Source organism: Sturnira hondurensis, unplaced genomic scaffold, assembly GCF_014824575.4.
Source record: "Sturnira hondurensis isolate 20B ecotype Veracruz unplaced genomic scaffold, ASM1482457v3 Scaffold0006437, whole genome shotgun sequence".
Taxonomy (NCBI): Eukaryota; Metazoa; Chordata; class Mammalia; order Chiroptera; family Phyllostomidae; genus Sturnira; species Sturnira hondurensis.
The window spans coordinates 2,813,676-2,885,764 of NW_028079068.1; the positions used below are offsets into that span (position 1 = coordinate 2,813,676).

The window sequence follows — 72,089 nt, forward strand, 5'->3', positions numbered from 1 at the left end:
ACTTTTATATGGAGAAGTTATATAGTTGACTCTGATCTGCTAATAGGTTGAAGGAAGGAATGGATGGCGATAGACCAGCAGAGCAGAGCCAGAAGGGAAGTGAGGAGGAAAGTGAGAGAGGCAGTGATGAGAAACTTTCCATCGCATCTGGGCCCGACAGTTTCCAGGAAACCTGTAAGGGTTAGTCTTCCTGTTCAGCCCAGTGAGAGAGAGTGTAGGATTCCTTCCCATGGTCCCCTCATCTCACCAAATCATCAGAAAGTGTGAAGACAAGAGGGACGGAAGGTAATCTTTTTCGTATGTGGTGAGTTTTACCGAGGACAGTTAAGATATAGAACAGCATGCTTTAATCATGAGGAATGTTTGCTTAAAGACATTTGATTACTGTTAAATACATACCATAAGAGCCATGCGCAATTTAAAAAGAAAGTTTGCTTTTGACTTTAATAGCTGTAAATTCCTGCGAAAGAAAGAAATCAGAAGAATCTACTAAAATCTAAGCTTGGGTAAATAAGATACGGAAAGACGAGAAACAAGACAGAGTTTGCATAAATGAAAACACATTTGCAATTCAAGTATGTCATTTTTTAAAAGAATATCGAATGACTTTTATAAAAGATCAACATTTTAAAGGCAATTTAAAAATAACTTATAAAAACCAGAGGGTAATTTATAAACAGCAATATGGCATAAGATAAAAGGAGCTATAAATATTGAATTAATGTCTAAGAACAAAACAGTTGTTGAAGACATTTATATAAAGCAACCTTCAAGGCATGCTTTCTATTGTTAATAAAAAAAGTTTTATAATTGAGAGGTTGAAAAACTGCTTAATGACTACCTACCTTGTGTAAAAAAAACTATTTTAGTAGAATTAGAGTGTCAGTATTATATTATGACATAGTCTTTTCCTCAAACTCAGAATCTAGTTGATGGAGAAAAAGCACACCCCAAAACCAAGTGAATTTTACATAATACTGGGCAAACACAAGTCATAAAAAGCAATAGTAAAAGCAATGTTTTTAAAAATATTACTAAAATGTTAGTTCTTAAACATTTTTATGAAAATACAACTAAATATTTAAAAAACTGAAAAAACGTAAGGAACTGTCAGGAAGGAAAAACTTCACCCTCTTAATTTCATCACTGGGGTCATGCAAATTAAAGTAACAAAAGACAGGTTCATAGGAGAAAAGGCAAAAGAAAAATTATTATTCACATGCATGGGAGTTTGCAGGAAAGAAGTAAAACTCAAAGAAGTGGTTACACTCAGGGACTTATATACCCTTTTAACAAAAGCAAGGGGGTTTGGGGCTTCAAAGGATGATAAATTGACAGGAAATGATGATGGAATATACAGAGGAAGTGATAGAAGATACCAGCTATTTTAGTAAGGTCTATTTATAAAAACTCATCTCGGGGTTCACTGACTTGAATAAGAGTTGTACTTGTCTCCCTGGTAATGATGTAGAGTATTGGGGCTGGGGGGGGGTGCTTTCTCAAAGGAAAATTTATGTCTTGCTTTTGGGCAGTTAAGGGGAGGGTGGAGAACTCTTCCTGTTTCTGATGATTCTCAATGGCCTTGAGCTCAAAATAATCCTCCTGTCAAACGGGCCTATTTTGAGTTGACTCCTTTAGGTCACGCCACCTGCTCTGGTGACCAGGTTTAATATTCGCCATAGGAACGCTTAGGAGGAGGGTTGCTCTGTTAGCGCCATAGGTACAGACAACTTTTCCCCAATAGGCAATGACAAATTCTTCCACTATGAAAATTTGAAATAACCGTGTAACAGTCTTTACTGATCACAATACACTACATGCTTCTCAAAATGGAAAATTGGGAAAGCTTAGGGGGGAGAAAAACTTCATCATCCAAAGATACCATCACTGTGAACATTTTTTCCATATTATGCCTGTTTTTCTTTATTTGTTTAGTGTGTTTAAGAACATGCAGCTGGGCGGGCCAAAAATTCCTCTTCAATGTCAAGTCCAATTAGTAGGTACGGGAGCCTGGAATGAACAAGGCTACTAAAGCTCAGTCCAGTCTGTGCTTTTTCACATCAGAAAAATTACATAGAATTCGTTAATTTGTCAACTTCCTGTTTTGGTTGATTGCTGGGCGCAGAGTGGAAATTGACTCTTTGTTAGAAAGTTCTTGATTACATTTTAAGCAGCCTCATTCAACTATGATTCACACATGATACAATTGACCCACTTAAAATATACAATTCAGTGGTTTTCCCTCTATTTACAGAGTTGTGCAACCATCACCACAACCTAAGTATAGAATATTTTTACCAACCCCCCAAAAATGCAGTGGTTTTTGTTATCAGGACCTCAATGGCTTTTTTCTTGTATTTTGTTATTTCAGTCTGTCTGCCTCAGCGAACTGACCCAAAGAAATGCACAAATGAGAGTTTGCTGTATAAAAAAAAAAGTTTATTATGAATTGGCCAATATGGAGTTGGGAGCTTCTGCCCTAAAGCCCCAACCCCCCTATCTCATATAGGTTACAGATTATATAAGGCAAATCACAAGACGCTGTGAGTTAGGGGGTTCAAGGTTGTTCTGGGAGCTGATTGGCCAGAGATGAGGTAAAGGGTAATGTGGATTATTGCTTCAGGTCTTGACGTCGCAGGTCCCCTCTGTCTGGTTTCATTAAAGAGTAGCTAAGGCATCATCCCAACATGGGGTTCAGAAGCTAAAACATAAGTTAGGTTAAGATCTTATCATTAGCACTGGCTGGGTAGCTCAGTTGGTTCAAGCGCGGTCCTAATACACCAAGGTCACAGATTTCATCTCTGGTCAGGGCACATACGAGAATCAACCAACGAATGCATAAATAAACGGAAAAGCAAATTGATGTCTCTCGTGCTCTCTCTCTGCCTCTCTCCTTTCCTCTCTTTCCCTAAAATCAATCAATTAAAAAAAAAGACATTATCTTTAGCCCACCAGAGGTCTGGACATTGTGGCCATTAGTCAGATCCAGCATACTGTCTTCTGTTGCCTCAGCAATTGCTAATTATCCAGGGGAAAGACTAGGTCTCTGAGGGGTATGAGAGAGAGAGGGAAGAGTATGATTTCTGCAGCCAGCATTTAAAATTAAATTTATGCCCTGGCCAGGTGGCTCAGCTGGTTGGAGCGTCATCCTGCACACCAAAAGTTTGCATGTTCGATCCCAGGTCAGGGCATATACCTAGGTTGTGGGTTTAATCCACAGTCAGGGCACTTACGAGGCAACCAATCAATATTTTTCTTTCTCTCATCCTCTCTCTCTAAAATCAATAAACATATCCTTGGGTGAGGATTAAAAATAATAATAATAATAAAAAGTAAAATTATTTTTAAAAGATTTTAATCTAGAAAGATATCTGAAAGAAAGTATGATTTCAGCTAAGAACAGACTGCGTACAAACTTATTCACCAAAGTGGGCAGATTTGGAGGTTATCCCTGTAAGCTCGAAAGGGAAATTGGGAAGAAAAAAAATACACGTAAGGAAATGAATGCATGAGTCATTCACTCCTCTACCCTCCAAACAACACAGGTTTCAAAAGCTTTAGATGGAGGTACTAATAGTATTCATAATTCATAATGAGATTGTGTGACGAAAAATCTGAGACAGTAAAGGAGTTGCCTTATATCCTGACACCACCACCAGATGCAAAAATATTAGGCTGGATAAAGACCATTATTCTAACCCCAAATGCACTTATTTGATCGGTTAATCATTTTTCAAAGACCATTCTATTGAATCCAAGAGCCCTAATCAGGTATATGGGGATAGCATCATTATATTCTGTTTGGCAAACAGACTAAGCCATGGAACATCTCACTGAGACACTAATCCCAGAATCTAAACTGGAGACTTACAATAGGCTTAGATACTAAAAGGGAACTGGGATGTTTATCTTTGTATCCAAATCATAATAAATAAAACGGTATTGAAAAAAACAAAAAAAAATTAAATTTAATCAAAATCACGGGGACCCTAAGTTTAACTTTTAACAGTCACTCTCCATTTGTCCCCAGTCCCACCAGGCCTAGGCAATTAGTAATATATTTTCTGGCTTTATAGATTTACCTATTATGGACATTTTATATAAATGGAATTATACATGATATGGTCTTTTGTGACTGGCTTCTTTTAGCATGATGTTGTCACGGTTTATCAGTACTTCATTCTATCCTTTTGGCAAATAATATCCCAGTGTATGGATATACTATACTTTATTTATCTGTTCATCCAATGATATGCATTTGGGTGGTTTCCATTTTGGCTAGTAAGAATGATGCTGCTACAAATCTGTGTACATAGGTTTTTTGTGTGGACATGTGTTTTCATTTATCTTGATAGATACCTAAGAATGAAATTGCAGGGTCATGTGGCAACTCTGTGTTTAACAGTTTGAGGAACTACCGCCAAGATCGTTTCCAAAGGAATTTGGTCATTTTACATTCTTACCAACAATGGGCGAGGGATCCAGTTTCTTCGCCTCGTTGCCAAAACTTGCTTTTATTTTTCTTTTTGATTATAGTCACTGTGGTGGGTTTGCGTGGTTTTGATTTGTACTTTCCTGGGAGATAATGATGTTGAACATCTTTTCATGTGCTTCTCAGTCATTTATACATGTTCTTTTAAAAAACTTTAAAAATCTTTATTTTTTTCTTTTTAGAGAGAGGGGAAAGAAAGGAGAAAGAGAGAAACATCAATGTGTGGTTGCCGCTCGCACGTCCCCAACTGGGGACCTGGCCCACAACCGAGGCATGTGCCCTGAACTAGGAATTGAACTGGTGACCCTTTGATTTGCAGGCCAGCACTCAATCCACTGAGCCACATCAGCCAGGGCTGTATATGTTCCTTTTTTTAAATATATATTTTATTGATTATAACATTACAGTTGTTCTATTCCCCCCCTTCATTCCCCTCCACCCGCACACTCCCTCCCCCACCACTCTCCCCCCTTAGTTTATAACCACGTGTCTCAAGTTCTTTAGATTCTATATTTCCCCCACTATTCTTGCCCTCCCCCCTATCTATTTTCTACCTACTGTCTATGCTATTTTCTGTACCTTCTCTCCCCTTCTCCTCCTCCCACTCCCCTGTTGCTAACCCTCCATGTGTTCTTCATTTCTATGGTTCCACTCCTGATTTAGCTGTCCTCTTGGTTTGCTTTTGTTTTAGGCGTGGTTGTTAATAACTGTGAGTTTGCTGTCCTTTCACTGTTCATATTTTTCATCTTCTTTTTCTTATATAAGTCCCTTTAGCATTTCATATAATAAGGGCTTGGTGATGATGAACTCCTTGAACTTGACCTTATCTGAGAAGCACTTTATCTGTCCTTCCATTCTAAATGAAAGTTTTGCTGGATAAAGCAATCTTGGCTGTAGGTCTTTGGATTTCATGACTTGGAATACTTCTTTCCAGCCCCTTCTTGCCTGTAAGGTCTCTTTTGAGAAATCCGCTGACAGTCTGATGGGTACTCCTTTGTAGGTGACTGTCCCCTTATCCCTTGCTGCTTCTAGGATTCTCTCCTTCATTTTAATCTTGGCTAATGTAATTATGATGTGCCTTGGTGTGTTCCTTCTTGGGTCCAACTTCTTTGGCACTCTCTGAGCTTCCTGGATTTCCTGGAAGTCTATTTCCTTTGCCAGACTGGGGAAGTTCTCCTTTATTATTTGTTCAAATAAGTTTTCCACTCGTGGCTGTTTCTTTCCCCCTTCTGGTACCCCTATAATCCAGATGTTGGAATGTTTAAAGATGTCCTGGAGGTTCCTAAGCCTCTCCTCATTTTTTTGAATTCTCATGTCTTCATTCCATTCTGGTTGGATGTTTCATTCTTACTTCTGGTCCATTCCATTGATTTGAGTCCCAGTTTCCTTTCCATCACTATTGGCTTCCTGGACATCTCCCTTCATTTCAATTAGTTTAGCCTTCATATGTTCCTCTAATTTGTGACTATAATCAACCAGTTCTGTGAGCATCCTGATAAACAGTGTCTTGAACTGTGCTTCTGAGAGGCTGGCAATCTGTTGGTCGCTTAGAGTTATCGGCTCTGGGACTTTGAGTTCTTCTTGCATCATCTTTTGGGCTATTCGTGCCTGTTATGTAGCAGGATCGGAGCCCTAGGTGTTCACCAGGGCGGGGTAACTCAGTCGCTGGGTTGTGATACTGTATGTGGGGGCGGGGCCAAAGAGGAGCAATGGCAGTCTTGTCTGCCGCCTCTCACCGCCGCCGTTGCCACTGCCACCACCGCCACAGGTGCTGCAGCTGCCACTGTCACCGGGGCCCACGTGTTTCGGCCCACTGCACGTGAATGTGCCACCGCTGTCAGCCCTCCACCACTGGGTTCACCCCCTGGGGCCCACGCGGTCCGTCTCACTGTGCGCGAATGTGAGACCGCGGTCAGTCTGCCCCGCACCCTGACTGGGTCAGGGCCACTTGCGCGCCTAGGTCGGGGGATCTGTCCAGCCCGACCCTGCTCTGCTGCTGGCTCCGCCTCTCTTACCATCCCGGTTGAACGGTTCGTTGTTGTCGGACTTTTGTATAATTCAGTTTTCTGTTCTTTGACTGTGTCTTTGTTCTCCAAACCTTTGTTGTATTCAAACTTGGCTGTGGGAGAAGGCACAGTGTTTCCACCTATGCCTCCATCTTGGAGGAAGTCTGTATATGTTCTTAACCACTGCAAATTTGTGTGTGAATGGAGATTTTTCTTTTGTTGTCAAAATGACTTTACCAAACAGTAAGTTTTGAATGTAAGTGCTGTGTTGCCTTGTGATTTTAGGTTGAGTTCATCAAGAACTGTAATTGAATGATCCCAGTTAATGTTATTCTAAAGCCATCCAGTCAGTATTCCATAATAGTGGTTAAGGGTGTTTCTTCTCACTTAAAAAGAGTTTCAATCTTGGCCCTGAACTAAAAATCCAAACTCACAGTAAAACATCACCACTGGTAAGTCATCAAATGCTGTGTGGTTGGGCAAGTCAGGATATTTAGCTGCCAATTCTGACAAAAATACGTAGAATGACAATAGTTAAATCTATGTGTATACATTCTTTGGAAAATATATAATCTTTCAAATCTTATACCTATTTCTTAAATTGAATTGTCTTTTTATTATTGAGTCATAAAAGTTCTTTATTTTTTAAAAGATTTTATTTAAAAATAAATAAATAAATAAAAATTCATGCAAAATGAATATATGCCATTAAAGTTTTTCTATTTCTGTCATATGGAGGTGTCCTACAATCCCTTCTCATTGACACATTTTTACTATAAGGAAATGTAGAATCTTTTATCTTTAGAGGGGGAGGAAAGGAGAGAGGGAGAGAAATATCAATGTATGGTTGCCTCTTGTGAGTCCCCTGCCGGGAACTGGCCTGCAACTCAGGCATGTGCCCTGACTGGGAATCGAACCGCGATCGTGTGGTTTGCAGGCCCGCGCTCAATCCACTGAGCTACATCAGCAGGTCATAAAAGTTCTTTATATATTCTGAAAACAAGGCCCTTCAGAGATGTATAACATAAAAATATTTTCTCCCACTTTATGCATTCCTTTTCTTCTGTCTTGGTGTGTCCATGGTAGCACAAATGGTTTTCATTTTGCTGAAAATATCTATGTTTTGGTTGTTGCTGATAATTTCTATGTCACATGTATTAAGGCTTTGCCTAACCCAAGGTCACTAACATTGATCTCTATATTTTCTTCTAACACTTTCATAGTTGTAGGCCTTCTATTTAGGCCTACAGTCAAAACAGTATGCTGCTGGCGCCAAGATAGATACACAGACCATTGGAATAGCAGTGAGAGTCCAGAAATACACTCACTGTGAGGGTCCTTTGTTTCACAGGGATGCCGCCACAATCCAGCTGAGAAAACAAACTCTTCGACAGATGGTGCTGGGACACCTGGACAGTCACATAGAAAAGAATAGATTTGAGCTTTTTCTTGACCCCATGTAAAAAAATTAATGCCAAATGAATATATGCCATTAAAGTTTTTCTATTTCTGTCATAGGGAGGTGTCCTACAATCCCTTTTCATTGACACATTTTTACTATAAGGAAATGTAGAAGTTTTTACCATGACAAGTAAAGGCCTTTTCGTAGAAACTTTTGCATTCATCTCTGATTAGTCCTTTCAGGTGAAGAAATGTATTTATTTTTAATATATTGACAAGTTTGTAAATCCACTTGAATGACTGAGTAACAGACACATGCATTTACCATAATATATTTACTTGATCATCTCCATGCCTAGAATTCCCAATATACAATAATTACTAAAAAATATCAATTGGTAACTAAACTAATTCTACTCCTGTGGAACATTTAGTTGCTTCCAATTTTTCACTATGTTTTATAAATAGTATCTTTTTCTTTTTATTGAATTATTGGGATGCCATTGGTTAAAATTACATAGGTGTTAAGCGTACAATTCTACAATATATCATCTGTATGTTGTATTGTGTTTGTTACCATAGTCAGTTGGAGCATGGGAAGTCTCCCCCGTTGGCCGAGATGGCAGTAGGGGGAGGATCTTACCCTGAGCCCACTGAAAGCTAGAAAGATGAATGGATAAGAAGGGAGGGAGAAAGAGAGGGAGAGAAACACCAATGTGTGGTTGCCTCTTGCACGCCCCCTACTGGGGACCTGCCCTGCAACACAAGCACGTGCTCTAGACTGGGAATCGAACCAGCGACCAACCCTTTGGTTCACAGGCTGGCACTCGATTCAATGAGCCACACCAGCCAAGGCAATTATCTTAATATTTAAAAAAATTTTAAGTTAAAATTTGTTTTATCTTCATTGCTCCTTACTTTTGACTTTCTTTTGATCTTTCATTTTGCTAATTTTTTTTTGCAATTTAGTTATGGGTACTTAGGACACTTTTGTTTCAATTTGTCACAAATAATCTGACCTAAATATACCAAAGATTTAACGTTGGTAGTGAAAGTCCATCTGACAAAGAGAATCATTATGCTACAGTAGAATGAGTGGCCAGAGGGAAAATAAAGGCAGGGCCCTCACCATTGCAATCTAACAAAGAACTTAATACAGGAGGCTGAAAGCCAAAGCTCGCATGTTGACCCAGTAATCCTAAGCCTGGTCTGACAAGGCTGTCAGGCATCCTGAACACAAGTAAACTATGACAGTGCAGGGGGGAAGCCCTTTAAAGTCTGTGTGTATTATCTCCACTAACTGGGAAAAGGAAAACCTTGAGATGGTGTGTTCATTCCAAGGCCTGGAAGGGGGAAGGGAAGGGACCTACAGTGCCCAAAGCCCATAAAACAACTTTGATTAACTGCCTGCCTCCTGCTGTATATACAAAATAAACAAACAGAGTCTGGAGCAAGATAAGAATTAGGGCTAACAGGCCTCCATACCTACATGCGGGTAGTCACGTCTCCCCAGGAAAGCTGGCACCACCTTTACCCATCAATCAATAGGTAACTTCTTACCCCCATCCTGTCAACTATGTAAGTCCTAAGAACAGAAGACTCACTCTCTTAGCTGTTTTTGACACACAGGGGGCCCCTGACCACTCCTTTTTGGCCACCCAGGTGTTGGCCACCCTGTTTTTGCCACCCTTGCTTTTACTCTCCCATTTGAATTTAGCACTGATAAATTTTGCTTGCATGCTAGTAAGCTTGCTGATCTGTAATTCTTTACGGTGTCAGCAAGGGGAGCTGAGTTTGAGAGTTTCTCCCATAACAGTTAAACACTTATTTAATCATCCTTAGATTAGCTAGAAGGAAAAAACAAATGCCTAGATAAAGATCATCAGAATATTCATTAGATTGAATTATAGACCAAAAAAGGGGGGGTCACATACTAAACTGGACAAACTCAGCAAAGGACCACATGGCAGGCCTTACAAACTTAGAGACCAAAAGTAACCACAAAGGATGGTAAGAATGTAACAATTGTTAACTAAAAGAGGGCATGTGGGTAGTCCATCCTAGGCTTAGACAAAGGTCAGTCTTTACCTTTTAAATTGTCTGTTGTTTTTGTGGATCTAAGATACCATACATACCTTTGAAATGTCAGAGAAATTTTTTTTTGGACCCTGTCAAGGCACCACCGTCAGCACCAGAGCATGGGACCACATCATCTTGCTGCCCACACACCATCTCTGAGTGCCGTCAATATCAATTATTAGCTCTTCTGTACCCAGCACTGTAAAAGAAGTGTCTCTCCATTTTGCTTTTTTATCTAATCTCAGAGCTCTCCCCACTTTGCTTTGTAAACAAAAACCCTGGAGATATACCTTTAAAAAGAAATTTTAAAGAGTTTATTCGGGTAATGGTGTGCAAATCAGGAAACATAGTTCTGAGTATGAATGGAGAATATGTTCCAAAACGGAGGGGAGAGTGCATGGTTGATTAAGGCAAAAGTTTGGGAGGAGCTGTGGATCAAAGAGGTGGGTTGGTAGGGAAAACAAGACCATAAACTTACATCATGTTTTCTGATTGATGGGGGCAACTGGGCTTTTAATGGTTGGCTGATTCAGTGATCAAGCCAGCGGGATTCTCAGGTAAGAATTGTGGGTAATATACAATTAAGCATTTATCAAGTTCTAGTTTCAGTCCAGGCCCGTGAACAAAAAGCTGTCTTTCACAGTTACGGGATGGGGAGTATTATTTAAAGACGATGCAAGGAGTACAATTTATCAAACAGTACAACTAACTCCAGAGGGTGGGGGAGCGGCTGGCTCTGAAAGCAGTTTCAGAGCCCCAAAGGGCAGTTATGCTCTGCAAACAGCTTTAGAGCTCAAGTTGCAAAAATCCCAATTTGGGGCCACAGATTATGATCATAAAGTCCTCAGCTTTCTCCCACCTTCCTAACCACCCATAAATTCCATGGAACCCTCTTGTTGCCTTCCTTTTTATTGTAATGTGTCAAATAAGCTGCAAAACTGTCATTCTGTGGAGCGTTTTCTCAATCCATCAAGATGTTCCTTCCTGACAATTGTCATCACTTTGACTCACATAAACTTTTATAACACTTGAAAACTAAAAATGAACGTGCCTTTTGACCCAGCAATTCCACTGTTAGGAGTATATCCTAAGAACCCTGAAGCACCAATCCAAAAGAACCTATGCACCCCCATGTTCATAGCAGCACAATTTACAATAGCCAAGAGTTGGAAGCAACCTAGATGCCCATCGGTCAATGACTGGATCAAAAAACTATGGTACATTTACACAATGGAATTCTGTGCTGCAGAAAGGTCAAAAAGGAGCTCCTACCCTTTGCAACATCATGGAGGGAACTGGAAAGCATTATGCTGAGCGAAATAAGCCAGGCGGTGAAAGACAAATACCATATGATATCACGGTTAACAGGAATCTAAACAACAAAACAAACAAGCAAGCCAAATGTGACCAAAGACACTGAAATACAGAGCATGCTGACAGGTCCAGAGGGGAAAGGGGAGAGAATCACAGGGGAAAAGGGGAAGGACTCACATGAACAAGTATAAAGAACACATGGACAATAACTAAGGTGGGGGCTGGGAATACAAGACAGAAAACTGTACTTGAACAACAAATTAAAAAAAAAACTTTTATAACTTTTTCTTAGGCTGGGAGTTCCTCTGTGGACAGGATGACTACTACAGTTTTTCTCAAGACCTCTCTAATTCTGTTAAAATGTATAAGGGTTACTTCCAGGGGTGTCCAACTGTTTGGTGTCTCTGGGCCACGCTAGAAGAATTATCTTGGGCCACACATGAAATACGTTGTGACGCATAATCACACACCAAAAAACCTCGCAATGTTTTAATTAAGTAAATTTACGATTTTGCGGTGGGCCGCATTCATAGCCATGCCGAGCCACACATGGCCCTCCATGGTGTTGCATTCACCAACCGCGAGAACAAATGTCTTTGGAGACTTTCGGGGTTCCAAAGATGTTACTTTATTGGCCAAGTTTAACCTGCGCAGGGGCAAACTCTCCAAAGTGTCCGGGGACACGGTGCCTGCAAGGGCTGCAAATGAGAGTCGCGCCAAACGCTTACAGGCTTAGGGTTTTATGGAGGCGCGCAAGCAAGCTGGATACAGAAGCAGATGTGGCGGTTAGCGATTGGCTCAGGGGCACAATAGGGTTACTGATTATTGGTGAGTTAACTCGTGCACTGGCTCGTGCTCCTTTACTTGATTGGTCAGTTGAGCTCGTGCACAGGGGCTGCACTGGCTCGTGCTCCTTTACCTGATTGGTCAGTTGAGCTCGTGCACAGGGGCTGCACTGGCTCGTGCTCCTTTACCTGATTGGTCAGTTGAGCTCGTGCACAGGGGCAAAATTTCCCTCCCTAGTGACTGTCCAGATGGCTATCTGCCTGACTAACCTTTGCTCTTAACCCACATCCTGGAACACACCCTGCTCTTCGGGTGTGTCCCGGAGCCTCTTTGCATTAGTTAGTAAAACACCTTTTGCTTCCTTACAGCTATGTTCTGGCTAGTTCCCCTTGCCCTCAACACATGGCAGGCTGGACAGGCCAGAGTCTTAAACTTTTTATCCGGAATGCTAATTTATTCCTACAGGAGATTATAGAGTAGACATTCTGGCCTGTACCCTCTTTTGGAAATTTTACCTCTTTATTGTTACTTTCTCTATAGTCTCAATTATATCTACTCAAAGGAAAAAATATTCTATCTACAGCCAGGCAGAAGTCGGCCACCTAAAAGAGAAATCCATCAGACTGGGCCAAGATTTCTCAAGGAACGTTTGAAGACAAAAGATGTCAAAAAAGGTCCTCTCTCCTGTTTAGTAGTTGCTGATTTGTAGAAGCAATAGGAAGATATTCTCTTCTGTGCAAATCTTCTAGAAAGGTCTCCCAGAACCTTTCCTAAAGAAACAAGCAACAAAAAACCAACCACAATGTAGGAAAATTAATTTAAATACTTTATTTGTATAGTTTATATAATTATTTAAAATAAATTTCCTTCTGCTCGTCTGAGTTCTTGGCTGAAAACCCCTGTAATAAAAGACAGATTAAAAGAGGGGAAAAAAATAGAAGTTTATTAACATGTACACCTTATGTATGCTTGATTGATATCCACTAAACTGAGTTGCCCAAAAAGGCCCCAAGCCACCACCTTAAACACATCTTAAGCTAAAGATAAAAGAAAGATTGGGGCTGGGGGAAGAGGTGGCAGTTGTTCGTGGTTAGGCGGAAATGCAGGAAGGCCCAGATTTGTTATGCAGATTTCCTTCTCTATTGACAAGATTCTCTGGCAATTTAGAGTCAGCCTTTTTCTTCCTGGGAAGAGAGGGAAACACTTATAAATGGAGATTGCCTTTATGAAAGTACATCTCTTTTACAAAAGGGTAACTTTTACTTTCTTTTCAGAGCTTCTCATATGCCTGCAGTTTCTCAAAATAATCAGCTCGAAATAATTCTTATGCCAAAGAGGCGCATTCTGGGGTGGCGTATTCTGATCCTGTTCATCACAAACCTACTAAATTATATAATCCAAGGGCCGGAGGAAGAGTTCAATGCAGAAAACATGACTGGGAAAACGATGATAAGAAATATGGGACTGTGTGCAATTAATGCATTTCTCCATTGAACTTTATCTAAAAAATGATAAAACAGAAAATGGGTGTTAGGATATTTGAAAGAACTGTGACATGGCCCTGGCTGGTGTGGCTCAGTGGACTGAGTTGCCAGTTCGATCCCCAGTCGGGGCACAAGCCTGGGTTGCGGGCCACGTCCCTGGCCGGGGGGGGCACGCAAGAGGCAACCACACATTGATATTTCTCTCCCTCTCTCTCTCTCCCTTCCCCTCTCTCTAAAAATAAATAAATAAAATCTTGAAAAAAAGAAATGTAATAGGGATGAAAGCAGGGATTATCAAACACTTTGTTTACTATCATATCCTAAAACATGGTTTAACCCAATAATTACTTGCGGAATCAATGGAATAATGCGACACGACATAAAATAACGGTTTATAGTTATAATAAACTGAAACAAAATTTTAGGTCATGCTAGCCAAGAAAATGGGAGTGGTAAGAATAGATGTGTTATATTCATTACGAGGAACTGATATAGTATTTTTCTGTAATTGGTATATGAAAAGAACCATTGAAAAGCTTTTATGCAGAAATGAGGTTTCCCATTCATAAGTAGGCATTGTCTCCGCTGATAAGAAAGGCTTAGAAGAATTCCGACATTCGGAATTCTTCGGCCTCACCCAGATCTGCCGAATGTCCCCATCTCCGGTCTCAGGAGTTCCCTCCTCCCCCACGAGTTCCCTCGAGTCTGTGGAAAGAAGGGTCTAGCCCAGTCACTTTGCTACTTTTATAGCCCGGTCCTGGCTATGGTCCTTGGCAGTGAGCTGTGGAGGAGGTGGGGACTCCCCAAAGTTGTCATCTCCATTGCGTTACTTGTACCTTGGGTCTGTCTGGCTCTAATCATTTTCTGGGTTGGTGTTTGTTTTTGTTATTGTTTGTTGAGAGCAGGAAATGCGGAACCAGCCCCAAGAGGCTTATGAGAAGGAAAATAGTAACCTTTGTTACAAAAGTGGGAGGAACCAGAACAAGAAGTATGAGATAAGGTTAAGCAAACATTCAGTGTAGGCAGGCATCCTGTTCTCTCTAGGGTAAGATAAGTGATTGAAATGTGCTTAGCGTTTGAAAAGTGTTTTTTCTCCGACTAGGCACCAAACTGCTAACCGCCACGTCAGCTTCTGTGTAACGCTTGCTTGCAGCCATATAAGGACTTAGCTGGGCTTGTTTGTTCGCCTCTATATAAGCCCTTAGATGCAAGCGCTGGGCGCGACTCTCGTTTGCAGCCCCTGCGGGCACCGTGTCTCTGGACACTTTGAGAGTCCGCCCCTGCGCAGGTTAAACTTGGCCAATAAAGTAACATCTTTGAACCCCTGAAAGTCTCCGACATTTGTTCTCATGGTTGGTGGATGCAACATTGTTCACCTGACTTGATCTGTCCTTGGGTTTAGCTGGCACAAAGGACACCAATCGAATCCCTCTTTTCTATCTCCCTGACCAGAGTGACGCAAGCTAATTATTCTCTAGGTAGGGAGAAGAGGTATAAACCATTTGTTCTTAAGTGACTTTGGTTTGGAAAGATAAGGTCTTGTGACTCATTAGCTGTCTGTAAGTTCATATTTGGGGGCCTTGTTAATTATTTTGTCTCAGTTTCCCCATTCCGTTTGCCCAGGAATTTTCCGAGCTTCTCACCTGCCTCAAAACCAGAGATAACATCTAGGCCTCAGCTGTGTTTTAACTCCAGAACTACCCCACTGACCACATCCTTGCAAACCAGAGGAAGTGATGCCATAGCTGATGTCTGGACCCATTGCAATGATCAACTACTCCCTAGCACTGACCAGTCAGCACAGACCTTGACCCTGATTGTCTCCTCTATATAACCCATTACGTGGAAGCCCTTGGGAAGCCAGGTCTTTGAGTAACGGCTCATCCGTGATTGCAGGTGTGGAGCCACTTCCTCAGCTAATAAACCCTTACTTTCTTGGGGGAAAACTCCTGTTGCATTTGATTGGACTTCTGTTACAGAACAGAGGTCCAAACGGGTGGGGGACAATACTTGGCCCACCAAGGGATGCCAAAAAACTGCTACAGAAAACAGAGGCCCTCCCAAGGAGGGTATGCTAATACCTACTGGGCTCTTCTGTCCACCGCCAATTGGAAAGACATCTCTCAATGCCAGAGATTTGTGAACAGGAAAGACTTATTTAAAGTTATTCAGGCCTAATGCCTCCATTAAAATATCAAAGTCCTTTGATACACCTACACACACACACACACACACACACACACACACACCCCAACACACACCACTCCCTTCTCCCCCTGTCCTAACTCTGGGTACCGTAAATCAGGAAAAGAGCACGCGTCCATTTTTTCAGGCCACTGGTATCATCAGCTGTGTTGACTGTCCAGGCAGGATCTCCAATTAATCCAAAGTCAGGAGGCACCTTCCACTGGCAAGAGTTCTTTGTACCAAGTTCCAGTCAAAGTCTCTCCTGCTTTCCAGGCCACGCGGCCAAAGGGAGCGCCCCCAAAGCTGCGTGGGCCTCTTCTACTAAAGCTGCAGGGGTCAGCACTCTGACCAAAAGCGTGTGGCTTTCTTCATTCACCTCACCAAGAGGGGACCCTTACTCTGCTGAAACCGCATGGATCTCTCCCTTACATGACTGCAGGGGTCTTAACTCTTCTGAAACCGAGTGGCTCTCTCTTTCACCTGGCCAAGAGAGGACCCTCACTCTGCTAAAGCCACATGGCTCTCCCTAATGGCTGCCCTGTCTGGGTTTAAATCCCCGCACCCATCTTCCTTTGCAGCCCCATTTCCGACTCTTCCTACAATCAGTTACACCTGCCAGTATTTCTGTATTATTACGAGTTTACTGGGCTGCCATCCTGGGACTGGGCAAGTGTGGCCCCATGGCGTGGAGCCAGTCCTCTCCAAGCTCTCACGAAGGCCCTGTAACTCAGGGGACCAGCCCCCAGTTACATCCTGGGTAGAAGCCACTCCCTTCTCCCTGGCTCAGAGCATGGCCACAGCTATTTAACATATCTATGAAATTAGTTAAAGGTTATAGATATGTTAAATGACCATTTCAGAGGTTAGCTGGGAAACTGTTGCTATGCAAAACAGCTCCCAAAGGCCCTGCTCCATTTGTCCCTTCCCGCAACTGACCCCTGGGGGTGGGGGGTGAGCACATCTTAGTATTTCCTAGACGCCCTGAGCTCTGGACCCCATTCCAAATTCTTTTTGGGGGCCCCCCTCCTGGTTGCGCCCTGTTGCACTTTGATGCGCACAGGCAAATGGACCTCTTTAGTCTGGCAACACAGGGACACAGTGGAACCTAAGTATTTGTAGAAGAAATGTTGCTTTCTTTCTTTTTTTTTTAAGGTGTGTAGACAGGAAGATCGAAATCAGAAAGTCAGAATTGTGTCCTCACATTTTAATTTTGGTTTGACTCATCAAATTGGAAAACCAGGTGGTTAAGGCTGCCCAAGACCAAGACCCAGCTACATTTGCTTCCTGTCTGGTTAACGCGCCTGCCCCTTGCGTAGTGATGTCAGATACTGTACGGGAGAGTGATTGTGCTGTGGGAAGTCTAGCAAAAGTTCAAGTGTTTTGTTTTGTTTTCTCTTTGTTGGAATGGTGCCAGAAACCACTTTGGGCTCCCAGGGGCAGGGTGGGCAGGGGGAGAATCTCTCTTAACTCAGTTACCCTCCCCCATCATATGTCCAAACAGTGATTTTATTTGGAGTAGGAATAACTCTTGGCTCATGGTTTAGTCTTAAAGTTACAGGTGCACAAGGATCACCTAGAACAGGTGTCGACGATTCTCATTTTTGAAGCCTGTGAGCTGAGAAATCCCCAAACCTGTAGAGAATTTTGATAAGTGTTTATTTGAACCCAAGTGACAACGATGCCAGAAGCAAGATCTCGACTGCTTCTGAGAATAACAGTCTTGCAGGGCTTTTTAAAGATTTTATTTATTTATCTTTAGATAAATAATTTACCTTTAGAAGGGAAGGAGAGAGGGAGAAAAATACCAATGTATGGTTGCTTCTTGTGGTTCCCCTGCTGGGAACTGGCCTAGCAACCCAGGCATGTGCCCTGACTAGGAATCAAACCTTGATCGTGTGGTTCCCAGGCCCTAGCTCAATCCACTGAGCTACACCAGCCAGGCCCTTGCAATTTCTTTTATGCATTTGGAATTGAGTAGAGAACGAAGAAAGAGCACCTGAAGGTGGGAGAAAACAAGGCGTGGATTGATTTACTGGAGAGTTAACAAGATTACGTGCTTTCTTGAGGGCAATTAAGCTTCTGAGGTTCTGAGAAGAGCGCTTCAAAGGCTTGTTAACCTAGATGTAAAAGGACACCGGACAGGGCTTGCTTAAGGCAAAGATAAACCTTTTACTAAGAAGATAAAGACCTGGGGCATGACTGCTCACCAAGACCTGCCCAGTTAGGCATTTAGAGTCAGATTATCCTGTCGGGTCACTTTTGGTCACTGGACTTGTCAGATTTATAGAGGCCCCACCCCATTCCCCCCACCACACACACACACACACACACAAATTCACTACCCACATTATGTGATTTAATAGATATGGGGTGGAACCTAGAACCTATAGTTAAACAAGTTTTTCAGATAATTTTGATGCATGTGTTTAGAGTAGTACTATCCAACAAACGTGTATGATAAGCCATATATCATTTTAAATTTTCTAGTAGTGATTTAAAAAATATGAAGAGTCCTGGCCGGTGTGGCTCAGTGGATCGAGTGCCAGACTGTGAACCAAAGGGTGGCTGGTTCAATTCCCAGTCTGGGCAGGTGCCTGGGTTTCAGGCCAGGACTCCAGTAGGGGGCACTGGAGAGGCAACCACACATTGATGTTTCTCTCTCTTTTTCCCTCCCTTCCCCTCTCTCTAAAAATAAATAAATAAAATTTAAAAAGTAAAAAGAAATTGGTAAAACTGTTTCATAATTTAAATGATCTAACCCAATATATCCCAAACATTATGCTTTCAACATGTAACCAACATAAATATTTATTAATGAGATATTTTAGATGTTTCTTGTACCAAGTTCTCAAAATCTGGCATGCATTGGAGGGTTATGGCACACCTCAATTTGGACCTGCCACATTTCAAGTGCTCAGCTGCCCCGGGCGGCCACGACTCTGCATGCGATAGGGCAGGTTTAGGAGATTAGCCAACACTAGATTGTAACTATGGAGACGGGAGACCACATTTCATTAGTATATTCGCAAAGTCTAGCAGCATGCCCAGAACATAAAAAGTGTTCAGGAAATATTCGTTGGTGGGTTAGTTACTCACGCTGGCAGGTTGGGCCGTAATCACGTGAAGTCACGTGCCAATGGTTGTGACTGAGGCTGGCTGGGAAAGAGCCCTCGATTTTTCTCGGGTATTCAGAAGTCTCCTCGGGCAGTTAATAGATAATCTTTAGTATTCTATTCAGAATAACTTCAAAGGCTGGGGTGGAGGAGGGACTCCACTTCAAAGGCTTTGAGAGGGAGAAATTCAGCAAGTTAGGAAAGCCTGGTTGCTGGGACAACCCTCTCCCGATTGAAAGAGGACAATCAGACATTGTGGACCCAGGCTTGGTGCGGCTGTGATCTCTCCTTTTGTAATACCGTTCTTGCTGTTTGCTAGGCTCTAAAGAAGAACAGTTCTGAAATGGCCATTTGAGAGTGCAATTTAGAGCCAGAAGGCCATGTGGCCCTAAAAAGTGCTTAAGTGCAAAAAGAAAGAAAATGGGCCTAACCCGGATTGAAAGCCGTCCCTCAATCCCTGAAGTGAAGGACAATTGCTTGTAAGACTGTGAAGTTCAAGAACTTTTGTCTCCCAGTCCCAGAGAGACCTCACTTATAGGAATCCAGTATGGCGATCAAAGTAGGTTTTTTTTTTTCTTGGATCCAGAATATCCTTAGATTTAGCAGTTTAAGATTAAGAAAATAATTATTTGGTACTTGGGTGATTTTCTTAAGTATTATTCTCAATTTGTGATTTAAATATGTATGCAGATATTAATATTTCAGTTTTTTAAAGTTCATTCTAAATAGCAAACTTTTGTTGGGCAAGTACCATATGCCTGGCACCGTGCTGAAGCCTTTCCATGTATTTAATTTCCAGGAAAAGAAAACCTCCTTTTTTATTTGCATCTTACAAAGTTTTTTTTTTTAATCAAAATTTAGAGAGAGCATTTCAGATCATGCTTCCTGGCAAGGTCATAAACAAACAAACAGACCAAAATTTAGAGAGATTAAGTGACTTCTTCAAGGGTTGTTTCTCTAGGAACAATATAATTTGAGATAGCTTATATTGTGCTTTCCACTTTTAGAAAGTACTTGTGTAACAGAGAATGAAGAATATGTGATCCTGTAACTAACCAAAATAAATGTACTAAGTAATAAGCCTACAAGCCTGTTGAAACAGAAGCAAGAAAAAGAATTTTTTTTTTCCCCTAACAACCTCTATTTTAGCCTGTATTTCAGTACATTGCAGAGAGCAGCAGTACTAGCTCCAGATGGGAGGTGACCTGCCACAGAAATTCAGCTGATGGAGACTGATTCCGCACGCTGACGCCAAGATCCTTATCACACCAGCTACAACGCTGCCTGCGTGTCGCTATTTTCTCTTCCCTTCCTAATAAAAGTCGCCGGCTGGGCCAGAGATGTTGAGATGGTTTTCAGCACAGGGGTCCGCCATCTTCTCGGGTCGCTGGCATCTGGACAAACCTCTTTCCTTTGCACTAGTACCTTTCTCTCGAGGGTCGGCTTTGTCTGCCGCAGGCAGCCAAATACTCACGCTTGTGGGTGTTATTCCTCAAAATTGCATACGCCAATCTGTAAAACTCAAATTTATTACATAATGGTATGGGGGAGGACGTTTTTTCCTCTTCTAGTTCTACCCTTCTACCTGGAGAACTACCCTTCTAGTTCTTTGGCTAGTCTAATAATCAAATTGACTTAAGACACATGAAAAGGAGAAAAGCGAGTTTAATGACTTCCCTGTGTGGGTCCCGTGAAGACAGGGAGACCCAGGAACAAGTCAGGGGGTTGAACATCAGAGGTGGGTCATTGGGAACTAAGGAACAAGACAGGGGCCTGGGACTTCGAAGGGAAGGAGGGGGACTCCCAAGCTCATAAGCAGAGCAGATGTTTGGCAGTTAGATGTTTGTCCTGCCATACAGTTAGGACATTCAGATAGAAAGTTACTTTATTTTCTGAGCCAGGGCCCCTATCTAAATTCTTTTGAGTAGTTAAAGGAGAGTAGAAGTTTTTCTTAAAACCGCTGGGTGTTGGTGGCCTTCAATTTAGAATAATCCACGTGCCAGTAGCTCAGTGGATTGAGTGCCGGCCTGAGAAGCAGAATAATCCACGTGCCAAAATGACACATTTTGGAGAAGTTCATCCTGAACCCCGCAGAGATAAATGATTAGGGCATTTAAAACGCAGATATTAATAATACATTACTATATTTAAGTAATGAGAATGGCACTTGAGAAACATAGTGCCCTAATAAACATTAGGCAACGATGAAGTAAGCCGAGATGGGAGGCAGGTGCAGTGGTTAGAAAAAGCCCCACGTACTCCCAGAGGGTGATGAAGGGATTCTAGAGTAGAAAGGTATTTGTACGCGCGCACACACACACACGCAAATGGCACCGAGGACGATCCTTGGTAACTACTGTCAGTTACCGAACCTTAGCTCTCTTTTATTTCCTACAGGGTCTTGTATACTAATTAGACCGGTATGTAGTATTTATGCTCCGTTTATTGCCGTTTATTACATTGTGGATGTAAGAAATGTTCAAATCAGTACAGAAGTTTTACATGAGTTTATTTGAGCCAAAACAAATGACAGTCGTGGGGAAGCAAGATCTCAAATTGACCCAAGAAAGACAGTTTTGTGGTTCCTCTCACGCACTTGGAATTAAGGAGGGAACTAAGAAAGATTACAGGAAGGTGGGAGAAAGGAAGGTGGGCATTGGGTGATAGGACAGTTAGCTACGCTCTGTGCTCTCTCGAGGGTGTTCGCTTATTTCAAGTGTGTTAACCTAGATGAACAAAAACAACCGCAGGCCTTGCTTAAGGCAAAGTCAACCTTTCACTAAAGATGTGAAACGCCTGGGGCATGATGACCCACCGTGACCTGCCCTTTCAGGACTTTATTATATTCTTTTTGGCCCTTTGTTTCTTTAACTTCATGATATATCGAGGATCTTTCTGGATTTGAATGTGTATTTATAGCTTGTTTTTGTTTTTTTAGATTTTATTTATTTATTTTCAGAGAGAGGTGGAAGGGAGTGAGAAAAAGAGAGAGAAATATCGATGTATGAGAATAACATCAATCAGTCACCTCCTGCCCACCCGCAACTGGGGACCTAGCCTGCAACCCAGGCATGTGCCCTGACTGGGAATCGAACCAGAGCCCTGCAGGTTTGCATTCCGGCACTCAATCCACTGAACCACACCAGCCAGGGCTGTAGCTTGTTTTCAAAAATGGCATTGGATGTCTCAGAATGAACTACTTTGCCTCCAGTTTCCTGCATTACAGACAGTGCTGCAGTGAACAGTGTCGTAAATACATGTTTGTGTATATGCAAGAATACCAATCGTTAAACTTTCTTTTTTTTAATGTATTTCTTTTTTATTTTTTATTTAATTATTATTTTAAAGATTTTATTTATTTATCTTTAGAGAGGAAGGGAAGGAGAGAAGGAGAGAAATATCAATGTATGGTTGCCTCTCATGAGTCCCCTGCTGGGAACTGGCCTGCAACCCAGGCATGTGCCCTGACTGGGAATCAAACCGCGATCATGTGGTTTGCAGGCCCGTGCTCAATCCACTGAGCTACACCAGCCAGGGCCCGGTTGTTAAACTTTCAAAACTGGAATTGCTGGGTCAAAGCAATCGGTTTTTTTCCTCTACCTTTGTTGTAACCTGACCTTTCAGCAATGGTTTTTAAAGAACCCTCTTTATATCAAGAAATTTAGTGCTTTGCCAAATGTGCTATGATTATTTCCTTTCAGTTTGTCATTTAAGTTTATTAAGTAAACTTAAATTATACAGAAAATTTTAAAGTTTATTTGTAGACTTTTTCCTTTGTAGTTTTTGGGAGATGTATCTTGTGTAGACATAGACCAAGATTGATCTATGTTTATTTCTACTACAACTTTTAACGTTATATTTTATATTTAAATTTTTGATTCATGTGAAGTTTGTTTTGACAAAAAGAACGAGCTGGGAAGCCAAATTAATTTTTTTCCAGATGGCTTCCCAGAGTCCCAATACTATTTATTACAAATCAACTTTTTCCCACTATTTTGATACATTATTTTTATCCTATACTAAATTCCCGCAAACATTTAGATCTATTTCTATAGGGGTTTTTTTTTTTTTGCTTCATTGATCTATTTGTTTATTCATGCAAGACAAAACTTTTTGAATCACTGTTCTTTAGATGACATTCTACACATTCATTTTTATCCCATCTGGAATTGATTTTGGTATGATTTCATGTGATGATCTAAATGTCAAATGAAGCCACACCACAGACAGAAAGAAGTGAAAGAAAAAGAAGGTGGTATGTGAAGGAGGTTAGGATGAGAGTCCCCAAAATGTACTGGTTTGGTATGTGGATTATTTTTAGCTAAAAGCAATCATGATCCAGCAGACTCAAGAAAAACTTTTACCTCTCCCTTAATTGCCTAAAGGAAGTTAGGTAGGCAGCCTGGCCCTGAAAGAGAGATAACTTTTTATCTGAATGACTTACCTGCAAGGCAGGACAAATATCTAATCTCTAAACGCCCGCTCTTCTTATCATCCTGTAAATGACCCTCCCTCCCTTTGAAGCCCTGGACCCCATCCCATTTCTTAGCTTCAATTGCCTGCCTTGTCTTTGGGTCTTCCTGGGGCCCTCACGGTACATAATCAAACCACTTTTTCTCTTTTTAATCTGTCTAAAGGGAATCTGATTATTAGATAAGCCAAAGAACCTAGAAGGGTGGAGAGAAAAAATTTTTCCTCTCTTCGTAAGTATAGAACCCTTCTGGCTTGTTTGTATAATCAGTTGATGAAAAGTGAAAAGAATTAGCTGAGAAAGGACAGCTTAGGACCATGGTATTTTTATTTTATTTTTTTTATTGAAAGAGAAAAGGAACCTATCAGTGAAGTAAAACAGGACTAGGGGAACTTTTATTTATTTTATTTATTTCTATGTAGAGAGAGGGAAAGAAGGGGAGAAAGAGAGGGAGAGAAATATCTATGTGGGAGAGAAACATAAATTGGTTGCCTCTCACCTGCCCCAAACCAGGACCTTGCCTGCAACCCAAGCATGTGCCCTGACTGGGAATCAAACTGGTGACCTTTTGCTTTGCAGGCCAGGGTTCAATCCACGTACCCACACCAGCCATGCAGCATTTTTATTTTATTACTAAAAATATACTCTGGTATTTATTGTTATTAACAATAGAGTAAATGAATAATGTTGTTAACATAGGACCATTCTGATCAGTTTTCTGTCCCTATAGTTCTTTGAAATTATTAACACTAAATGTTGCTATCGGAACAAATTATAGGAGATTCTATCTTGTAATTACCCTTCCCTATCCTTATGAGACTGGAAAAGCAGGTGTTTGGGCTACCTGTCACTACCAGAACCAATAAACAGAGACAAGGATTGAACCTTTACGGGTGCTTTATTCAAATGGCCAGTGATCTGAGAAGAGGGTTATGTACCCTCAAAAGCTGTCGTAACATCTCATTTTTAAGCTGACCTTTTAATAAGGAGATAAAAGGATGGGTAAGGGGTTTGGAAAAAAGATTAATTAGACAAGAGTGGCAGTCCAGCCTGGTGATTTTCCTTGGACTTCTTCTTCTGTTGATCATCAATTCTTCATCTGCATGGGGGCTATTCCCTCCCTGGAACACACTGGCTCAGATTCCATCTCCATGGCTTGCAGACCCTCTGGGGCACAGAGGCTGACTTGCTAGTCAGCCTCCTGGGGTCATTGTAGGTCACACATGCAGTTCGTGGAATAACAGCTTTCCTCATGCATTGGTCACTGATGCCTATGGACTGAGGCTAACGTCTTTAACTCTGGAGTTCCCCTACCCCTTACTTATTCCTTCCCACTTTTGTCTTCCTATTTTTATGATTTTTCTACAAAAACAACAGGTTTCCATTTTGCCACAGGACCCCCCCTGAAAATAGCACCATGATGTGACAGAAGAATGTAGAACTGAGCCAGAATCTTTGTCCAGCAGATTCAACTTGCCTGTAATTATAAGTGTTAGCTTTCTTTTAGTGGAATGCAAAACAAACTATATCTCTAAAGATAACAGAAGGTTTAAGCCATGGTAGAGTTTAAATGTAAGACTGCAAAAAATAAATAAATAAATAAACAGACAAATAAATGGAAAACTGAAAAAGAAATGACACTAAGTTGCCTCTTCCTGTATGTGTGTTCTAGAAATGGAGCTTAATTTTTTAAGGAACACAGTAGTTTAGGGTTCACGTAGCTGCAGTTTGGTGGCTGACATAGTTCGGGCCAGCCTTCACCTCAGTGACCCGGAAAGCCAAATGCTGACTTTCTGAATCTTACTTGTAGCCAGTTGTGGTCTATGTGATACAAACAGGAGACTGTTGTGAAATAAGGGGGAAACGTGCCCTTTCTGATGAAAGATACTGCTATAGATGGAATGTTTGTATCTCCCCCAAATTCATGTAATGAAACTTTATTCCTCATATGGTGATACTAGAAGGTGGGGGCCTTTGTGAGGTGAGTAAGTCATGAAGATGGAGCTCCCAGGAATGGGGTTCGTGCCCTTTTTTTTAAAAAAGGACCCAGCCCTGGCTGGTGTGGCTCGGTGGATTGAGCGCTGGCCTGCAAACCAAAGGGTCCCTGCTTCAATTCTCAGTCAGGGCACATGCCTGGGTTGTGGGCTAGGTCCCCAGTAGGGGGCGTGCAAGAGGCCACCACACATTGATGTTTCTCTCCCTCTCTTTCTCCCTTCCCCTCTCTCTAAAAATAAATAAATAGAATCTTAAAAAAATAATAAAATAATAAAATAAAGGAGGGCTTCCTTGTTTCTTCTGTCATGTGAGGACACAATGACAAGACAAAAAAAAATCTATGAAACAGGCAGTGAGCTCTCACCAGACATAAATTCTGCTAGCGCAATGACCTTGGACTTCCCACCTCCAGAACAGTGAGAAATAAATGTTTATTTTTAAAGAGTCTAAGAAAGAGGGGAAGGGAGGGAGAAAACAAGGGATGATTGATGTGAGAGGGAAGCATCTAACTGTTGCCTCTCCCACACCCCAACCAAGGACCTGGCCTACAAGCCACACATGTGCCCTGACCAGAAATTGAGCCAGCAACCTTTCAGTTCACAGTTTGGCATTCAACCCACTGAACCACACCAGGCAGAGCTAAAAGTTTGTTGTTAAAGGCACTCAGTCTATGGTGTTTTTGTTACAGCAGCCTGAGCAGACTAAGACAGAAAGATGGATGTGGCTGACACTGCCTCCCTCTTTCCTCTCTCTTGAAAGCAGAACTGATGTCTGGAGATTTGATGACTGTTTTCAAACCACGAGGGATACATCAAGAGTAACTCAGGCCATTGGCCTGCACTTTGATGCCAATACTGCTTATCTCCAAATTTTCTGTGTTAAAAAAAATGAGAAGTCTTTATTTAAGTCACCGTTAGTTAAGTGTTCTATAATATACGGCCAAAAATGGTAGATAACAAACAGAGGTAGTATATAGCAGTAATATGTAATTATTAGCAATAATAATATATACAGCAATACTGAATATATAGCAATACTAAAAAATACAAATCATGTAGTAAGCTGGTTTCCTGCCTACATAATTTCAATAAACATTTTTTTCAACAGATGTTTGCAGGAGTTCATGTCCTGTAAGAACAAAGATAAAGTGTTAACTAGATTTCATTTGAAGGCTTAACTCTGAAGACCCTACTTACATGACAGAGGTGATGATATTCTCACTGCGTTAGCTGAAGAAAAGCACTAAAAGGGATTCACAGTGTTAAAAACCATCTCAGGAATCTGTATCTGTATTCTTGCCACTCTTTCTGTCAGATGGAGAATGAAACAAACCTTCTGAGTGTTTTTTTGAACTGGCTTCAAGTTTAGAAAGCTCCTCGTCCCAAGATTATACTGAACAGATTTTGCCTGGATTTTTTCATTTTATAGTTTTTTTGTGTATGTTTACGCTCACCATTTTCACCTGGCCAGCCAGAATTAGTTTTTTGATTGTAGTGTTATGGTGGAGAGGGAGATCACCCTTTGTTATTCCAACTGGAAGACATCGTCCTCAACTGCACACTGGGTAGTTTATCCTCTCTCCATTGATTTGAGCTGTTATCATTTATTACTCAATTGTCATGTACGTGAGTTTATGTGTATGGGGTTTACAGTTGTGTATATGGGAAATAATGCAATAATGAATAAATAATAACTTGAGAATAAACTATGTTTTCTGTACTCATAACTGTAAACCTACTTTTCCTCCAGCCTATACTTATTTATATGTTGATATACAAGGTCTGTCCAGAAAGTATCCAGACATGAAATAGGAAACATAGAGACATTTATTGAAGAAGATACAAGATACAGGAAACATTGTACAGAGAACGATGATGCCTCAGTCCCTTTCAAAGTAGGTACCTTGGCACCTCACACAGTTCTTCTAATCACCATCAGCTTCCCTGTTGTACTTACCTGAATCTCATTGACAGTCTGAAATCTCTTCCCTTTCAAAGGTGATTTTAGCTTTGGGAGAAGCCAGAAGTCACACAGCCCTGAATCTGTACTGTAGGGGGGCTGGGTGATTTGATGTTTCACCAAAAAACTCTGCATGAGACGTGATGCATGAGTGGTCACGTAGTCATGATGAAGCTGCCAGTCACCAGTTGCCCATAGCTGTGGCCTTGTGAGTCATCTGAATAGTTTCTGCAGAGGAATGTTCAAGCTTAATGCAAAATTCAATGCAGATTGAATGCTCTACTCAGTCATTTTTTTTTAATTTAATTTTTTTATCTTTAGAGGGGAAGGGAAGGAGAGAAGGAGAGAAGTATCGATGTATGGTTGCCTCTCGTGAGTCCCCTGCTGGGAACCGGCCCGCAACCCAGGCATGTGCCCTGACTGGGAATTGAACCGCGATTGTCTGGTTCACAGGCCCGCGCTCAATCCACTGAGCTACACCAGCCAGGGCACTCACTCAGTCATTTTGAATGTGATGGCCACACAGCACCCATGCTCACTCAGAGGTGTCTACCGCCCCCACTGACTAGTACAGTTCATGCATGTGCATTCCAGTCCACTCTCCTAGGCTACCAGGTTACATCAGTACCATGCAAACTGTTCTCGGTATATTGACAATGGCTGGACTTTTTCCAGACAGACCTTGTACATATAAATTATACACACACACACACACACACACACACACACACACATATATATATATTTAAGATTTTATTTATTTATCTTTAGAGGGGATGAGAAGGAGAGAGGGAGAGAAATGTCAATGTATGGTTGCCTCTCGTGTGTCCCTTGCTGGGAACTGGCCTGCAACCCAGGAATGTGCCCTGATATATATGCATATATTTATATATACATGTGTATATATTCAAGTATTTATATATGTATATGTATATGTTCATTTATATTCCCAATTATCATATGCATGAGTCTGTTCCTGGGCTTTCTCTGTTGCCACAAGGTATTGTAGTTACATATTTCCATGCCTCAGTGATACCATGTTAGCCAACGTAACTTTGTCTTCAGTTTTTAATGTGATTTGTGTTGGTGTGGATTTTTGGGGGCGGGGGGCGGGGGATTTGCTCAGCTTCTGTAATCTGTAGGTTTATGTCTTTAGCCAAATTTGGGGAAATTTCAGCCATTATTTCTCTGAGTATTTTTCTCATCCCCTCATTCTTTCCCTTCTCTGGGGATACAATGGTATTTGTCATTGTCTCACCAGTCCCTGAGGCTCTGTTTGCTTCCCCCCCTAAATCTTTTGTCTCCCTCTTGTTTAGGTTAAGTCACATCTGTTGGTCAGTACTCAAGTTGCTGATTCCCCCCTCAGTCATTGCCATTCTACCATGGAGCCCGTCCAGTGAGCTTTTATTTCAGTGATTATATTTTTCAGTTTTATAGTTTCCATCTTTGAAAACACATTTTCTTTGCTGATATTTCCTACTTTTTGTTGGCTCTAAGAAAATTTATGATTGCTTTGTAGGAGCATTTTTTGACAGCTGTTTTAAAGTCTTTGTCAGATATCTGATTCATCTTAATATTGGCAGCCGATTGTCTTTTCTCGTCCAATTTATGATTTTCCTGGTTCCTGGTATGACAAGTAATTTGCTATTGTATCCTGGCATTTCGAATATTGCTAGGAGACTCTGAATCCTATTTAAAGCTGGTAATTTTCGCAGGCAATTAAGATGTAGGTTTTGGCTGACTTTTGTGGGCTGTGGTTCCAATGGCAATTTAGTTGTGCTGTGTTATTCTGGTCTCCTTAGTCCACCTGGGGCTCCTGGGGCTCCTGTGGTTCCCACTGGTGCTCCTTGCTGGGGCCAGATACCCTTCTGTGGTCCCGGTGTTGCCAGGGGGAGATACCAGCAGTCCCCGGCCTGCCTGTTGCTGGCGGAAGGCTCTATTTAATCCCTGCTGGTGCCGTGAGTGGGTGAAACGAACTTCCTGGGCCCACCCCACTGTTTCTAGGCATGAGGTAGTAGATGCCAGGGAACATGGGACAGAGAGTGTTTCCCACTTCCACTCTCTGTTCTGGAAGGAGTTGGTGGGGTCCCCACCTGATCTTCATCGTTGCCGGCAGAGGAGAGCCTACCTGAGTCACCATGAGCTATGGGGCTGTGGGAGAGGCAAAATATCACCTCTGTTCATCTGAGGATTTTAGCTGAGACTTTAACAAAATACTGCAAGAAAAGTCATTTTTTAAAAACTCACTTATGATCAATTATATTAGAGAACAGATTGAATTATTTTTCTTTTCTGTTGATAAAAGCTGTATTACAAAGATATTATCATAGGAAGAGGCAATCAGTGCATGAACAGCCATGCATTTTGAGGCTCTCATGCTGTCTGGGAAATCTGGGAACAGGAAATAATTTTATTTTTGAATGTAGCCAGCCCTGGATCCTTTCTATGTCCTCTCAGCTTCCTTAAAAACGGAACAGTTCCCTTTTAAGCTGACCTCTTTCTGCTTGTATCTTACAGACAAAAGGTAAGCACCATTTTCAATGTTCTGCCTGGAAATCTCCGTAGCTAGATCACAGAGTATGTTAGATTCATTTTCTATTTTCCACGTTGTTACAGGCAAGATTGAAATTGACTTTCTGCTGCTTCTGAAGCTTTCAACAGTGTTTTCCTCCCTTCATGGGCAAGCCCTCTGCCTCCAGGTTCCTTCAGCATCCACCAACAGTCCTCCAGCCACCTCCTGCTCCCAGTCCTGAAGCCAGATGCCACCTCCTGTGTTAGGGCTCTGTTACAGCGACACTTCCCCATGAGGGAGGGACACTTGTTCCAGTGATCCATCGCCTTACCAAGTGAGAACTGCAAAAACTTCGGCAGGGCACAAAGGACTCTGTGACCCTCCCCCCTCCAACTAAGAGATTGGACAGAGCTTCCGGTAGCCTAAGGCCGTGTCCTTGGGACAGCCCATCCCCCTTACGTTCCAGCCTGGAAAGGCTCAAGGCTGCCAAAAACATTGACTCTTGATCCCAGCCCAAACCTGGTGATAGGCGCCTGTCCTCCCTCTCCTCAGAGCATTTGCTTTGGAAAAGTTATCATTGCAAATCCTTTCCCTGTACGTTTGAGTTTTATCTGTCCCTTCTACAACCAAGGACAAGAGAGGCATTCCTTTGAAATGCAATCATCAGTAAAGACAGGGCCAGTGAGTGGACCGAGGCCGCCTAATCACATCTCTTAGCGCCCTTCCCTACAGACTTTGGCTTTAACACACACATGGTTTTTGTGGGTGAGGAAGACAGGAGGGCTCCACGGGGTGAGTCTGGTTTGGGGTTCCTTACGAGGGAGCAGCAGGGTGTGGAGCCGGTGGGAGCTGGCAGAGCAAATCTCCCAGTTCCTGCTGTCTCGGGGTGTCACTGTGCCATCTGTCCGCATGAGTTGGGCCTCGGGGCAGTTGGGCCGCTCCCAGGGCAGCAGCAGGCTTCCAGGGCAAGTATTCCCATGAGTAGAGCAAAGGCCACAACCCCTTTTCTAGTCTAGCCTTGAAAGTAAGCCCGTGTCCCTCCCACTGACTTCTATGTGGAATATTACAAACGATCCAAATAAGTCCCAACTCTGCCCAGGGGAAGGGGAAGGGAAAACAGAAAAGCAGATGCAAGTTCATGATGGAAAGAACATCAAGGTTATGTTGTAGGTGGGCCCCACGAATGGGAGAGAATGTTGTGACCGTGTGGGGGAAATACATTTTGCCACAATTACCTACTTTTCAAGCATTTAAATTCAATATGGGATAGTCTTTTATATCCATAAGTAGAAATATTTCCTTGTGTCTTCATTTTCTACTGGAACTTTAGATTCTCTTCCTTATTTGTGGAAGCTTAGAAAATTATAGGCATTTGTCCAAGGCCTATAAAGCTGAGAGAATTAGGTGCTTTAGAAATCTGTGCTTTCGAGGGTTTTCTTACCCAATTCATGGCATGGGCTACTGTGAATGCCCAAACCACATTCGGTATTAGTTCTAGCTTTCAAACCTAGAAACTCCAGCCTCTTGAGACTTTTTTTGCATTTAATTAATTTTTTTATTGACTGATTCTAAAGAGAGAGAGAGGAAGGAGAAAGGAGAGAGAGAAAAACATCTATTTGTTGTTCACTTATTTATGCATTTATTAGCTGCTTCTTGTATATGCCATGACCGTGGATTGGACCTGCAACATTGGTGTATTTGGACAATACTCTAAATGAGATATGTGGCCAGAGCTACGTAATGTCATATTGTTATTATATATATATATATATATATATATATACACACATATATATTTTTACATACATATAAAATATCTGGTAGTGATAGGTGATCAATATGTGATATCAATACAGCATTGATATCACTGACTCATTGATTTTGATATACATAATTTTATTACCCATCGCTTCCCCATTTTATACCCCTCACCCCCCTGTTCACTGTGCTCCAGCAGTGACGTACCCCAAGGGACCAACCTCTTTCTTGCCTTTGGGCTCTCTCACACCTTTGCTCCCTCTGCTTCGATTACTAAGCTCATCACCTTCTATTATAGGAAATGAATACCATCATTAAAAATAAATAAGAAATTTGAGTCTTCTCTGCCCTATGTAGATTCCATTTTCCAACAGTCTCCTCCGGGCTTTTTCACATGGTAAACTCGGGATTCCAAAGAGCTGCAAGGAGGGCAAGCCCCAATGCACAAGCTCTTTTTAAGTCTCTGTGTGTATCACACTCATCACGGCCTATTGACTAAGACACACAGCATGGCCAAGCCTAGGTTCATGAGCTGGAGATACTATAGGCTCTAACCCCCAATGGAAGGAGCCCCAAAAGTGTATTGCAAAGAAGAGCGAAAGCAGGGGACCGAGGGCTTACTTCAGTTATTTTGTAAATAATCTGCCACACATATTTCCTCCCTCCATTTTTCTTACTTCTTTTCTTCCTCCTTCTTGTCTTCCTCTTTTTCCTGTACCCTTGTCTTCCATTTGCTTCTGTGTATTTCTAATTAAAATGAAAATCTATAAGGTTGACATCATATTCGCCCTTATTCGAAAGAGTTAGGAGTCCTCTCTCAATAACTTACTGGTTGGAGTTGTTAAGAAAACTTGCCTTTGGAGTTACTTGAAATGAAGCATCAGAAACCAGTTCTTACAGATTAAACATAAAAAACATTCCTCTAAATTAAGAAAGATAAACATGTCTGGTTCTTGCTTTCTTCTAACAATATTTATTCTCCACGCAGTTGGAAAATGAAAGGACTAAAGATTTAGAAATAAGTGCATTGCTGTTCTAAAAATGTAGGTGCCTTCTTGACTGAAAATATTTTCAACTTATGAGTTTATTGGATATAGGCTGAGGAACATCTGTATGTGTATATACATACATAAATATATTTTCAAAAATTTCTGACAATTTGGCTCTTACTTTTAAGGACATTTTTTAAAGATTGTATTTATTTATTTTTAGAGAGAGGGGAAGGAAGAGAGAAAGCAAGGGAAAGAAACATCAATGTGTGGTTGCTTCTCAGCGCCCCCAACTGGAGACCTGGCCCATAACCCAGGCATGTGCCCTGACTGGGAATCAAACTGGCGACCCTTTGGTTCGCAGGCTGGCATTCAATCCACTGAGCCACACAAGCCAGGGCCTGTTAAGAAATTTCTTTATTGGGTTATCAGTACAACAACTATATCCACAATTAATCAAAGTAACATAAATATTTTACATTTTGATAAATACTTATCAAATCTAAAAAGCTAAAAATTGATAGGAAGGCATCTCTCAGGAAGATGAATGACGCTTCTTCCCCAATTCCTTTATTTATCTGTCTGAACTGCTACTTATTGCCGGAATGAGTGAGGGTTCAGCATCAGTACTAGTGCTAATTTTAATTATTATAGAAATAAGCATTAAGAAAAATATGAATACATAAATATATAGATGAAAATGGGAGGAGTTTTTTTCCATTTCTTCTTTTTTCATTCTTGATTTTGTTGCAAGAAGTTTTGCTATAGCAATGCTAATTTTTTGGATGTTTTCTGAGCTATTTTTGATGGTTATCTTCATTGAAAATTGTTTTCGATGAGTTAGCTGGCAACTCAATTAAATCCCCTAATTTTGTTAAGCAAATAATTGGCAATCTTCTGACTTGCAAGTGGATTTATTGTCTACTTACTGAAGGCATTATTTTCCTCAGTTATTAGTTAAGGGTATCAAAAAAGCCTTATTGAGTTATCAGTGGCTATTAACTTACCCACCTGTCACTAACTTAGAAATGGCTTGCTTCATTGAGCTAAGAGGAAAAGAAAGTAGGAATAAAATAATATTTAAAAATGTGGATTTGGGGATTTTTTTCCCCATAAGCTGTTAATAAATTTAGGCCAAATTAAAGAATGGTTTGGTTTTCTAAGATTGTTTAGTTCTGCAAAATATGAGTAATAGACACTTAAAGTTCTATTATCAGCTATAACAAGTGCCCATATATTCATTACAGATTGAATAGTTGTTAATTTCTTGACATATTTTCTTAATTTTGAAAAGTATTTTATAGTAAAATAGAGACATCAAATCTTTTCACCCTCATATTTCATTAGGAATCTCAAAAAGAGGGCATTTGCCTGGCTGGTGTGGCTCAGTGGATTGAATGCTGGCTTGTGAACTGAAAGATCACTGGTTCGATTCCCAGTCAGGCAACAAGCTTGGGTTGCAGGTCACAGGTCCAGATCCCCAGTTGGGGCCATGTGAAAGGCCGTCAAGAGAAGCATTTAATGTTTCTCTCCCTTTCCCTCTTCCTCCCTCCTCCTCTCTCTAAAGATAAATAAAAATCTAAAAAAAATTTTTTTAAAGAGGGCATTTGCTATTTAACCACCATAATATTTACACCTAAAATTTAGTAACTTCTAAATATGACTTAATATCTAGTCCATAGTTAATTTTCCTTAATTATCTCATGCTCCCATTAAATGTCTAGTTGATATATGGTCTCAGCCAGCCATAATGGTAATACCAAGTATATCTCCTTCATGCATACCCCATGAAAATCTAGAATTAATGACAGTGAGGATGCAGTACATTGAATTGATGCAATTGATAATTTTAAGTTTGGGAATGATCTGTGTATATGCATAGCTGCACAGGAACTTCATTTGTGTAATATCATTTTCTCCTTAATTCAAGCTAGTTTTGTGGAGTCTAACAACACCATGACTCACTTGCCTTCTTTCAACCCCGCCCCTCCACCTCTACACAAACTACGCATCTGCTCCTGTAATCATTACACCCTTAGGCCATCAGGTCCTGGTCAGCGTCAGACTGTCTTAAGGGAAGGCGTCAGATCTGTTGACCAAGCGAACAGAGCTTTGCTCAAACTAAAGATAACATCTTGACCTCAGCTGGGTTCTGGCCCTAGGCCCATGAAAACAGATCTACCCTACTGACCACACACTCATGAGGTCAGGTGGAATGACGCCCTGCTGGACATCAGGACCTGATACAATGATCAACTACTCCCTAGCTTAGCTCCATGTGAGCGGTAGAGCCCATGACCCCAGCTCTCTCAGTCCCCGTGACTGATGGCTTCCCCTACGTAACCTAGTCCCTAAGAGGCCATAGGGGAGCCAGGTCTTAGACTAGTAACACCTGTGTCTTCAGGCTCGGTGCCAATTCCTTAAATAAACCTTTACTTTCTTTGCTGCAAACTCCTGTTCACGTTTTATTGCGCTTTAATGCACGCAGGCATATGAACCACTTTAGTTCAGTAACATATGCCGTGTTTTAATAACTTACTTGACATTTTAGAGAGCAATTTGGCATAACAGCCTTGGGAACACAATTTAAAACGTGTGGTTGAGCAATTTCTTGGTATATTTAATATAACTTAGGATTTACATTCCAAATATATAACAATTTATGATGTTGGGTTTATAAATTATAGAAGTGTCTAGGGAAGCTTGTTTAATTGAAACACTTAAAAAGAAAATGGAATATTTTGAATGTACAAACAGTTAAAATAATTACAGTATTAAATGCCTAAAAATCTAAAAGTAATTGCTGAAATTTGTGCATTTATAATCGGCATAATGAAATTTATAAATTTAACTTATCTAAGAAAAAACTACATTTTAAATTTGTAATATTAATAAAATAAGTACTGGATTTGAATGTGACAGTGACCCCTGAAATAATCTTTTCACAAAAGCTACCATCAAGGACACCAAAAATCTCACATTGACTTTTTATTGGAAATATTAATCTCATCTTCCCATAGAACACGTTACTAGGTTCCCTAATGTGTTGTGAGAAAGATGAAGCTTAAGATTCTCTTTTTCTCACTCCTTCATTTTGAAGCCTTACCTTCAATTTTCTTCAAAATATATTTCTGAGCTTTTTAGTGTGAACATGGCTTGCCCTTTTACACCTGAAAAGAATACAAAAGTAATAGGAGAATAAAAGAAACCACGACTATTTCATTTGTAATGAAACTACGAGACACATTTCATCTACATAATCCAAAATACATGCAAAGTCTTAAGAGCCAGCTGAGTTTGGCAGAAGCCTCAGGGGAGAAAGGCAAGTGGAGAAGCAGAATGAACTTCAAAAGAACCCAAGTGGTGCCCGACCTCAGAATGCTTCCAGCAATAATACTGTCCCAGTGGTGAGAAGCTCAGTCTGAAGTGCAAATAACCACATCCCTCATTTTCAGCCAAGAGTCAAGGAATGGAATGAGTAGAGCTGGTGGCAGAAGCCTCCTTGAAACCAGGTTGGTTAGAGAGCAGCACAGGGGAAACTACAGGAAGGATCACAGAACCAGCGTATCTGGGGGGGAGCAGTGCGTCTCTGAGGGACCAGGGGAAAGTGATCTGTGGATGTCAGTATTCAACACAAGAAGTTCTTTTCAAGATAACACAGAAAGAAAGCGTGTACATCACTTCCGCCAAGATGGAGGCGTAGGTAGAAGGAAAGAAAGCATATACATCGAAGATTTTGAATCCAATTATGTTGTCTTTCAAGTATGAAAGAAGAAGATGCTTTATCATGGATGACTCAAGAAATATTCTCCCTGTTAAACTTAAGAAAACTTTCAGCTTTGGCCAGGTAGTTCAGTTGGTCAATGTCGTCGTCCAAATACATCAGCATTGTAGGTTCAATCCCTGGTCAGGGCACATACAAGACTTAACCAATGGCCCTGACTGCTGTGGCCCACGGGGTTGGGCATTGTCCCACAAAGTGAAAGGTCACCAGTTTGATTCCTGGTCAGGATGCATGCCTGGGTTGCCAACCAGGTCCCTGCTTTGGGCATGTGAGAAGGCAAACCATTGATGTTTCTCTCCCTCTGTTTCTCTCTTCCCCTCTCTCTAAAAATAAATAATATCTTTTTTTAAAATTTTATTTATTTATCTTTAGAGGGGAAGGAGAGAGGGAGAGAAACATCAATGTATGGTTGCCTTTTTGTGCATCCCCTGCTGGTAGTTAGCCTGCAAGGAACCGGCCTGCAACCCAGGCATGTGCCCTGACTGGGAATCGAACCGCGATCGTCTGGTTTGCAGGCCCGCGCTCAATCCACTGAGCTACGCCAGCCAGGGCCTAAAAATAAATAATATCTTTAAAAAAATGAATCAACCAAAGAATGCATAAATAAGTGGAACAACAAATCAATGTCTTTCTCTCCCTCTCTCTGAAGACAATACATAAAAATTTAAAAAGAAAAAGGAAACTTCCAGAGGATGAATTATAACCATCTGAAATGCAGCTGAGGAAACTATAACAAATGGGATGGCAAGAAACATTAAACACGTTCAGCTCCAGAACTGAAATGGGAAGAATATGAGCACTACAGTTATAGATAAGAATGTAAATAATATACACTCTGAAAACAATATAACTCCCAAAAATTAGGGGGGAAAAAGAGGATACAAATTCTGAGGCAGAATAAGTTTGGTGATTAACTTACTTATATTACCTGGGAGTCAATGCATATAATTTAAGGCTGACAAATAAAAAATTAAAATTACCAACATTTAAAATATCAGATATGCCAAGAAAGATAAAATTGACCAATATCAAAAGTAAAGAATAGCCTGGCTGGTGTAGCTCAGTGGATTGAGCACGGACCTGCGAACCAGACGATCGAGGTTCGATTCCCAGTCAGGGCACATGCCTGGGTTGCAGGCCAGTTCCCTGCAGGACAACTCCTAGCAGGGGACGCACGAAAGGCAACCATACATTGATGTTTCTCTCCCTCTCTCCTTCCCTTCCCCTCTAAAGATAAATAAATAAAATATTTTTTAAAAAAAGTAAAGAATAGACGAGGGGGGGAAGAAACATTAAGTTTGTTATTTCTCATTTTAGGTTTATTTTATTGTATTTTTAAAGATTTTATTTATTTATCTTTAGAGGGGAAGGGAAGGAGAGAAGGAGAGAAGTATCAATGTATGGTTGCCTCTCATGAGTCCCCTGCTGGGAACTGGCCTGCAACCCAGGCATGTGCCCTGACTGGGAATCGAACTGCGATCATGTGGTTCGCAGGCCCGTGCTCAATCCACTGAGCTATGCCAGCCAGGGTTCATTTTAGGTTTATTAGTCAAACAAGAAAAAGGAACCGTAATTGTACTTAAAACTGAAATGAGATAAGCATTTGAAATGAGATACTATAAGTAGGTGGTCAACCTCATTATTTATGAGAGAAATGCAAGTTTAAAGCATAATGTGGTGGTACTCCCTACCCATGAGAATGGTGACAGTGAAAAGTGGAGGCAAGATCAAGTATTAGGGAGGATGGGGAGCAGCTGGAACTTTTGTTACTTTTGACAGGATTGTAAATTGTTAGAACCACTTTGGTATCACTGGCAGTGTATGCTGAACCACACATAAGCACATCTATGTTTCAGCATTTGCATTCATATCTCTCTCTCCCTCTCTCTTTCTACACCTACACCTATAGCCAAGAGACACGTCTACTACATTCACAAGTGCAACATACAAGGATGTTCATAGCAACACCATTCAAGCCCAAATCTGAAATCTACTCAAATATTCATGAGCGATAGAATGGATAGGTGGTATATCCACACAGTGCTACACTATACAGCAACTAGAATGCATAAACTGCAAATAGACAGGACAATGATAAATGTTACAGGTATAATGTTGGGCCAAGAAGAAAGACATAAAATTTTTTTTTTCTAGTTGTATAAAAATACAAACCGTGCAAAGCTCATTTATGACCCCAGAAAGATAACCTTGGCAGAGTTTTGACTGTGAGAAGACAGGCAAGGGGTTTCTGGGATGTTGCTTAGGTTGTAATTCTTGATCTGGACGATGACTTCATTAGGTGGGTTTTCACTTTGGGAAAATCCATCAAGCTTAAGATTTACACTTAGGATTTCTTTGTGCTTTTCTGTATCTATGTTATACTTCATTAATAAGAACAATAAAAACAACAAAGTAGAAGGAACTTAATGCAAGAAACTGATGAAATTGATTACACGAGCGATAACGATATTGAGAAACCAAACAAAAGCTGACGAGCCAACTCAGATTAGCAGCAGCAGGAAGCAAACACACTTCTCAGACTTGAAGGAGCAAAGGCTGTGTGGTTGAAGCCCAGTTAAACACGTGAGTCAAGGCCGTGAGCCTGAAGGCCGTGAGTCTTCTGCTCAACTAGGCCTCCACCTTGGCCTGCCGAGACCCCTTTTAGTAAGGATCCTGCTTAGTCACTTCACTGAGAATCCCCGTACCCTGGATATCTGATCAGATTCTTCATTCCTCATTCTTTGCATGTAAGTTTTTGGCCTGCCTTTAGCAGGAATCCTGTTAGGCCAGTTTAGCAAGAATTCCCCCAATCCTTGACGTCTAATCAAGTTCCTCTTCGTATTTTTCCATTCACTGGCCCCTTCCATTTGCTTGTTGGCTATCAATCCCCATCTGTCTTTGCTTTACTGTGAGTTGAGCTCAGTTTTAGAACAAAGTCTCTTTCCCCTTCTACAGGAGCTTGAATAAAATCTGCCTCGCTGGGTGGCAGAGTGGAGATTTACTCTGTGCCTGGCAAAATGATGCTTAGGGCAATGAGCTGATGAACCAGCCCGGTGAACCTGGCTGTCTTCCCCCATCTAATCATGGTAGTGTTGGCCATTGGCATGTTCTTTGCTGCCTGGTTCTTCATTTGAGGTCACATCCACCTAGTTGGTTCTTCATTTGAGGTCACATCCACCTGCCTGGTTCTTCATGTGAGGTCACATCCACCAAATACATCTACAAAAAACTCCTCATCTCCTTGGTGGCCTCACTTGTCATGGGCTTTGGGGTCCTTCTCTTGCTGTAAGTGTCCCACCTGCTTCTCAAAATAAAGGCAGATGTGTGAACAAAAAGCTGTCTTGCTATTTTTAGCAAGAGTCTGGTGTATAATTTTACTTTTCCTCTGTGTATAATAGGATGCAATAGTCAGTCTTTCGGACTCCATCTTGTTCAGAGTCCATGTCGGTTACCAACTTCTGCTTGATGTTACACACAGACATTTTAGTTATTAAAGGACTCTAACCTGTAGCCTAAGAATTACCGAAACAACCTCTCTGCTCTAAACTATCTCCCCAAGGAGATAATGAAAATATGTACAAAAATACTGATTGTTCATCAAAAGATTTGTAGGCGCATTGTGACTGGGACCACAGCAACAGGAGTTTGTTCACCAAAAGCAAAGACGTATCACCATTCTCCTTAGACCCTTGCTTGTGTCCAGGTGTCTGCAGTCATCGTTCACGACCTCCCCTCAAACCCGTCCTGTTTCCCCCTTTCCTCAGACATAACAGATGCCTGAATTCTGTACTTTTTCAATACGGTCATTTGGTCCACCACCTTCGGTTGGCTGGCTCTCCAAAAAAGTCACTTTCCTTGCCCCAACCCCTTGTCACTCAACTTATTGAGGTGACAATAATTTGGGGTCATCCTACAGAAGGTGACAATAAGTTGGGGTCATCCTGAAGAAGGTGACAATAAACTGGGGTCATACTGCAGAATTTGAAACCCTAGCAGGCATGTCTGGATACAGAAGAAGTGAAGTCACTGGCAAAGCCATTGGAGTGGGTAGGACTGCAGTCCTGGAGGAAAAAAGCTGTGGTCGCTTATGCTATTGCTTTTACCAGACTAGAATTTTTTTTATTATGAAAAAATATATATCTATAAAAAAACCTATAAAATATATTTAGTAATTAAATATAAAAAGTTTTCCTGACTTCTGGCCAAGATGGAGGAGTAGGTAGATATGCTTCACTTCTTCCACAGTGAAAAGAAGGATAGCAACCAATTTAAAAACAAACACCAACCAGAACTGCCAAAAAATCAAACTATATGGAAGTCAGACAACCAAGGAGTTAAATAAGAAACATTCATCCATACCGGTAAAAGAAGCAGAGATAGGCCAGCCAGGGTGAAGAGGACAGGCAGCAAGGTGGCGGCTGGAGGACCAGGCAGTCCCACATTTGTGTGTGGATAAACCAGGAGAAACAACTGGAGAGCAAGGCAGACTGTGCAACCCAGTGCCTGGAAAGAAACCTTCAAAACCTCTGGCTATAAAAACCTGTGGAGATTTCGGCAGTGGGAGAAACTGCCAGTCTCACAGGAGAGTTTGTTGGAAGAGCCCATGGGGTCCTAGAATGTCCCAGCAATCAGCACCGGAAGGATGCAAATCACTTTTGGGTAGTGAAGGAAGTGACTGAAAGCAAGGTGAGAGCTAAGCAAACAGCATTATTCCCTCTTGGACCCCTCCCCCACAGACAGCACCACAACATAGTGGTGTGTGTTGCCCTGTCCTGGTGAATATCTAAGATTCTACCCCTTACAACGTATCAGATGTGCTGAGACAAAAAAAAAAAAAAATGTCCCAAATGAGAGAATATATCAAAACTCCAGAAAAATAACTAAGAAAGAGGAGATAGCCAACCTATCAGGTGTAGAGTTCAAAACACTAGTAATCAGAATGCTCACAGAAATGACTGAGTATGGCTGCAAAATAAAGGAACCAGTGAAGGCTATATAAAGTGAAATGAAGCCCTGGGTAATGTGGCTCAGTGGACTAAGTGCCGGCCTGCAAACCAGAGGGTTAATGGTTCAGTTCCCAGTCAGGGCACATGCCTGGGTTGCAGGCCAGGTCCTCATCAGGAGGTACATGAGAGGAAATGACACATTGATGTTTCTCTCCCTCTCTTTCTCCTTCCCTACCCCTCTCTCTAAAAATAAATAAATAAAATCAGAAAAAAAGTGAAATAAAGCAAAATATACAGGGAACCAACAGTGAAGGGAAGGAAACTGAGACTCAAATCAATGATTTGGAATGGAAGGAAGAAATCAACATTCAACCAGAACAGAATAAAGAAACAAGAATTCAAAAAAATGAGGAGAGGTTTAGGAACATCTGAGACAACTTTAAATGTTCCAACATCCAAATCATAGGAGTGCCAGAAGGAGAAGAGGAACAGCAAGAAATTGAAAATTTATTTGAAAAAATAATGAAGGAAACCTTCCTCAATCTGGCAAATGAAATAGATTCCTAGGAAGTCCAGGAAGCTCAGAGAGTCCCAAAGAAGTTGGATCCAAGGAGGAACATGCCAAGGCACATCACAATGAACTAACCCAAGATTAAAGATAAGTAAGGAATTTTTTTTTTTAGGAAAGAATCTTAAAAGCAGCAAGACAAAAGGAGACAGTTACCTACAAAGGAATTCTCATAAGACTATCAGCTGACTTCTCAAAAGATACATTGCAGGCAAGAAGGGGCTGGAAAGAAGTATTCAAAGTCATGAAAGGTAAGGGCCTACAAGGTAATCTTTACCTTTGGTAATCTTTACCTTTGCTGGTAAAGATTACTCTACCAGCAAAGCAATCATTTAGAATGGAAGAGCAGATAAAGTGCTTCCCAGATAAGGTAAAACTAAAAGAGTTCATCATCACCAAGCCCTTATTATAAGAAGTGTTAAATGGACTTATCTAAGAAAAAGAAGATTAAAACTATGAACCGTAAAATGACAACAAACTCACAGCCATCAACAACTAAACCTAACCCCCCCCCCAAAAAAAAAAACTAAGCAAACAAGTAGAACAGGAACAGAATCACAGAAATGGAGATCACATGGAGGGTTATCAGTGGGGGTGGGGGGGAGAGAAATGTGGGAAAAAGTATAGGGAATAAGAAGCATAATTGGTAGGCACAGAATAAACAGGGGGAGGTTAAAAATAGTATAGGAAATGGATAAGCCAAAGAACTTACATGTACAACACCTGGACATGAACTAAGGAGGGGAATGCTGGAGGGAGGGGAGGTGCAGGGTGGAGGGGGATAAAGGGAAGGAAAAAATGGGGCAACTATAATAGCAAAATTAATAAAATATGCTTTTAAAAAAAGGAAGTTTTCCCTTTGAAATCATGACAAAACAAAGAAACATACTATCAGTACTTTTATTAAATAGTAACCATCCTGGCCAGTGAAATGGGGGGAAAAGAAGCCAAATTGTCTAAGGATAGGAGAAGACAGAATATTATTATGATTTGGAGATAATCTAATTGTATATATGGATGGTTTTAAAATCTACAGAAAAATTATTGGGACTGATAACAGGATTTATCAATATTGCTGTGTACAAAATCAGTAATCAAAAATTAGTAATCCCTGGCTGGTGTGGCTCAGTGGATTGAGTGCCAGCCTGCAAACCAAAGGGCATTGGTTCAATTCCCAGCCAGGGTGCATGCCTGGACTGTGGGCCAGGTCCCTGGTAGTGGGCAAGTGAGAGGCAACAACACATTGATATTTCTCTTCCTCTCTTTCTCCCTCCCTTCCCCTCTGTCTAAAAATAAATAAAAATTTAAAAATTAGTAATAGCAAAAGTCAGAAAACAAAATTTGAAAAAAGATACTTTTAATATTAAAGCATTAAAAAATATCATGAACCTAGGAATAAATTTAATGAGAGGTGTGCAGGAACTTCATTGGGGGGATTATAAAATTTTATTAAGAATCATTACAAACACCTATTTGTATGATGAGATGTGTCATGTTTATGAGATAAAATACTTAATATTATAAAAATGTCTATTTTTTCCTAATTGATCTACAGAATCAATGCTATGCTTGCATATGTTGACAATTTGATTGTAAATATGGAAGGGCCAAGAACAGCTAAATCTATCTGGAAAAGGAATAAAATGGAGTCTTATTGTCATTAGATATCATTACTTACTGTAAAACTTAGGGTCATTATGGCCCTGACCAGTTGGCTCAGTTAGTTGGGCATCACTCTATAAAGTGAAAGGTCACTAGTTCAATTCCCAGTCAGAGCACATGCCTAGGTTGTGGGTTCAATCCCCAGTCAGGGCATGGACAATGATATTTCTCTTACATCTCCTTCAATTTCTTCTTACCCTCCCCTCTTTCTAAAAAATATTAAAAAAAAACAACAAACTATGGTCATTATGATAGCGTGGTACTTTTGCAAAGGCAGAGAACTTAAACACTAAGATGGTGTCACCCTACAAGAACTTCATTTGTTTAATAAAATTTTCTCCTTCATTCAAGCCGGCCTTGTCTAGTCTAATAACACTGCGCATGGCACACCTGCCTCCTTTTGACCAGGTGCTTTCGCACTTGCAGAGACTGCACGTCCACTCCATTATCATTAAGCCCTTAGGATATGTATTAGGTCCTGGTTAGCATCAAACTGTCCCCAAAATAAAACTTCCCATCTGTCAACAATGAGAACATAGTTTTGGCCAAACTAGTGATAACATTTGGACCTCAGTTATGTTTTAGCCCCAGCCCCATAAAGGTGGAACAGCCCCACCTACCATGTCGTCACCCTGAAACCAGGCAGGATGACTCCCTGGCTGGCATCAGGCAGGACCTGATGTAGTGGTCAGCCACTCCCTGCCACGGCCCCATCTCCCTTAGCTACCATGGCCAGTGATTCCTCCTATATGACCTACCATTCAGAGGCCATCAGGGAGCCAGGTTACAGAGCGCTAGCTCGCCTGCGCCTTTGGGCTTGGCACCAGTTCCCTGAACAAACCCTAACTTTCTTTGCTGCAAACTCCTATTCATGTCTCACTGGGCTTGGATGCACGCAGACAAATGAACCTCTTTAGCTTGGTACCACTGGACTTGAAAGCCCAGCAACAGATTTCTGCACCCATGTTGACAGTGCCGCATCGGTCTGTTTAATAAATAGTACTGGATCAATTGAATATCCATCGAAAATAAAATAAAAGTGAACTCCTACCCGGCACTGTATCAGAATTTAACTGTAGATGGATTATCGACCCAAGCATGGCAAGCAAAACTAGAAAGCTTTTAGAAGGTAATACAAAAGCTAACCTTTATGAGCTCAGTGCTTGGGAAGTTTTCTTCAACAAGAAACAATAACCATAGATGTTAAAATTGATAAGTGAAGCTACATTAAAATAAAGACCTTCTGTTCATAAAAACATTATAAAATAGTAAAAAGTAGACATGGCACTGGATAAAGTATTTGAAGACATAACTAACAGAGAAATTGTGTGTAGAAGATATAATAGCCTCATGCAAATTAATAAGGAAAAAAACCCTGTTTAAAAATGGGTTGAATATTTGGACAGTTTTTTTTTTATGGAGAAGAAATATGAGTGACCAATGAACATATGAAAATATGTGATTTTAATTTGCATTAATCAGAAATAATGCAAATTAAAATCACAAGGTGATCCTATTGTGTACCCGCTAGACTGACAAAAATTGAAAATCTTCCAATAACATATTGAATAAGACCTTGGAGTGGTCAAACTTTCATACATTATTGATGGGAGTGTAAATTTAAATAACCACTTTGGAAAACAGTTTTGCATGACCTAGTCAAGTGGAAGATGCACATAACTTCTTTTTAAAAGATTTTATTTATTTATTTATCTTTAGAGGGGAAGGAGAGAGGGAGAAAAACATCAATGTATGGTTGCCTTTCGTGCATCCCCTGCTGGGAGTTGGCCTGCAGGGAACCGGCCTGCAACCCAGGCATGTGCCCTGACTGGGAATCAAACCGCGATCCTCTGGTTCGCAGGCCCATGCTCAATCCACTGAGCTACACCAGACAGGGCTGCACATAACTTTTGACTCAGCAATTTCACTCTTGCATATATTCCCTGCAGAAACATGTGCATATGTGTACAAGTATACACGAATAGCAATGCTCATAATCGTAGAGTTCCTGACAGCCACCAAACTGGAAATGGCCCCAAAGTCTATCAATTGTGTATTCATGCATTGAAAGTTTCAGCGATAAGGAATGTGGGTGAATTTTACACACATCACACTGAGCAAAAGAAGCAAGGCCCAGTGGACTACAAGAGACTATTTCCATTTCTGTAGAGTACAGAAACAGCAGTCAGCCACGGATTGTTGGTATGGTTACTGTGGTAGACATAATAATGGGCCCCCAAAATGTGCGCATTCTAATCCCAGATCTTGTGAATGTGTTACTTTACAGGACAAAGGAATCTGCAGATGTTATTGAGGTTAAAGACCCTGACCTGGCTGGTATAGCTCAGTAGATTAAGACTATGAACCAAAGGTTTGCCGGTTTGATTCCCAGTCAGGGCACATGCCTGGGTTGCTGGCCATGTCCCCAGTTGGGGGTGAGCCAGAGACAACCACACATTGGTGTTTCTCTCCCTCTCTTTCTCCTTCCCTTCCCCTCTCTCTAAAAATAAATAAAATCTTTTAAAAAATAAATAAAGACCTTGAGATGGGGGAGTTTGTCCTGGATTATCCAGATGGACTCAATGCAACCATCAGCGTTCTCTGATGTAGAGAAGGAGTCTGACTCCTAGACTTTAGGAGTCAGAGCGGACATGTGACAATGGAAGGAGAGACAGAGAGCTGCTACACTGCTTTTTCTGAAGGTAGAGGTAGCGACCCACAGCCAGGGAATGTGAGCTGCCTCTAGGAGCTGGAAAAAGCAAGGAAGTGGGTTTTTCCCAAGAGCCTCTAGAAATAAACACAGCCCTGAGACACCTTGGTTTTAGCTCAGGAAGATTGGTGTTGAACTTGTAATTTACAGTACCCAAAAAGAACAAATTTGTATTGATTCAAGCCCCCCAATGTAACACATTCTGCGGTAATGTGTTACAGCAGCCCTAGGGAATTAATGCAGGTACATAGGTGGCAACATGATAAATAAAGTAAGGAAATGATTGTCATTAGTCATGATAGAAACCACTTTTGAGGAGGGGTTGAGAGGCTGGTGTGAACAGAAAAGGGCCCTCGGAAGGTAGGGGGTACAGGCAATGTTGTCTTTCTTGACTTGGTGATGCAGACAGTGGCCTGCAGTGTCCGTGGCATTATAGATGAGATGACACGAATTCACATGGACTACCGAGTCCTGTGGAGAAAAAGGGATGGCATGGCCACTTTCTCAAGGGGAGAGTGCTTTAGCCACTCTTTTGAGCAGAGAGTGCCTTGACCTTTGCCTTGACAAGCTTTTATTGGCTTTCTAATAGCGTACATCAAAGAAGGTTCTCATTCATTATACTTAGGTTTGCTTTAGGTAATTACTTTTTACAGATAACAAAGGAAAGGATGTTACTGATTACTTTCTACAGATTAACAAGGAAAAAATGTTGCAAATGCAAGGGAATGATAAGAGTAATTGGTCTGGTTACACTTGTCCTTGGGAGAATTACCACAGACTTCAGGAAGTTACTTTAAAGATATGCAGTAAGCATTTGGTGCCTCAACTCAGGGTGAGGGAGTTTTAGCAAGAGCAAGTCACAAAGTAGCCTAGGTACAATGCAGGCCTGATCTCCCACGGGAGAACTGATCTGTGGGCATGGCTCCTGTGTGCCAGACCTCATTCCCCACTGGCCTTTCTGAGTGGGGGGTGGGCTACATTCCCACACCATGCAGAACGGCTCCCTACAACTTGGGTGCAGTTACATAGGACTCTGCTTTCTAACTATTCTTTATACATTTATACATTAATACATTTATATTTTGTGCCCATTTATGCCACCTGTTTTTTTCCAAAGTGGGAAAAATATTCTCTACCTTCACAGGTGAAAGAAGGTTCCTTTAAAAAACAAGGTGACTTCTAATGCTGAAAATTTTGACAAGGCTTCCTAGGGGACCCTGGGGGGCCAGGCATTACCATTCCATACGCTCCCCGGGGAAAGGAAAAGTGAAGGCTGACACTCAGTTTATCCAAGTGGGCCTCTCAGTTATGCAGCAACTATTCAGTGTTTCTTTTTGTAGCCCATCTGGCCAGCATTTCAGCAGATCCAGGCTGATGCCTCCACTAGACTGAATATAGCTCAGAATGGCCCTACTCACAACTCTTTGAATAGGGTTTTGCCTGGTCTTGTGATTGCAACCTGTTTTCTGTCTAAACAGACTCCAGTTTGCTAGCTGTTTAGATTACATAATGGTTTGCATCCGCAGTTAAGATACATTAACTGAACCAGTAATCTTTCCTTTAGTATCCTCTCTGTGCCAGATACCACGCTCGACTCTGGGGTCCAGAGACAAATAGCCCATAGTCCTTTCCTCAAAGGAACTATTGAGTCAGAGGGGAAAGTATAAGAGTAGATATGTAAGCTTGTGAAAATCTCCCTGTGAGTAATATATCACATGGGAACACAGAGGAAGGAGTGCCTAATGTTACCAGGGAGACGGAAAAAGTCTTCCTGCAAGAGATAAATGGAATTAAAGAGTCAGCGTGGGTTGATTTAGGAAGGAAGAAGGTATTTCAGGCGAAAGGAGCACTCGTGGCAAGTTAGTGGGGTAAGAAAGGGCATGGCCCATTTCGGAACCTGCTCTAATTCTATTGGCTAGATGCAATTGGGAGGCCTGGGAGAGATGAGATACTGGCATCAGGTCAGAAATCTAGGTGTCAGCCCTGGCTGGTATAGCTCAGCGGATTGAGTGCCGACCTGGGAACCAAAGGATCACCTGTTCAATCCCAGTCAGGGCACATGCTTGGGTTGCAGGCCAGGTCCCCAGTATGGGGTGCACGAGAAGCAACCACACATTGATGTTTCTCTCCCTCTGCTTCTCCCTCTTCTCCCCTCTCTTTAAAAATAAATAAATAAAATCTTTAAAAAAAAGAAATCTAGGTGCCAGTTCTAAAGCACCAGACACCAGGGAATGCTGGGTAGAAAGAAAAGCAAGCAGTGAGCTTTGTGACTCTGACGTCCGCAATAGAGATGCAAGACCACTAGTTCTGTTGGATTAGGGCCTCACCCTAATGACTTGATTGAACCTCATTTGCTTTGTTAGGACCCAGCCTCCAAATTCAGTCCTACTGAGGGTTAGGGCTTCAACAGACGAATTATTCTGTGTGCGGTGAGGGGTGGAAGGACACAATTCAGTCCGTAGTACATGTGGAACCAGCATGATCTGGCTCCTGCTCGCATCTCCACTCCCATCTCATACCTCTTCCCCTTTGTCGTTTCACTCTAGCTGCCCAGGGGCGACATATGGCATTCTCCAGAGCCCCCACCACAGAGATGTCGTGTTTGAATCTGCTCAATGCATGCTCCGCCCCACGTGGTAGATAGAGTCTGATTCCTTGAAGGTCAACCCTTGAAGGCCAACCTGCCCTCAGACACAGACTGAAGCCATTGTGACACAGTGGTGCTTTCTGTCCTTGACAGTTGTTCTTGCTAAACGTACAATGGAGCCAGACAATGCCTGGCCAACAGATCTGTCTTCTGGGAAGAACAAATAATTTTGACAGTGCCCTATATTCCAGAAAGATGACATATCAAGAGCCATAAAAATATTCATGCACTCTGACCCACTTTGGTGATTCTGCAACTGGAGTTTTATCCCAGTCATTTAAAATAAGAGGGGGAAAAAAGCTATCTGTATAAAGCTGTTTTTTATAGCACATAAGTTGAAACTGTAGGGGAATATCTAAATACTTCTAAAATGTGAAATAGCAATATCTTAGAAGAGTTTATAGTCATTGAAGTAAAAATATGATTACTGCAGAATACATAGAAAACATTGTGAAATGAGTTTAGATAGATAAAGAAAATTAGAACTCAAAATTTAGCCTACAATGTATTTCAGCTATGTAAAAGCTCTGTCTCTGTTTGTAAGGACAATAATTGCTCTTTGTTTCCCAGATGCTATTCTAAGCCCCTGGCCTTATCTTTTATCCCTACAAACATTTTTAAAAATGAACATTATGGTCTCCAAACAACAAATGAGAGGCTGCAAGAACTAGGGTTAGCTTAATAAGCGAGTAGAAGAACAAAATTTAAATCCAGATTTGTTTGACTTAAAACCTCATGCACCCTGGGTTGGTGTAGCTCAGCAGGCTGAGTGCCAGACTGGGAAGCAGTTTGATTCCGAGTCAGGGCACCTGCCTGGGTTGTGGGCCAGGTCCCCAGCAGGGGGTGTACAAGAGGCAACCACACATTGATGTTTCTCTCCTTTGCCCTCTCTCTAAAAAAAAAATGAATAAAAAATAAAAATAAATAAAACTGTACGCAATTTCCCCTCTCAAGAGCTATCTTTCTGAACTTTAAAGTGAAAATAGCCCTGGCTGGTGTAGCTCAGTGGATTGAGTGCGGGCCTGTGAATCACACGATCGCGGTTCGATTCCCAGTCAGGGCACATGCCTGGGTTGCAGGCCAGTTACCAGCAGGGGACTCACAAGAAGCAACCATACATTGATATTTCTCTCCTTCCCTTCCCCTCTAAGGATAAATAAATACAATCTTTAAAATAAATAAATAAATAAATAAAGTGAAAATAAATAAGCAAATAGAAAACAGAAACCAAAGGCAACTAGTTATGTAAAGGTAGCATGGTTAAAAGAGAAATTTTATTTTTTTATTTTAATATATATTGTTATGTTTCAAAATTGATTCGATTCTTTTTTCTAAAAGGTGCCCACAAAACACACCAACAACGATGATGTCCACCTGCTGCTGGAAACACACCAGGCTCAACGTGTACTTTCCTCTGATCTGTTTGTCTTTGAATTTACATGCCAACCAGGGACCGGGACAATAAGAGCATTATTGCAGAAGTACAAACCCCTTTCTGAAGACGAACCAGGTGACAGCTCCAAGTTCTGTCACACAAACTGCCAGCATGGGTAGCTTTCTAGGGTCTCTTTCTGCACCTCCAGCCAGAGAGGGGAGGGCTACTCATCCCAACTGCAGGCCAGCAGAGGTCTTGAACAAGATTATTTGGGAGGGTCAAGGGTACCTACGGGAAGAGGGAAGGGCCATTTCCCTGTCCTCCTGAGTGCCTAGTAAACTGCAGAAACTCTTGGGTGCATCCTGGGGAAGTCATTGGTGTAGAAAAGGTAAGGTTCTTGGGAGAGACTGAGATGTGTGCCCTATAATCTGGGAGCATCCATCAGCTGGAAACTGGCGCCTCCTTTTGTACTGGAGCACAGAAGGTAATAGAGGGGCTGCCTACATACACACCACCTTGTATTGCCAGTTTAAGTCTGTTTCCCTTAGCTTAAATAGACAGCAAAGAATGATAACCGGGCCCTGAGTGATCTTCTAAGTAGCCTGTTCCAGAGATGCCTGCCTGAGTGAGGGGACATCAGCAGTAGGAGACCTTGATTCTAACCCCGTGGGTAGTTGCTGAGTGGAGAGCATCGCAATTGTACAGCCAGATAGTGTATTTTCCATGTCAGGGTCCAAATAGAGCTTCTTAAAGAACTCACAGCCTGCATCCTACCAAGAGAACCAGTATTTGGGCCACAATACCAGCCAGCTTATAATAACACCAATTAGGTAAGTTATTATTCTCATCGTCTCTAAATCATATTTTAAAGTTTTTATTTATTTATTTTTAGAGAGAAGGGAAGGGAGGAAGAAAGAGGGAGAGAAACACCAATGTGTGGTTCCCTCTCACATCTCCCCTACTGGGAACCTGGTCTGTACCCCACGCATGTGCCCGGACTGGGAATTGAACCGGCGACCTCTGGGTTCTCAATCCACTGAGCCACATCAACCAGGGCCCTTCCTAATTATCTTATGTTAAGACTAGTAGTAGAATAAATATGCAGTCCCTAAGAACATACAAGCCCCATGCTAGGTAGGTAAGAAGAAAAGGAGAGACAGGCATTTGTCACAGAAAATCCACCTACAAGATGGATAAATCACTTGTGCCAGTTAAGACCACATTCAGTTCAGTTTGCCTTATTTATGATTAATGTAACACAGGGGTAGTACAGAAGATGAAGCCTACTCCTGTAACCTATATTTGCTAAGGGTCTTCATGGCTTCTTGCTCTACTTCTCTATTAAAAAAAAGACAAAAATGCTAGAAAGTCAGATGACGCCATAACCCCCTCTCCTTGGCAAAGTGCCAAAAGAAGGCCACCACTGAGAAAAGGAAGAGGAGAAAAGAAAATCAGATAGAACCAATAGGGAGAGACAAGGCTCGAATCTTTGAGCGCTTTATTCAGATGCCAGCGATCCCAGAAAATGGCAGGTTGTATACCCTAAAAATCATCTTATCATGTCATCTCAAGCCAACCTTTTTATGAGAAAAAAAGGTAGGGAAGGGTTTGGGAAAAGGTTAATCAGATAAGATTTTCCTGGTATTTCTTTATCTGCTGGTCAACAATTCTTTACCGGAGTCAAGGATGTTCCCTCCCTGGAATGCGCTGGCTCAGATACCGTCACTTGCAGACCCCCTGGGGCGCAAAGGCTGAATTGCTTGTGGACCTCCTGGAGTCACGTAGGTTACGCATTCCAGTCCCTGGAATAACAGTTTTCCACAAGCATTAGTTACTGATGCCTATCAACTAAGGCTAGCATCTTTAAGTCTTGAGTTACCCTACCATTATAACTAAAAGTAAACCAAAAAATCACAGGCAGAATGGCAGCCTAGTGTTGAGGTCATTTTCTAAGAATAGTGGGAACGGCCCTTTGACTGACGTTGGGCACCTCTATATGAGTAGAATCTTCTCTAGGTATTACAGTAGATTTCTTTAACATATAAATGACAGAGTGATGCTGTGTCACACTTGCTACCAAGTTACACAGTTTAAATCACTTATATGTGACACTTCAGAGTGACTATTTCTAGGCTCCAGACATGACATCACTACGGTTCTCCCAAGTTCAGCACTACAAAATAGACTGTATGGGCTCCTAGTGTTTGGACTGGGTCCCATTCTCTAGCCAGAAAAAAAGTCCTTCTCACCAGGTATCCCATTAAGCCTCTATCAAAATCTCCCAAGAAACAAACTGTTAGAAGAAAATGTTTTGTTAACCTGTGGCTTCTATAATTGTGATCTCTTTCCAATGTTCAGAAAAGCAATCGAACAGCATCTGAATGTCCAGCAAGCCCACTGTCGGGTCCTCAGGCAGTTAGAAGTTTGCTCCAACCTATAGACACAAGACAGGCGAGTCAGCCAGGACAAGTGGAATAAAAATAAAAAAAAACTGAGATAGACAGTTAAATTGCCAAGCATTTTATAGCCAGCCAGCAAATCACAAAATCCTATCTTCTGTAACCAAGGACACTTAGGAGTAAATGGTTTACACTTCTCCCCAACTAGAGAATAAATAGGGTAAATCACTCTACTGAAGGAGAGAGAGAGCAGAAATCCACTTAGTGCTGTGTGTGCCATCCATACCCAAGGAGAGATGAAGTTGAGAGAATAAATCTCATTTTGGCGTGTCAGCGTAAAGCAGATGAATATTCTATTGAGATCCACCCCTAAGACTTTCCCTAAACTCCCAGCCTTTAAAAACCTTAAAAAACAAAGGTCCCAGCACATTTTTTCCCTCCTGGGAGCACCCCCGTGCCTTTCCCTTCTCCCCTTTCCTCCCCCCACAGGCAGGCATCTGCTAAAGTCTAAGGGACCCCAGGATGCCTGAAAGCAGGGAACAGTGGACAGCGGCAGTGCTGGGGTTAACCCCTAACCCTCTCCCCGAGGTCCCCTTTTCTCTGACTTCTTAGTGAGCCAAAGCAGCCCAGCCCAGGCTCATGTCCGCACCTTGTCCCTCTCCTGTACTAGTTCCCCTTCTGTCCTAGGTCCTTCCTTGTTTCTCTGTCCCAGACTTTATAAACATCCTCTAAGAATCACCTGGACTCGCATTGTGAAATCTTTCCTGCGTGAAGCCAAGAACCCACACCCTACTGGCCGGTGCTGGGCAGCCCTGCTCAGGGCCAGGTTCCCTTTCTGGTAGAAAGTTATTTTGTCATGAGATTTCACTTAACTTTTACTTTTAAAAAAATGGTCTACTCTGTTCAAATTGTCCACAATAAGCATATGCGATTTTTATAATCAGAACAATCACTACAGCTCTTTCCAGGAAGAAAAAAGAAGAAGAAAAAGAAGAGGAGAAGAAGTAATGACTCATTGTAGACAAGTACCCACATTTAAATTGTTTAAGGGACAGGTAAAAGTTTCTTGCGAACCCACAGGGCCCTGACTGCCTTCAGCTCGAAATAATTCCCTTGCCACAGTGACACATCTCTGGGGAGGCCTGTTCCGTGCCCCTTTGCTAGTTCCTGCGGTCTAGGTGTTGAGAACAAGAAGTTTATTTCCCAGAAAAGACTCAGTTGTAGCCCTGGATGGAGCTGGGAGGGACAAACATGTCCTTATAGTGTTGTTTTCCTTGGCACATCCCTCTCTGGCTGTGCCCATTACTTCCTTCTTCCTTTTCCTCTACTTCCTTCTAGTTCTTCTCTCACCTCTACATCCTACAGGGGATTGCTCACTCTTTCTTTGTTCTCAAGATAAAAAGCTCCTGTTATTTCTTTTCTTAATAGCTCTCAGGAAGAGCTTACATTTTCAGCATGCAAAATAGATTTCCTTTTCCTCCAGGGCAGGGAAGACTCCAGCAACTCGTTTAATCTGCCCAAGAGAGGAGGGGGGCCGGTTTCCTTTCCATCTGGAAAACAGTTCTCTTCTCCTTCCTTCCTGCCCAAGGGGCTGAGTGATTCCATCTATCAGAGAAAACAAGAAAACGAAGCAAAGATTTTTCATACTTAGAAAAACAAACCAATGGAACAATGATAACTGCAATCTTGGAGACTCAAATAGGAGAGAACCTAATAAAAGGATGTGGGGGGCCTTTCAAGTGACGTTAGAAATAGTAATTGGGGGTAGGGGCAGATTCTGTCACTGTGACTCCAACATTAACATAGCATCAGATAAGAAGAAATCCCAACTTCATCTCCAGAGTTCCAGTCCCATGTACTCAACATCTTATAGAACAATTCCACTTTTATTCTTTATACGGGTAACAAGCTAAAAAAATTTTTTAGGGGGGAAGCAGCTGCTACCACACTCTCTTCTCCTTGGGGAGGAGAGATAAGAGGCCCCGTCTTCGGATGATATAATGAAAGCCCAGGACTGTGTGATCTTTGGAACTGTAAACACCTACCCTTGAAATCAGTTCAGAAATCTCTCCGAAGGTAGAGAGGCAATAATCACGGCACATCCATTTTCTCCTGAGGAGATAAGAGGCATTTTCATTTTTTGTCTGCTTAACTGTATAAAATGGTGTGAAATTTTTACCAGACTTTGCAGTCACTTTCCTGTTAGCTTACATGTGTATAAATCTGATCAGGCTCACTCAGTAATTGTTTCCCTCTTTCTTTTATATTAGTACTATTAAAGTAACCAGATTGGGTCCAAGATGCAGTCCTCACGCTAAGCCCCATATCCGCAAACCAAAACTTAACTCAATGTCTATGCCCAGCTCTCCCGGAAAAGGAAGACTTACGTCACTCCGTTGAGACAGCACAGGGACTTGGGTCCAGGAATAGAAAATACCAGGTGGTCAGGAAGCCAAGTGAAGACCAGGTGTTCAGCAAAATGTCACCACTCTTTTGCTACTTGCTCCAAATGCAGAGGTAGCTGATTTTATCTCCCTTCTAACTTCCAATGTTAAAGTCACCGACTCCACATACCCAGTTGATTAAGGTTTGACCATCACACAACCTTCCATCCTGAGCAGTCTGCCATCTTGCCCCCATAAAAGGAAGTGACATAGGAAATTCTGACATAGGAATAGGAAAGACTGACATAGGAAATTCTACAAGCGTGTCTCTCTCAAAAGCCTGCCTTTTTCAATAAGTCCCTCACTTCGCCCCCAGCTCAGGAAAGCAGCCAGCAGAGCCAGCCCCCGAGCCGGGTCACAGGACCTTCTTTTCTCTGTGCTGCCTCCCTAGTGCTCAAGCATAAGCTTAAAAAAATGTGTCTGGAAATTTCTCTGTGGCTTCCTCTCCATTTCTATTTTGGGGAACCCAAGAAACACAGTGCCAGTAACACTATTGTCACTTGCCTGCTCAGCACAAGTTTCCTGACTCAGCTTTAAGACTTTCTTTTGCTTCATATAAGGAAAAAAAAAATACCCGGTTTAACCAATCAGAAATGCCAAATATAACTTCCTTCTTCCTGCTCACATTGGTCTATAAAAATCTCTCACCTTGTACAACTCTTCAGAGCTTCTTTCTATCTACCAGATCAGATGCTACCCAATTCATGAACTGCTGAATAAAGCTATCAAGACCTTTAAAATTTACTCAGTTGGGTTTTGTGTTTTAACAGTACAGTTGGCTCTTTGTTGGCAAGGTTGCTTTTATTTCTCCCCAAACTCTCAAATTCATCAAACTCAATGCACTTAAGCCAGAATTCACTAATTTCCTGCTTATTCTAACGTAAACTTCCTCTTAAGCTTAAGAATGACAGCATATTCACTCCTAGACACCAAAGGTAAAACTCATGTCATTCATGGCTTATCATCTCCTTCATCCACTCAACAAATATGTACTGTGCACATTTTCTTCACCAGGCACTGTTCTGGGCACTAAGAGATAGAGCACTGAAAAAAGGGAAGTTCTTTCTGAGGAAAGAAAGACCATGAACTTGCCCTGGCTGGTATAGCTCAGTGGATTGAGCGCGGGCTGCGAACCAAGGGGTCGCCGGTTCGATTCCCAGTCAGGGCACATGCCTGGGTTGCAGGCCAGATCCCCAGTGGGGGCCACGTGAGAGGCAACCACACATTGATGTTTCTCTCCCTCTCTTTCTCCTCCCTTTCTTCTGTCTAAAAATAAATAAATGAAATCTTTAAATGAACCAATAGTCAATATAATATTAGGCAGTGTAAAAGTTGTATAAAAACAATCAGGTTGAGAAGAATAGATAGTAATAGGGAAATAGTAGCTCAAAAAAGCTCCATGTGATATAGGATCAGAGACCAGAATACGCTGATGAAGTGAACCAAGCCAAGATCTGGAGTGTGGTTGGAGCTCTGTAAGGCAAAGGGAGAGTGGGTGAGGAAGTCTGAAAGATTCGGAGTCAAGCTCCATGGACATGTACACTGTCCAAGGCCTTGAATTTCAATACAATTATGTTGGAAACTAGCGGAGGGTTTTGACCAGGATAATAACATGATGTGATAGCTGTTTAAAATGCTTCCTGAATGTCTTCACATTACTGAACCTAAAGGGGGGTTTGGCTGCCCCCTGCCACCAACACGCAAACTCTAGAGGCAGAGGCTGGTGAGAAAGGAAAAAGGTTTCTATGTGAACACTGAGTGATCTGGGACTATGAGGGACTCTCCATCTCGAACTTCATCTCCTCTGCAAAACCCAGACAAAGCGCAGCCGTCTTCAGCAATACCAAAACCAAAGGCAGTGCCCAGAATTCCTGCTCCGTCTTTAAAGTACCATCCTCTGCGACCCGAGGGAGCTGCTAAGCGGTTGTCCAGGTGGCTCCACGTATTCCCAGCTGCTGTCCAGCTTCAGGCTCCCTCCTGAAGGCAGAGCACGTGGAGCAGCACTGCCACTGGCCACTGGCTTCTAGGGCCACAAAGTCCCTCTACAAAGTCCTGGTCCGGAAAGGACTTGAAGGCACCAGCAAAGGCTCCACCAGGTAAGCAAGAGACTCCTTCCCAGAGGCCAGGGGCCACAAGACCTTGCAGTCAGAGAGGAGAGGCCAGTACAATGTTTGAGCACAGTGTCCAAGCAGCTAGTGATGAGCAAGAGAGAGATTTCTCTGTTCCACTGAGTTTATATTAGTTTCAGGTGTGGGACAGACCGGTCGCTTTCTCAGAATGACCAGCTAACTTCCTAAAATTTCATGCACTTTGGGTGGGTCCATTTCCCAACCAATCTCTTCTTTCCCCTGCCTTGACTGACAGGCCTCTTTGGTCAGAACCTCCCCCTGCCACTGTTTTCATTTCTATTGTGCATGTGTCTACCTCCAATATGATACCAGAGGGTAAAAGAGGGCTTTTTTCCATCTTATGCAATTATTTTTCTATCCTTACACGTGTTCAGTGTAAGAACTCCCTCCTGCCACCATCTTGCCCAGGCAAGCGGGAGCCTTTGCTTGGTTCCCCGGGCAACGAGGCCCTGCAGTCCCGCAGAAGTGCTACAAAACTCACTGTGCTTGACATGGCCACAGGCAGTTCACGAAGGCATTGCCTGGCTGTGCACCAGACCCGCAGTGCCCTTGTTACCGAACAAAGGGTCCGAGGGGGGGGGCAATACTTGGCCCACCGAGGGATGCCAAAAACTGCTTCAGAAAACAGGGGCCCCACCCAAGGAGGATACACTAATATCTATAGGGCTCTTCTGTCCGCCGCCAATTGGAAACACATCTCTCAATGTCAGAGATTTGTGAAAAGGAAACAAAATGTTTATTTAATGCTATTCAGGCCTAATGCCTTCCTTAAAATATAAAGTCTTCAAGGGTATACACCTACACACACACACACAGCGCTCCCTTCTCCCACTGTCCCAACTCTGGGTACCGTAAATCAGGAAAAGAGCACACGTCCGTTTTTCAGGTTGCTGGCACGTGAGCTGTCTCGCCTGCCTGTCCAGGCAGGATCTCCAATTAATCCAAAGTCATGCGGCACCTTCCACTGGCAAGAGTTCTTTGTACCAAGTTCCAGTCAAAGTCTCTCCCGCTTTCCAGGCCACTCAGCCAAAGGGAACACGCCAAAATTGCGTGGGCCTCTTCTACCAAAGCCGCACTCCACCAAAAGCACATCTTTCTTCTTCACCTGGCCACAGGGATCTCCATTCTGGCAAAGCTCCGTGGTCTTCCCTTTCACCTGGCCAAGAGGGGGTCTGCACTCTGCTGAAACCTCGTGGCTCTCCCTCCTAATGGCTACAGGGGTCTACATCTTTCCAAAACAGCATGGCTCTCCCCCTCACCTGGCCAAGAGGGGGTCTTCACTCTGCTAAAGCCACATGCCTCTCTCCCAGGCACTCTCTCAGAGAAGCAGCCCCAGTTCCAGCCTGGTTAGCCGCCACTCACTTCTCCCTAGCCCAAAACTTGGCCACAGCTCTTTAACATATCTATGAAACCAGTTAAAGGTTATAGATATGTTAAATGACCATTCCAGAGGTTAGCTGCAAAACTATTGCTATGCAAAACAGCTCTCAATGGCCCTGCTCCATTCATCCCTTCCCCTAACTGACACCTGGGTATGGGGGCGGTGAGGACATCTTAATATTTCCTCCAATATTCCTGTACACTTTGAGTTCTGGACACCATTCCAAATCTTTTCTGGCCCCCCCCTTGGCTGCACCCTGTATCACCCTGAGCTCTGTTGCAGAAGAGGCCCCCAGGTTTCATCCCCAGGGTCCATCTCCGCCTCCCCCAGAGGCCCCTCCTATTTCCCTACCTGCAACCTGCTCCCAGCGGTCTGGGCCACCTGTCCCCGCGGTGTCAATCACTCTGCAACCCCGAGCACTCTTTTCTGTTCTTTCTTCCTCTTCCTCCTCTGCCTCCCTCTCTCCATTCTCTTTTTATTCATTTTTAATGAAAAGAGCTTCACTGATTGTTCTGATTGCAAAAACATCACATGCTTTTTGTAAAAAATTCAAACAGCGAGACAATTTTTTTAAAAAGTGTAAATTGAGTGACATCTCATGTGTTACATGTTGGTACATCTTACTAGCATTTTAGTAAATACAGAGAAGTTTCTCAGAGTGCAAATCTACTCACTTGACCCTATGAATGGAAGTTCTTCAATACCTTTTCATTGTCTTTGGATGTATATATATAGATATTGTGGAAGGAAAGGGCCACCCATTAGCCTGACAAGGCTGTGAGGAGGCCTGCATGGTGGCCTTACAAACTCAGAGACCTAAGGTAACCACAGAGGATGGTCTGAAATTAAAACTTTCTAACTAAAGGCCGTTTATGGCAGGTAGTCATGTCCTAAGGCAGTATTTTTCCCCAACAAAGATCAATCTTCACCTTAAAGAAGACCGTTGTCTTTTTTGCACCCAGGATAACATACCTGATAAACACGCCTTTGTAATAACAAAGTAATTTCTGTTTTTCACACCCCTCACAGCACCTCATTGTTATTATTATCATGTTAATGTTGGCTGTTAAATACCCTGTACCTGAAACTGGAAAAGATACCAGAGTTTGGGCCCTGGCTGGCGTAGCTCAGTGGATTGAGCTCGGGCCTGTGAACCACATGATGGCGGTTCGATTCCCAGTCAGGGCACATGCCTGGGTTGCGGGACAATTCCCAGCAGGGGACTTACGAGAGGCAACCATACATTGATATTTCTCTCCCTCTCTCCTTCCCTTCCCCTCTGAAGATAAATAAGTAAATTTTTTAAAAAAAGATACCACAGTTTGGGCTGCCTGTCCCTACCAAACCCAATGAGCAGAGAGACATGGATTGAGTCTTTGTGGGTGCTTTATTCAGATGGCCAGTGATCTGAGAAGATGGTGGGTTCACACCCTAACAGACCATCTTGTCTTTTCTTTCCAGGCCAAGGATTTTATTGCATGCTAACAAGGTACGGTGAGGGGTTTTGAAGTTCAGGGAAAAGTTAATTGGATTAGAAAAAAAAATTCCAGCATTCTTGTCCTGGGCGGTGGTTATCTCACCCTTGAGTACAATGGCTTAGATATCTTCTTGAATGGCTTGCAGTCCTCCTGGGGCACAAAGGTGGAACTGCTTATGGTCTCCTGGAGTCACCCTGGGTCATACCTTCAGTTCCTGGAATAAAAGCTTTTGTATGCATTGATTACTAAGGTTATTAGCTATTACTTAAACTAAAACTTCCCAACTCTTAAGTCCCCTATCATACCCACCTGTGTAAAAGCATATCTATTATTTTACTTTTAAAAAAAGAATTTGTTTATTTTTAGAGAGAGGGGAAATGAAGGAAAAAGAGAGGGAGACAAACATCAATATGTGAGAGAAATATCCACCAGTTGCCTCTCACACACTCCCAGGGGGGGACCTGGCCTGCACCCCAGGCCTGGGCCCTGGCTGGGAAACTCACTGGCGACCCTCCGTTTCACAGGCCAGCCCTCCATCCACTGAGCTACGCCTGGCAGAGCACCATTTTACCTTTTTATCCAATCCTAGAGGTTTCCCTGCTTTGCTTTCTCTCACCTCCCTCATCTATCACCAATGGATTTCATGTAACCCCCTTATGCCCGCCTCTTTAATTGTAATGTATAAAATAAGGCACAAGACTGCCCTTTTCTGGAGCATTTTCTCAACCCATTGAGGTTTTGCTCAGTTTGGCTCAGATAAACTCACAAACACTCTCTATAGCTTTAAATGTTTCTTACATTGACAATATAGATATAAAACATACCTATCTCCTTCTGTTCACAGCCTCTACATTGAGCTGCTCCTTCATCCTGCTCTCTTTTGCAATGAAACCTTGACAGAGACCCAATAGCCCACTCTCCTCCACCCAGCCTCCTCTTCTAGCGTCTCGGACCCCCTGCGCCGGCCTCAGTCCGCCTAACAGCCCAGCTCTCTCCCTGTGGACTGTGAGCTTGGAGGGCCACCGGGGAGTCTTATCTGCCTCGGCATCCCAGGACCTGGGGCCTGGTCCATGAGAGACACGATACATGTTTTTAAATATCTGCTTGAGGCAGCTCTGATTTTCGATAACTCCTTTAGGTGTCAACTGAGTGCCAGATTCTATACTGTTACCCAGATGCTAAAAGATGCTAGGATGAGCCTCCCCTTCTCAAGGCTTTCATAGTTTCCTGTGGGTCCTTCAGACGGCAATGTCTCTAAACTAGAGAAAGGCAGTTCTTTGGGCTGTATCAGCTTGTTACCAACACCCTTTAAGGATATCATCCTTAGCTGTAATTCTGGTTCGCCAAACACTCTTGTGATCTGCTATTTTGTCTACTAGCCATTTGAGATAAATCAGTACAATAAGCCTTCTCCCCATTTTTAAAAAATATATACTATGTATTAATATTTTATATTTAGTATGTTATATATATGTACAAAACATATAATATTTTTACATATTTACCATATATGTGTATATATAACAAAATTTGCCTGTAACCATTTGAAATGTACAATTTCATCGGCATTAATTATGTTCACAGGGTTGTGTAACTATCGCCACTATCTATTTCTAAAATGTTTTCATCATCCCAAACAGAAACTCTGTACCCATTAAGCAATAACTCCCCAATCCCCGTGCCCCTGGATAACCTCTAATCTACTTTCTATCTCTATAAATTTGCCTATTTCATCTATATTTCATATAAGTGGAATCAGAATTTGTTTCCTTTGCTGCCTGGCTTATTTCCCTCTGCTGAATGTTCTCAAGATTGCAGTGAGACTTTTTATTTTCACTTTTTAAAGAAATATGTGAGAAAATGTTTTGGTGTACTACCCATTTAGAAATAAATCAATCCAATAATGTTTTCTATTTTCACTTTTGTTTTGAATGTTTTTTTTATAACAGGGAGTAAATGCTCAAAAGCACTATTGTTTTTTTTCCTCCTTCCTTTAGAGAAAATTTAATTGGTTTTGGCTCACACAAGTACGTTGCTCTCTTTCTGCAGGGGCCTTAGCTTATCTCCCACCTCCGTTTTCCACAGTCGTCTCCTGGTCCTGTGGATGTTTGTTTTACACGAACCAGAGTAACAAGAGACTGTGACCTTGGATCTGTCACAACCCTGTCATCTGGGGGAAGAGATGACAACATTAGTCATTAGGTATCCTGTTTCCTGTCCCCAAATCTGGGAAGGAAATATCATGGACCTGAGCCTGAGAGAAGATTTTGGATTATCTCTTGTTCATTGTCCTCTAGATGGACTTCACATTCAATCAATTCTTTTTTTTATCGATGGTCAAGGCCAAGATTGTGACCATACTTCAGATTCTTCAGTCCTTTATATATTTTTTATTATCAGTTTTCATACTCACGGACGCAGCTGGCTAGCATAGCAATGGCTAAGAGCTGAGCCGTCCCTCTGCTCTTTCTCCTTCTCAGCTGGCTTACCTGACTGTAACAGGGTGCAGCCAGGGGGCCCCCCAAAACGGGATTTGTAATGGGGTCCAGAATGCAGGGTTTCCAGGAAATACTAAAAATACAGGATTTCCTCACCTCCACAAGGCTGAACCAGGCGATGGGACATATGGAGCAGGGCCATTGAGTTATTTTGCACGCCAACAGTTTTGCAAATAACTACTAGAATGGTCATTTAACATATTTATAGCTTTTAATGGGTTTCATGGATATGTTAAATAGCTGTGACCTTGCTTTGAGCCAGGGGGATGGGTATGGCTTTCACCCGTGATGTAACTGGGAGGCAACTCCCCCTGGTTACAGCGCCTGCGTGAGAGCTTGGAGATGATTGGCTCTATACCACAGGGCCACACCTGCCCGGACTTACTATGGCAGCCGGGAAAAGCTGGAAAAAAATATGGGAATGCTGGCAAGTGTAGCTAATTGTGGGGGGAATTGGAAATGGGGATGCAGAGGAAGATTGGCTCTTGGATTTAAACCCAGGGACGGCGACCATTCAGGTCAGAACCACTCAGTTTTGAGTGCTCTCTTTGCTATGCAGCTTAGGAAGCAGGAGAAACTTTGAAGGAAAGGAAAGGGGTGGAAGGACACTTGCTGGTGGGCCAGGAGAAGGTGCCATGTGGCTTTGGATTAACTGGATTGTGGCACCGACACAGCTGATGGTGCCGGGAACCATGGGAGGCCTGCCAGCAGGTTCTGCCCAGGATTACTGGGAAGAACCTGGGATACCTGAGCCACAGCACCCTGGACGGGGCAAAGAGGGGGAGGAAGGACTGTGTGTTTGTGGGTGTCTTAAGGAACTTTGGGATTTTAACGAAGATATTAAGTCATTACTCTAAGTCGGTATAATTTTGGAATAAGTAGTTCCTTTCTTTCACCAGGCTCTGACATTGAGAGCTACAGTTCCCTGGTGACAAGCAAGGTGAACCTAATACAGGGGATCCCCGGGAGAAGCAGGATCCATTCGGTAATAGTACATCGTCCCCCTCACGGTTCGTTCTGTAACGTGACCCTTGCTCTAACTGTCTGTCTTTTGGCAACATCAGTGAAAAAGTAGTGATAGTTGTGTGGAGGAGAGAAAAATAATTTCTCCTCTACCTTTTATGGTTCTTGTCTGAGACCAACCCCCTCTCATAATAAAGAGCAGATTAAAAGAGAAAAAAGAAATTAGAAGTTTATTATGTACACCTCATGTACACGTGGTTGATACCCAGGAAAGTCTCAGCCCAAAATAAAAGAAAGATGATAGGGGTGGAGGGAGGAAGGTAGTTATGGCAAGTTAGGGGGAAACACTCAACGAAAAAGGGTCAGGTTTGTTACTCAGATTTCCTTCTCTATTGACACAATTCTCCTGTTACATAGGGCCAACCTTCTCTTCTGGGTACAGAGAGGAGACACTGATAAATGGAGATTTCCTTTATAAATGTACATTTCTCTCACAAAGGGGTAACTTCTACTCCATTTTTAGACCTTCTCAGGAGGGCTTCTTCTCCAAATAATCAGCTCAAAATATTTTAGGGTGGCATACTGTTTGCTCCCTGCTGAAAAACAAACTTCAATTCTAAGTCTATTTGAACATCTAATTGGTTTTAATAAGTGATTATCGAACTGGGCAGCATCCCATGTAGTAACCAGAAGTGTGGGGAAAGGGAGCTACTAGCAAAAGATAAGAAAGGATTATTTCTGGTCTGCAAATATTTTTCTGGGGGGACAGGTTTCTGTCCCCATGCTGACTGCCTCTTCTTTCCATGGGAGAGGGCCCCCTGGGACGGGTCACCTTATTGGTGCTTGACCAGAAACTTTCAGTCTGGTTGTTAAGATTATGTTTCTTGGAGAGGCTGAAACTGCAGTTAGATCGGGTAGGAAACCTAGATTTGGTATCACGGCATTTTAGCACAAGTGACCCCATCTTGGGACTGTGGTTTTTTTCCTTGACGTATTCTCCAGTCCCCATTAATTTTATCCTCAAAACAACCTTGCAAAGGATGGAGGGTGCAGTTTATTCTTCTCCTTTTACAAATGATGAGACATCTATAGAGAATGTAGGTGGTCTGCACAAACTCATGCAGCTAGTAAGTGACAGACCATAAAGGGAAGCCATGCTGTGTGATTGGTTGCTAGGCCCCTTCTCAGCCAGACAAAGCAAGTACTTAATAAATAATTGTTGAATGAGTGAATGAATGAATTATTTACTCTTGTCTGACGGGCCCTTCTATTGGCAGGCTCTACATACAAAAAGCCAGCTGTTTCTTTAATGTAAGTAGAGCTCTCTGACCCCTACTTACTTCCAGGTGTCTCAGGAATGCTGACTGTTATTTGGGAAAACTTTTGGATGGGCAGTGTGTGTTATCCAAGTACGACAAGATCCTTAGCTTATTAAAATTCCCAGAAAATTGTTGGAGGAAAGTAACATGAAAAAGTGGAGCACTTTGATCATTATTCATTCACAGAACACTTATATTTAAGAATATTTATCCAACACACTAGCATAGAAAGGAGGAGGGTTATGGGAGTTGAGTTTGAGCCTAAAAGATGATATATTTTAAATTTATTTTTATTTTTTAAATTTATTCATTTCTAGAGACAGGGGAAGGGAGAGAGAGAGAGAGGGAGAAACATCGACGTGCAAGAGAAACATCAATCAGTTGCCTCTTGCACACCGCCTACTGGGGACCTGGTCTACAACCCAGACGAGTTGCCTGATTGGGAATCGAACCAGCAACTTTTTAGTCCACAGGCTGGCAGTCAACCCACTGAGCCACATCAGCCAGGGCTTTTTAAATGTATTTTTAGAAAAAAATAAATAAATAAATAAATTTATTTTTAGAAAGAGGGCAAGGCATGGAGAAAGAGAGAAATATCAATGTGTAAGAAGAATATGATCAGTTGCCTCTTGCATTCCCTCAACCAAGGACTTGGTCCACAACCCAGGCATGTGCCCTGACCAGGAATCAAACTGGCAAACTTTTTGGTTTGCAAGAATGGTGCTCAACCCATTGAGCCACACTAGTTAGGGCAAAAATATTTGTATAATGAAGTAGAAGAAAGCCAATTATAGATCTATGACGATAATGAACTACGAACTGAAGAATATGATAAAATTTTGGCACAATGAAATCATAAACATTGGTGTTTGTGCTGCCTGTCACTACTAGAACTTATGAGTAGAGACAAGAATTGAATTGTTCTAGGCACATTATTCAGTTGCTGGCAATCTGAGAAGATGGAGGGTTACATACCCTAAAAACCATCTTGACATCTAACCTCAAGCTGACCTTCTTATAGAGATAAGGAAAAGATAGATAAGGGTTTGGAAAAAGGTTAATCAGATAAGAGTTGCAATCCTACACTGATTTGTCTAGTATTTATCTGCTGATCAACAATTCGTTATCTGCATCATTAACGTCCCCTCCCTGAAACACAATGGCTCAGATAGTAGGTCAGGCATTCTAGTTCCTGGAATAACAGCTCTCCATAAGCATTAATCACTTAAGCCTATCAACTATAACTGAAGCTAAAAATCTTTAACTCTTTTTAAAAAAATATATATTTTATTGATTATAAAGGAAATGCAAAATCTTTAACTCTTGAGTTCCACTATCATATCCCCACTGTTAGTATTTAATTATCTTATCTCTATAAGATTGGTTTCATTGAAGAACTACTAACTAAAACAACATAAAAGATAAGATTACTTAAGAATTATTTTGCTGTTGAATAAACAGTCCTTCCACAAGTTAGAAACCACCCTGCAATCAAGTTGACATGACTAAAGGCATAGGATAAGTACGTGATGGTGTTGCAATTCATTTAAAACAGTTTTTAGAACAGTTGACAAAAGTTGCACATTTTCCAGCTGGGATTACATTAACATTTTTTCAAGAAAATATTTCCCTGTCCTGTACAGTTAACCATAGGTCCTCAAATGATCTTTCCAGGGAAATGCAAACTCCTACAAATCATAAAATGAAAGTTTGTTTAGGTTCAGTCCACTTCTAACTGGCTTTCTGGGGAATCCTGTCTTCTAAGTCCTAGAGCGCCTTATCTCGAGGCTCAAAGGAATGTCGGGGAGAAATATCCAACACAGCCACGGTCATCAATTACAGCTAAGGTTTGACTTACATGTTATACGTATTTCTAAATTTTTTATTAAAAAAATTTTAAGAGTTTATTATTTTTAGAGAGGTGAAGGGAGGGAGAATGAGAGGGAGAGAAATATCAATGTGGGGTTGCCTCTTGTGTGTCCCCTACTGGGAATCTGGCCAGCAACCAGGCATGTGCCCTAGACTGGGAATCGAACTGTTGACAGTTGATTAGTTCACAGACTGGCACTCAATCCACTGAGCCACACCAGCCAGGGCTTTACTTTCACTTCTTGATCTATATATATATCTTCCACCCCAATCACTGCCTGAAATGGTCGACCACACACAATGTTATGAGAACTCAATTCAATCTCACTCTGAGAAGCCACCCTCATCCTGAGCAGAGCAATAGGTAAAGCTTGATCCCAAAGGAGATGAGTTTCTTGACATGGTTTGATTATATTTTTCTCCACGGTGTGATTCTCCTTTACTTTCCCAGAAACTTGAGGTCTCCATGCCACGTGGAGTCTTCACCTGATTCCTAAAAATTCACTAACTTTCTGTGTGATTTCCAAAACAAAAGCAGGTCCATTATTGCTCTGAATGCTGCCGTGTAGACAGAAGTGAGGAGTGATTTCCTATGGTAACTCTTTCACTACAGCTGAGGATTTCTCAGTTGTACTGAGATAGGCTTCTACCCATCCTGAAAAGGTATCAGCCAAGGCCAACAGACATTTCCATCCTTGGACCCCCAGCCTCTGGGCAAGGTCTGTTTGCCAGTCCTCAAACAGGCACTGTCCTGGGTATTGTCTCCCTTCTTTCTTCTGTCTTGGGGTTGTTCTTCCAGCACACAGTACATCTAGCGATTGTTTTCCATATGACTTTAGAAATTCTAAGACCTGTGAGCCTTGGTTTAATACAGGTGTTTAGTGCGTCCCTTCCATAGTGAGTGGCCATGTAAATGCTTCGTGACTGGCTGTACTAAATGTTCAGGAAGCAGTATAACTCTGTGGGAGCCTGCCAGGCCACAGGGGATCATGGACAGAGTTCTCCACTGTGAGAATGGTGGATGAACTTGGTTTCTGGTCCCTGGAGCCGACGGGTACCTTGACATTTTCCTAACCTTCTAGTTCCCAGCCTTGAAGGATATAACAAGATTTTGGCATAGGTGTCATGTTCCAAGAAAATGACGGTTATGAGAACATCTTGCCCTTTTGATAACTTAAGGGAGTGCACGAACTTTGAAAAACAACATTGTTTCTAGTTCCTTGCAGTCTTGCTTCAGGCGTTAGCAGTTTGTTTATAAGACAGCTGTTCCTTGAATAAAGTTGCCATTTGCCAGCAGAGCATTTGGTCCTCTCCATTCTTTCAGTCCCTCGCCTCACCTCGCGACCACCCTTGCTGCGGCGGGCCGCGGCAGAGGCCATGTAAATGCTTCGTGACTGGCTGTACTAAATGTTCAGGAAGCAGTATAACTCCTTTCTTATTCTTTCTCCATTTCCTGCTGGGGCCTTCTTCATCAGTTCTTAGTTTTCTCTAAGTCTGCAGTTGAACACAAAGGGTCAAATTGTGACAAGTCTAGAACAGATACCAAAGGCATTATACACGTTCCTTTAGCAGCCTCTTGCTACTTGATTGACTAGATTGCTTCCTCTAGCCACTTCAGTGCTCTCTTTCTTTTTTTTTTTATAAAAGGTTTATTTTTATTTTTTTAAATATATTTTATTGATTATACCATTACAGTTGTTCTATTCCCCCCCTTCAATCCCCTCCACCCACACCCTCCCTCCCCCACCATTCTCCCCCCCTTAGTTTATAACCACGTGTCTCAAGTTCTTTGGATTCTATATTTCCCCCACTATTCTCGCCCTCCCCCCTATCTATTTTCTGCCTACCATCTATGCTATTTTCTGTGCCTTCTCCCCTCTTCTCCCCCTCCCACCCCCCTGTTTCTAACCCTCCATGTGTTCTTCATTTCTATGGTTCCACTCCTGATCTAGCTGTCCTCTTGGTTTGCTTTTGTTTTAGGTGTGGTTGTTAATAACTGTGTGTTTGCTGTCCTTTCACTGTTCATATTTTTCATCTTCTTTTTCTTATATAAGTCCCTTTAGCATTTCATATAATAAGGGCTTGGTGATGATGAACTCCTTGAACTTGACCTTATCTGAGAAGCACTTTATCTGTCCTTCCATTCTAAATGAAAGTTTTGCTGGATAAAGCAATCTTGGCTGTAGGTCTTTGGATTTCATGACTTGGAATACTTCTTTCCAGCCCCTTCTTGCCTGTAAGGTCTCTTTTGAGAAATCCGCTGACAGTCTGATGGGTACTCCTTTGTAGGTGACTGTCCCCTTATCCCTTGCTGCTTCTAGGATTCTCTCCTTCATTTTGGTCTTGGCTAATGTAATTATGATGTGCCTTGGTGTGTTCCTTCTTGGGTCCAACTTCTTTGGCACTCTCTGAGCTTCCTGGATTTCCTGGAAGTCTATTTCCTTTGCCAGACTGGGGAAGTTCTCCTTTATTATTTGTTCAAATACGTTTTCCACTCGTGGCTGTTTCTTTCCCCCTTCTGGTACCCCTATAATTCGGATGTTGGAACGTTTAAAGATGTCCTGGAGGTTCCTAAGCCTCTCCTCATTTTTTTGAATTCTCATTTCTTCATTCCTTTCTGGTGGGATGTTTTGTTCTTCCTTCTGGTCCATTCCATTGATTTGAGTCCCCGTTTCCTTTCCATCACTATTGGTTTCCTGTGCATCTCCCTTCATTTCAATTAGTTTAGCCTTCATATGTTCCTCTAATTTGTGACTTTGTTCCTCTAATTTGTGACTATAATCTACCAGTTCTGTGAGCATCCTGATAAATAGTGTCCTGAATTGTGCTTCTGAGAGGCTGGCAATTTCTTGGTCGCTTAGAGTTATTGGCTCTGGGACTTTGAGTTCTTCTTGTGCCATCTTTCGGGTTGTTCGTGCCTGTTCCATAGCAGGATCAGAGCCCTAAAGTGTTCACTAGAGCAGGGCAACTAAGTCGCTGGGTTGTGACGTTGTATGTGGGGGCGGGGTCAAAGAGGGACAATGGCTCTCACTGGTATTGCAGGGCAACTAAGTCGCTGGGTTGTGACGCTGTATGTGGGGGCGGGGTCAAAGAGGGACAATGGCTCTCACTGGTATTGCAGGGCAACTAAGTCGCTGGGTTGTGACGCTGTATGTGGGGGCGGGGTCAAAGAGGGACTATGGCGTCCTGTCTGCCGCCTGCCGCCACGGCCCTCACCGGTGCTGCAGTTGCTGCCGTCACCGGGCCCACGCGTTTCGTCCCACTGCACGAGAGTGTGCCACCGCCGTCAGCCCTCGCCCCCTGGGGCCTGTGTGGTCTGTCTCACTGTGCGCGAATATGCGCCCCCAGTCTGTCCCGAACCCCAACTGGTTCCCGTCTGCCTGTGCGCCTGGGTCGGGGGCCCTGTCCTGCCCGACCCTGCTCGCTGCTGGCTCCGCTCCTCTTACCGTCCCCGTTGAACAGTTAGATGTAGTCGGACTTCCGTATAATTCAATTTTCTGTCCTTTGGTTGTGTCTTTGTTTCTCCAAACCTTTGTTGTATTCAAACTTGGTTGTGGGAGAAGGCACAGTGTTTCCACCTATGCCTCCATCTTGGCGGAAGTCCAGTGCTCTCTTTCTGATCCCCTGGGCAGTGCGTAGGTATTGGAATAGCCTCTGATAATTTAAAATTTCTATTGCATGCTTAATTCCCTTTATACTGGAGGTTAATAGTCCTCTTTCCTTCTAGGTACACATTCACTCTCTTTTAAATCAACTCTGCTAGAATAAACTTCATCAGTTATTTCAGCACAGTCATGCATTAGCGCAGCTGAGTCAGGTTCCAGCAGAAGGGAAGCAGGATTTAACTTACAGGGTTTTTTTAAAAATTTTTTTTTAATTTTTTAATTTTTAAAAATATTTTATTTATTTATTTATCTTTAGAGGGGAAGGGAAGGAGAGAGGGAGAGAAACATCAATGTATGGTTGCCTTTTGTGCGTCCCCTGCTGGGAACTGGCCTGCAGGGAACCCGCCTGCAACCCAGGCATGTGCCCTGATTGGGAATCGAACCGCGGTCCTCTGGTTCACAGGCTTGCGCTCAATCCACAAAAAATTTTGTTTTTTATTGCATTTTTCCATTACATATATCCCCTTTATGCCCCCTCCCCACTGTAATCACCACACCATTGTCCATGTCCATGAGTCTTTTTCCCTTTTGCTAACCCCCCTAGTCCTGCCCCCAACCTTACTTACAGTTTTGAATTGCTTGGTACATGCCTATTCTTCCAGCAGTGGGCCACAAATTTCTGTTTCGCTCCAGCAGACTCAACACTTGGTGGGGTACAAAAATGACTATAGGCTGTTCCAAAGAAAACCTTTCAGTTTCCTGTAAAAGCTTGCAGACGGCTGCCACAGCTCACAAGCTGGCTGGCCACCCCCAGACAGTGTGATCTAATTTCTTTGGCAAGTCCAAAACGACTCCTTTTGTTGGGTTCGAGCAGGAACCCAAGAAACTTGACTGCTTGTTGGCAAATCTGGGCCTTCTGTGCTGATACTTCATAGACAAATGGTTCAAGGTAGCTCTAGTGTACATATTGTAACAGAGTTCCTCCTCCTAGTTTTAGATCTTTTAAGTCCTGGCTCAGGGTCTCCCCCAAAATCCTGAGTCAATCCTTGAACCCTTGTGGTAAGACAGTACTAAGTACTACTCAGTGTTGACCTGCGATTCTGGGTCCTGCCATTCAAGAGCCAACAGTGGTTGAGAGTCCATCAGAATGCAAACGAAACATCTCACAAGTCCAATACTGAACGCCAGTGGCTGTCCCCAGGTACACGTTTCTGTACAGTGTCATTTATGGCCCATAAATCTTGCATTGTATGAGGAGCAACAGGGCCGAATGAGTTCACATTCCTGAAACTTCTGAGTTATTGGGCATATTCCTTTTGGGGCTTCCTTTTGCAAGAGATACTGCTTCTCATTGGGAGTCCTCACCCTTTGCTTGAGGTCAGCTTTAACGGAGAGGCTTTCTTAGCTTTCCCTTGCCTTCCAGCAGCCCACACAATGGGGTTTACCTGATTCTCAATTTCTTCTGGCGAGGGTCACTTTTCTTCTTCCCACGGTTTCATAAGGAACTCCTGGGCTTGCGTCGGAGGGACCTGTAGGTGGAGCTATTGTTCTTCTGGAGAAAAAGTGATTTGGGCGTAGAGTTTCGACAACTCTTTTCGAGAAGTGGAAAACCCTACGCCCCACAGCACTTGCTAATGGTTTCAAGAAAAAAGGCTGTCAGGGCTTCCAGAAATTTGAGCTCCAGTTCAGATGGAGATGTATTGACCATGGAATAAGTCTCTCCGGTATCTGTCAAAAGGGTCTACAATTGGTTAGTTTTACCCAAG

General features: G+C 42.2%; 2 long non-coding RNA genes and 1 pseudogene across 2 annotated transcripts; 2 read left to right on the top strand and 1 right to left on the bottom strand.

Annotated features, from left to right (window-relative positions):
• The first annotated feature begins 31,377 nt into the window (after nt 1-31,377).
• On the top strand, nt 31,378-49,968 carry LOC118989232 (uncharacterized). The gene is made up of 3 exons (XR_005066963.1): nt 31,378-31,469; nt 42,450-42,455; nt 49,958-49,968. It is a non-coding gene; the product is annotated as an uncharacterized LOC118989232 (long non-coding RNA).
• Nucleotides 39,348-39,619, top strand: LOC118989231 (transmembrane protein 258-like; annotated as a pseudogene).
• A 1,803-nt stretch (nt 49,969-51,771) lies between the features above and the next one.
• LOC118989233 (uncharacterized) lies at nt 51,772-53,325 on the bottom strand. Its single transcript, XR_005066964.1, has 3 exons — nt 53,287-53,325; nt 52,558-52,672; nt 51,772-52,040 (listed from the first exon to the last, which is right to left on the bottom strand). It is a non-coding gene; the product is annotated as an uncharacterized LOC118989233 (long non-coding RNA).
• Nucleotides 53,326-72,089: the final 18,764 nt, after the last annotated feature.